Source organism: Elaeis guineensis, chromosome 3 (assembly GCF_000442705.2).
Source record: "Elaeis guineensis isolate ETL-2024a chromosome 3, EG11, whole genome shotgun sequence".
NCBI lineage: Eukaryota > Viridiplantae > Streptophyta > Magnoliopsida > Arecales > Arecaceae > Elaeis > Elaeis guineensis.
Window position 1 is genome coordinate 102,375,676 of NC_025995.2, and position 71,772 is coordinate 102,447,447.

Consider the following 71,772-nt stretch of genomic DNA (forward strand, 5'->3'; position numbering starts at 1 on the left):
TAATCATCACTTGCGTCTCTCGTATATGTTGTGCGGGAGAGAGGGAGCTACAGAGAGATTGTTACTATTATTATAAGGGAGAATTACAAAAGAGAGGGAGTAACAGGCATTAGGTTGAACAAGAAGACGGGATGCAGAGAAAGAGAGAGAGAGGAGGTGCATGCGACAAAATCTTGGTTCAAACAACATATATAGCTCTCTTCATCACCCCATCCTTCACACATCCATGTTCCACATGCACTTCCTCATCATTAACAGACATATCAGTTTATTAATTAGTCCATCTCATTTGAAGTCGATCAACATAAGAACTGGTCCTGATCTGGTTTCTCTTACCTCTTCTCGAAGCAAGGGTAGCACCCACTCGAGAAATCCGTGACGACTGGGGAGAACCCCACGGCAGTGCCAACAGGTGCAGCGTTCCGGCTGGTGGCTGCCGCCCTCTCGAGCGACTGCACCTGAGCCTTGAGGAACTTCATGTAGTGGATGGCCTCATCCAGCATGGATGCGGTGTCCATCTTGGTTCCCCCGGGCACCAGCCGCTGCAGTATTCGGATCCTCTCGCTGATCCTCTCCCTCCGGTGCCTCGCCGCCACGCTCTGCGGATCCTTCGATATCCTGACGTTCCGCCGCTTGGGCGGCTTGACGGACTCAGGGTCGATGTGGATGGGCTGCATCGCCGCGATGCGGAATATCATCTCCCTCATGGCCTCCACGGAGGCTCGCTTGTCGCTGTGGGAGGTGTCGCGGAGCGTGGGAGGGATAAGACGGTGTGGGGGGGTGGTTGGTATTGAAGGCGGCATGCCGACGACTACTGACGAGGGTGGAGCGGTGTGGGAGTTAGGTGCATTGTAGAAAGGTGGCGGGGGACCACTGCCAAACTCGGCCGACGGCTGTGGAGGTTTCGACAAATCGGTCGGCTTCCCCATCCCCATCAGCATGGCCATCAGGTCCATTTGGGCCTCTGGAGGAGAATTTGTGAAGTCCACATCCATTGGTTCCTAGCTCCTGTAACTTTTGAAAGAGAGAGCAATATAAATTGATAGAATGAGAGAGAGAGAGAGAGAGAGAGAGGAGTTAGAAATTGATGAGCTGAGGGACGGAGGGCAGAGGGATGAAAGAAGTGATGGGAAGAGGGAGGTGGGCACTTAATTGGAGTGCAGGAAGAGGATTGCAGAGGAGATAGGGGGGACCTAAAGCAACGGGAAAAGGAAAAGGAAAAGAGAGGAATAATACAAGACTGCAAAAGAGGGAGGATATCTTTCTTATCTTTCTGTCCATCTATCTATATATCTTGCCAGCCCAACGCCAGTCAAGCAGGAAGCGTTATATAACACTTCATGACGCAAAACTAATTTTAAAATAATATAGAATCATGTTCTAAAACATATAGAATGATATAGGATTTGCCCTTTCTAGTTTTAGAAAGATTTGTTTCTTTTATTTATTTATCCGTTAATGTATTTACTCCTTAGTTGGTGGGGTTTGGGTTTCATTTGACATCCTTCGTTTTCCTCCCCTGTTCTGTTCATAAAAATAACCGCTAAAAGTTTACAGCATCAGTAGAAAGCAGGGGATTGGCCACAGCCTTTAAGTTTTCAACTTTCAAACTAGTCCGGGGATGTCTGAAGCGAAGTAGAGAACTTGTTATAAGCTTTTGGGTCTCATCACCTCAGCAAACAAGCAACGAACGCTAGCATGTCATTTAGAAGACAATGATTTACATACCATATATTGAAATCACAGCATATGATGGATGGTGGGTGAGAAGTTGCAGCATAGGATCCAAGTACCTCTCACATGCTGCACTCTTCTCCCAGCATGAGTTGGATCGGATCTCCTAATGCACTGCTCAATTAACTATGGTCAGGCACTTATATGATTAATGCTCTCCTGTCCCTTTTTATTTCAGAATAAATTACTATCCTATACAAGACGGAGTAGTTTACTCCAGATTAAACGAGAGAAGTCGTTTTTACTTACATTTTGAAAGGACAGGTTCTCTACCAAAAAAAACAAAAGGACAACTTTATCTTTGGAACAAATGGAGTATTTTTTTATATATATCTGATGTGTTGAACTGAAATAATTGGAACAAGAAATGTCTTCATCCTATTTAACCCTTCTTTTAGCCTGCCAGATTGTTATTAGTGATGGGACATTTGATACCCTCTGAGCAAGTCAACTGTGAATAGCGAAATGATTTTTTTTCCTAATTTTTTAAAAATCATTAATCTGATAAAGGAAAAAAATCTAAAATAATCCATAATTTTAATAACTTTAGAGTATCGATACAGCCCCCATGTTCACATGGACACGCAGCAGAGGAGCAAAAAGGGAGTTGGGGGGGTTAAATGGCCCGACATGCATCAGAATTCCAGGAGCGAAGGGTCCCGGAGTCATTCTGCACCTCTTGCTTCCGATCTTTTTTATTTTTCAAAGTAATTCTTCGTAGTTAGTTCTTATTTAAATAAACGCTTGCTGGTGTTTAAAATTTCTGATCAAGAAGGAACCGTAGCTGAAGACGCAAGAGCTCCTCATGTGACACTTCCACCACTTTATGGGCCACCAAAATCTATCATAAAACTAAATTATGCTGTCTCCTCTCTGAAAAAAAAACAAGAGTTAGTGAATATTTTATATGTTGTGGAACAAAAGTTTAATCAGATTCTTGATTGGTGCCATGGACTAACTGCCAAAATCTCAGATGGATTGGTGGTCCAACATTGTTGAACTTTTGAATATGCATTGTATCTTGTGATTGTGAAGAATAGATTTGCTCATTCCACTTTTTATTTTTTATTTTTTAAAAAAAATCAAGAATTTGATATGTCCTAGTAGTGCTTAACTCATCCTGACAGGAGCTATACATCATGTGATCCATCTATTATTTGGATTAATTTTGATTTCGAGTTGAAGGAATGCTATAAAGAGACTAATGGTGATAGCTATTTTAACAATATTAGATGTCGTGAGCTATAATTAACTTACCCTTTTGGCTTTTACTGTCTAGGTGACTTGAGCAAGATAGGAAGTGATTTTGGGCATATAATTTGTATCTCGTGTTTGCCGTATTTTCCTTTTTGGTTAGTCTTTGTCATATTTGATTCATCATTTGTGTTTCTATCTTTTCATGCTTTATAATTCTATGAATTCACAGGTATGTTATAGAACCAAGCAATGGGAGGGGCCGGATTTAAGTAGATCATTAATAAGAATTAACTTACAATGTAATGTCTCATTCGTGCTCAATCTGTCTCTGTTACATACACCCAAACAGGCATAGAGAGTCCAAGGCATGAAACCATAGGCAAGAATTATTGGTGGGTTCTGATATCATGTTAAGGTCCTATCTAAAAACTTGAGCTTTCATATGGATAGGCTCGAGAGGAAATAAGTATGCCTCAAGAGCCCTCAATCTATCTGATATCGGACTATTATTTCTAAACAATTATATATGATTAATTCTTTACATATAAATTGTTGAAAATAGGCCATGATGCTAAGTTATGCATACACTTTAAGTGTCAGATATTTTAGAGATGTAAAGGGACAAGAATCGAAGAAAGATATCCAATTTACATTGAGATTCGTTAACCACGAAACTTGGCTCGTGAAGTTTTGTGGCTAAAGATTGTTTTCCTCTCTCTGCATGTGTCTGTCCCTTTTTTTTGTTTGTGTTGAGGGTACAGAGTCTGGATAAATAAGAAGAATTTTTTTTCTTCGAATTGGGGGGTGCCAATTCTGGATAAAGAAGAATAATCTAAGGGAAGAATGAAACTCATAAATAGAATTTTCTGTTTGTTTTATTTTAAATAACTGAAATAGCACCATCAATCGCTCACACGGAGATTAAAATAACCCATATCAAACACTTTGGGAACACCTCCTAGATTCACATGTGCATGGAACCTCCTCGGAGGCGAAGAGGGTGCCATCATGGGATCATTTAGAGAATTTCTTCTTGTAGCTTAAGCTTCACAACTTTACGGAAGCAACCTGTGTCTGGTTATTTTTGTAACTTTGCCGCTGTTATATTGGTAATACATCCTCTAACCGAATCCACAATGCAAGCATGTAAAATGAATTATCACAAATTACTAATGCATTATTCTTCCTCTAGCAAGAAAGAATCAAGGCAAAGCCAAGGAAGAATGTCATTTAACTTTTTGATGGATTAGACTCGCCACGGAAATTAAAAGAATCAGCTCAATTATTTAAACGAGAAAAAGAGATAATAATATCACATAACAAATTAAGCAAAAACAGACTTTCTGATCATAATATTTTCCATGCAAGTGGCTGTCTATTATCCGCTCATATGCTTTCATCCATCCAAGCACAGCACATTCCATGGGAGTGCATTTTAGGCCTCTGTAGAGAGAGAGAGAGAGAGAGCAATAAAATGTTTCTCACTCTCTCGAGTAATATAATAATAAAGTGATAACGTAGACCAACTTACAAAGAGCAAGGAGGGGAATGGTCAGCCTGGTGCAGCCTCTAATGCATGTGCAACAGTTGTAGGTTAGGTGGGAGGCTGGCGGTGTTGCACCAGTTGTAGGTTAGGTAGGAGGCTGGTGGTGTTGCACCCTTTTCTCACCGCTGCAGTCCTAAAGAGAATACCTTGATCCTCCTGGGCTTCAGGGAGACGTCTCTCGAACAGCCTCTTCTCCTGTCCATTAATTGATCAAATGGCAGCATGGTAACCATAAAGCGACACGTCCTCTGCTAGATTGCTACCAAGAGCCGTGCATTGGATGGATCCATGGATTCCAACATCCCCCTTACCCATTCTTTATTCATTTCCTGACCCCTCGCCTTCACTTTCCCACCTTATCCTCTCCTTCTCCTCCCCATATAATAGTAGCACCTTAGAAGGAAATAAAAGAAGATCATAAAAGAACCGTAACCCAAGGAAGCAAGTAGCAGAATAAAAATACTCCGCCCTTTTCTTTCCCTCTCCGCTTATCGGGACTTGGAGTAGCCAAAGCTCAAGTCGGTCCCCTACCACCTCCATCTCTGTCTCTTATCTCTTCCTCATAATTTACATCATCTCTTTGAATTTAATATGAGCTGTGATTTTTTTGGGTTGCAATGTATCGTTTTCATATTACCCAATGGCATATGGGGGAGTCGAATTTTACAAAAAAAAAAAAAGGGAAAAAAAAATGTGACGAAAGGCCGTGGTTTTCTGGGATGCTGGCCTTGTCCTCCAGGACATCGCCCGCCTTTTTTCTGGTTGCCTCGCTATATTTCCTCAAGCTGTTACTGCTCTGTCGGCGTCTGCTTTATAATAAAACAAGTGGATTTGGTATTGGTTTTATAATGAAATTTGCGGCGTCGTTTAATACTTTATATATGGCTGTCGTTCCTAACAATAGTAAAAAAAGTTGATTTTGATATTGACATACATGTACATACGTACGTACATTTATGTACCAACTATCTTACATCATATGAAAGCTAACATATATATTAAAAAATAAAAAATAAAAAAAAATTAATTTATAAATGAAGCTATACACTTAAGCGGTCCATATTTTTCTATACATGTCATATGAACTCTTCTATCTCAAAATATTAAATACACATATTCTATCCTTAATAAATAAAATTAAAATTTATTTATATCTATTAACCTGTGTTATTAAGATTTTTAGGTATGAACATCAAGAATATGAATGGACATATTATTCATAATTTTTTTTATAAAAATATTAAAATTTATTTATATTCATCGATAAAATCTTCATGAACATTAAGAATATAAATGGACATGCTATTTATAAAAAAATTATTTATATCTATTAATTAATATTATTAAAATCTTCATGAATATTAAAGATATGAATGGATATATTATTTATAATTTTTTTAATAAATATATAATTAATTATATGAATATGATCTATAAATTCGTATGCAACGCACGGGCTTAAAAACTAGTAGATAACGTAACAACTTCTATCATTTTGTGCTCTTATTTTCATGTTCGAGTCGCGCATATCTTGCTACCGACCACATGGCATCTACAATATTGTAAACGGTTGGGATACAAATGCCTCCTAAATTTTTTATATTTATGTTATAATGCTTACAGAAATATTTATTTTAGATTGATATAATAATTTTATTATATCAAAAAAAAATTATGCATCCAAACACTTTATGTTGGATGGATGTCTCGCAAGGACACTATATCTCAGGACCTTTTCAGTACCACACGATGTAGTAAAAAAAATAAAATAAAATAAAAAATAAACAAAATACGTGGATCAGCTACAAAAAGGTTCATCTTCACGGGGCATGCAAACTTCACTATGAAAAAAAAAATTTACAAGAGGAGATCTCTCCTTTAATCCTTGTACACCCAATTTCTCTCTCACCTGAAGTTCTTCTCACAAAAGCTCTCTCTTGGAAGACCCTCTGAACCCCTGAAGTGCCTGACGTCCGCTGTCCAGGAGCCTCGTGCTCCTTCTCTCTCAGCGACACACCCTTTTTTCTTCTCTCTGTGGGCTCTGTACGGTGCTTCCTGCGGCAAAACAGCAGACCATAGACTCCCTGTTCACGTTCACAGTCTTTTTATAAGGCTTAAACCCATTTAGATTAGGTTTAAGACTCCTTAATTAACCTAAATCAAGTTTCAAGCTGTTGGATCAAGATCGGAAGCCACCCACGTCGTTCGATCGTGCTCCGGTCTATGAAATAATATCGTGGACCGTGAGAAATACTTGGGAAACGCCCAGGCGATCCACAGACCCGTCCGTGAATAGCTTGGTCCACTGTGGACCGGGGTACAAGCCCAGGCATAGTGCCTGGGCCGGCCTGCGTATGCGGGCCTGGGCCGCACCCGCATCGGGCTCCTGGGCTCGGGCCGCGCCCCGTAGGACTGCGCATGGATTGGGCCGCACGCCTGGGTCGCGTGTCCTGCACGTTGGCCCCGCCTGGGCCGCGCTTCGCCGCCTGCGGCCCCGCCGCCGCTACTTCGCCGGCCCGCTGCCGACCACCGACGGTCCTCCATCACCTCGAGTCTTGTGCCAATTTTAAAAGCTGTATCTCCTCCATCCGAGCTCCATTTGGAGTGATCTTGGCCACATTGGACTTCGTTTTTCACCGCGGACCTCACCGTGGGCTCAATGTGGACTGAATCTCGAGGTGTCAAATCCTAACACTTTAGATGCAAGTTTGGACGTAATAGCCCACGGGATAGGATAGAGAGAGAAATTGATATTAGAGATTGAGATTTATTTATTATTAAATAAATATAATATCATATATCAAGATATTTCTAATATGTTAGTTTTTTCTATGCTATATTATATATTGTATGTAATTATAACATCGATTATCATATTACACTAACATTCTTTAAAAAAAATGAAAGAAAATATAAATTAATGCATAATATTTTAAATAGGGATGCACACAGCTTGGTCCATCTATAATTTAACTAGGTCTCATCTGGTTAGATCTAGCCGGATTCGTACTTGAGAACCTATGGATCCGGTTGAGATCAAAATTCAGACTCATTTGGAAATTGCGTCGGGTTTTGGTTTTATATTTTTCATCCAATCCCTTCCATGTAGCACCTAAGTCTAATTTGAGTTAACAAATAATACATACAACCCAGTCCAACTTACAAACTCGAACCATATAAAACCCTCTTTTCATCCTAAAATGTCCTTCCCAACAAATAGTCATTCAAACTAATCCCTCCATTCTTCCCAATAACACTCTCTCTTCTCACCAACTTTCACTTAATTATATTTAAATATCTATTGTTGCGGCCAATCACCTCGCCGTCTGATCGCCGGGGAACGTGCGCCTGCAAAAAAGGGAAGTCCACACTGACCGGAGGCGGCTCCGACGGGGACCCTCCGACGGTCAAGTCAGAGAGGTGACTGGGCAACAGTGAAATGAAGATAGAGAGCTCAATCGAGAGAGAGAGGGAGAGGAGCGAGCCTGTGGATTCGAAGTCGAGAAGTGGGGGGATCCCTTGCACTGTTGCCTTCCCCGATTTATATAGTGGAGCATGGTATGGCGCCGTCATTAATGGCGCGGACAACTGAGGAATTGTCAACTCACTGTAGACTGTCAGAGTCGCCGTGAAAGTGTCATGTCGCCGTGGGGCTGTCAAATCACTAGGGTTGACAATGCCCTCGGCAGGACAATGCCCATAGGTGGCCGTGCCGCATGTTGCTGTCAGAACTGACAAGCTTTGGCGGCTGTACGGCGATCGGAAGAGTCGACCGACCCTAGGTCGGTGGCCAGCTGAGTGGCGTCGGGCCCCTCTGTTGGTCGGCGAGTCTTGCGTGAGTCGGCCAACAGACTTCTAGGTTCAGTCGGTCGGGACAAGTATGCCCGACCGACACATCCTCAGTCGGTTGTGGGCCGTTAATTCGGTCAGCGATGGTGTTCGTCGGTCGGTCGCTCTGGCTGTCAGTCGATCGGTCGGTCCCTCCGACCGTCGGTCGGTCGGTCCCTCCGGCCGTCAGTCGGTCGGTCGGTCCCTCTGGACGTCGGTCGGTGGGTATTCCCGACCATTGTCGAATTGCGCAGAAGTCTCGAAAGTCTTGGTTGTCGAATTGCCGCCCATTGTCGGTGATGATAGTATGCGGCAACCCGAACCTGAAGATGATGGATTTTTGGATAAAGTCCTCCATCTTTCGCTCGGTGATCTGCGCCAAGGGTTCGGCCTCCACCCACTTGGTGAAGTAGTCGATGGCGACAACTATGAACTTTTTTTGACCCGATGCTGGAGGAAAAGGGCCGAGAATATCGACCCCCCACTGAGTGAAGGGTCATGGAGCAACAATAGGAGCGATTTGGCTGGCCGGTTGGTGTTGAATGTTGGCGTACTTCTGACAAGGTTCGCATCTCCGAACCAACTCGGCCGCGTCCTTCCTCATGGTGGGCCAGTAGTAACCCTGTCGCAGGACTTTGTAGGCCAGGGACTTGCCCCCCAAGTGATTCCCGCAGATCCCTTCATGCACCTCTTAGAGAGCATAGTCGGCGTCGGTCGGTCCCAAGCACCTAAGCAAGGGGAGCGAGAACGACCTCTTGTAGAGTCGGCCATCCATGATCACATATTGGGAGGCCGACCATCGGAGCCGCTTGGCCTCCGCGAGATCCTCGGGGTCGATCCCGTCGGTCAAATACCGAATGATCGGGTCCATCCAGCTTGGTTCGACCGTTAGTTGTAGCACCTCGTCGACCCGGTCGACACTCGGCCGCTCGAGGTTCTCCACGAACATCCGACCCAAAGAGTCGAAAGCCGAAGTCGCCAGTCTGGAGAGTGCGTCGGCACGGGCGTTCTCCGACCTAGGGATATGGGAAATTTCAAAATACCTGAGGCGTGCCACGAGGTCCTTCACTTTCTGAAGGTATTTGACCATGGTCGGATCTCGCGCCTCGAATTCGCCCCTGACCTGCCCCACGATCAGCTGAGAGTCGGAGAATGTCCGGAGGCTGTCGATGCCCAGTTCCCTCGTCATCCTCAAGCCAGCGAGGAGTGCTTCGTATTCGGCTTGGTTGTTGGAGGCCTTGAAGTCGACTTGGAGGGCGTACTCGGTGACCACCCCATCCGAATTTGTGAGCAGGAGCCCGGCCCCGCTCCCCTGAGCGTTTGAAGCTCCGTCGATGTGCAGTACCCAGGTGGAGACCGGATCTGGCTCGGAGACCGCGTCTCGTCCCGGGTCCGCAGCTCCCGACCCTTGGTCGGTTGTCGGGCACTCGGCGATGAAGTCGGCCAAGACCTGAGCCTTCAAGGCAGGGCGCGGTCGGTACTGAATGTCGAACTCGCTGAGCTTCATCGTCCACTTTGCCAGTCGTCCAGATGTATCCGGTCGGCGCAATATCGCCCTCAAGGGCTGGTTGGTGAGAACCACTATGGCATGAGCCTGGAAGTATGGACGGAGTCGTTGTGCGGAGACGGTCAGGGTGAAAATCATCTTTTCCGTCTCTGAATATCTAGCTTCGGCGCCGTGGAGCACCTTGCTAATGTAGTAGATAGGCTGATGGGTTCGGTTCTCGTTTTCTCGGACGAGCACCGAACTGACCGTCTCAGAAGATGTGGCCAAGTAGAGATACAAGGTCTCCCCGACCTGCGGCTTTACGAGCAGCGACGGGGAAGCCAAGTACTTCTTCAGGTCTTCGAAGGCCCGTTGGCACTCATCCGACCAAGAAAAACTATTTGCCTGACGTAAAGTTTTGAAAAACGGGAGGCACCTTTCAGCTGATCGAGAAATGAATCGGCTAAGAGCGACGATTTTTTCGTTCAGCTGTTGGACCTCCTTCTTGGTGTTCGGATGACGCATGTCGAGGATCGCCTTTATTTTCTCAGGATTGGCCTCAATCCCTCTCTGAGAAACGAGGAATCCGAGGAACTTCCCTGAGGTCACCCCAAAAGCACACTTGGTCGGATTGAGCTTCATTCGGTGTCGTCGTAGAGTGCGGAAGGTCTCCTCGAGATCCTGAACATGATCCGGGATCTGCGCACTTTTTACCAGCATGTCGTCCACGTACACTTCCATGTTGCATCCGATCTGGTCTTTAAAGACCTTATTGACAAGTCGCTGGTAGGTGGCGCCGGCGTTCTTCAGTCCGAAGGGCATCACTCGATAACAGTAGAGGCCCTTGGGAGTCACGAAGGTGGTATGCTCCTCGTCTTCAGGCGCCATCCGGATCTGGTTGTATCCGACGAAGGCGTCCATGAAGCTGAGCAGTCGAAATCCGGACGTCGCATCCACCAGCTGGTCGATCTTCGGAAGTGGAAAGCTATCCTTTGGGCAGGCTCGGTTCAAGTCGGTATAGTCGATGCAAATCCTCCACTTCCCGTTGGCTTTTTTGACCATGACAACATTGGCGAGCCAATCGGGATACGTGGATTCTCGGATGAAGCCCGCTTCGAGTAGCTTGTCTACTTCTTCGTCGATGGCCCTCTGTCTCTCTGGAGCGAAGGACCTTTTCTTCTGCCTCACCGGCCTCATCGTCGGGTCGATGTTGAGTCGGTGTGTTATTGTCTCTGGGGGGATGCCCGACATATCGGCTGCCGACCAAGCAAATATGTCGGCGTTGGCCGTCAGCAGCTCCGTCAATCGTCGTCGTTCGGGGTCGGGCAATTGAGACCCGACCCATACCTTTCGGTCAGGATTTTTCGCTATCGGGATCGCCACGAGCTGCTCGGCCGGCAATCCCCGCTCTTCCTCCTCCCGTTGGTCCAGCTTGTCGATTGTCAAGGAGCCCTTCAACTCGTCGTTTTGAGCGGAGATCTGGAAGCATCGTCGGGCGAGCTGTTGATCCCCGCGCATCTCCCCGACCCCGTTTTTGGTCGGGAACCGAACGAGGAGATGGTACGTCGAGAGATTGCCTTGAGGGCGTTTAGTCCGGATCGTCCAAGTATGGCATTGTAGGCCGAAGGCACTTGGACGACTGCAAAAGTTAAGTGGACCGTGCTTTGTCGCGGTTCGGTGCTGGCCGTCACAGGCAGGGTAATTTCTCCTTCCATCGTGACAGCGTCCCCGGCAAAGCCGATCAAGGGCATAGAGACCCTCTTAAGTCGGTCGGTTGACAGTTGCATCCGAGAGAAGGTCGAGTAAAACAAAACATTTGTCGAACTTCCATTATCAACAAAAATTCTTTTTACATCATAATTCGCTATTGTTGCCGAAACAACAACAGCATCGTCGTGGGGAGTTTGGATGCCCCGAACGTCTTCCTCCGTAAAAGTGATTACGTCGTCCGGGCGTGGCTTTTTCGTCGGCTCCCCTCCCGCAAACGTCCCCGGGCCCAGCCGCTTGGAGATCATGTTGATGACTCTGGCCGTCGGCTGATTAGTCGCCGCCTCTTCAGTCGGCCGGGGTCGTCGATCGGCAACTGGTTGGGTCGGCGGGTTCTTCCAAAATTTACCGAGATACCCCCGACGGATGAGAGCTTCGATCTCATCCTTAAGCTGGATGCACTGCTCGGTGTTGTGGCCGTGGCCTCGGTGAAATCGGCAGTACTTCCGACGATCGAGGCCTTTTGCCTTCAGAGGCGGAGGCCGTCGTAGGTATTCTTCCCCCTCGATCTCCATTAGAATCTGTGCACGAGGAGCGGAGAGAGGAGTGTAGGAATCGTACCTGGGACGTGCCGGCCTTGGAGTCTGTTGCCGGGGTGACTTTTGGATTCGTCAGGGTGGCGAGACCCGACTATCGGTCGGGGGCCTGCTGGGATCGTCGGTCATCGCGCCATGGCCGTCCCTCCTCCTCTCCGTGGGAGCGCTGTTGCAGGCGCTCGCGCGGAGGCGACGGGGATCGGCGCGGGCGTCGGCGGCTGCTCCTGGAGGGCATCGGACGGGCCGCCGGTTGTTGCTGGAGGCTCTTGACCGCGTCCGTCAGTACGGTCATCTGCCGTACGATGGCCGCGATCTGCGCCTCCGTGGTCACCGCGGGGTGTGGAGAGCTAGGCTCCGCCGCTGAGGGTGGCGGGGAGGCCTCTTCCCGACGGGAAGAGCGCCTCGCCGACCCGGTGATCCTCGATCGCTGGGCTCTTGTCTTTGTCATCGTTTCTCCCTTTCTGGCGCGCCAATCTGTTGCGGCCAATCGCCTCACCGTCTGATCGCCGGGGAACGTGCGCCTGCAAAAAAGGGAAGTCCACACTGACCGGAGGCGGCTCCGACGGGGATCCTCCGACGGTCAAGTCAGAGAGGTGACTGGGCAACAGTGAAATGAAGACAGAGAGCTCAATCGAGAGAGAGAGGGAGAGGAGCGAGCCTGTGGATTCGAAGTCGAGAAGTGGGGGGGGATCCCTTGCACTGTTGCCTTCCCCGATTTATATAGTGGAGCACGGTATGGCGCCGTCATTAATGGCGCGGACAACTGAGGAATTGTCAACTCACTGTAGACTGTCAGAGTCGCCGTGAAAGTGTCATGTCACCGTGGGGCTGTCAAATCACTAGGGTTGACAATGCCCCCGGCGGGACAATGCCCCTAGGTGGCCGTGCCGCATGTTGCTGTCAGAACTGACAAGCTTTGGCGGCTGTACGGCGATCGGAGGAGTCGACCGACCCTAGGTCGGTGGCCAGCTGAGTGGCGTCGAGCCCCTCTGTTGGTCGGCGAGTCTTGCGTGAGTCGGCCAACAGACTTCTAGGTTCAGTCGGTCGGGACAAGTATGCCCGACCGACACATCCTCAGTCGGTTGTGGGCCGTTAATTCGGCCGGCGATGGCATTCGTTGGTCGGTCGCTCCAGCTGTCAGTCGGTCGGTCGGTCCCTCCGGCCGTCGGTCGGTCGGTCGGTCGGTCCCTTCGGCCATCGGTCGGTCCCTCCGGACGTCGATCGGTCGGTCGGTGGGTATTCCCCAACATCTATTATTTATCTTGCATGATTTTTAAATATTGTTTGTCAAATTCTAGACATTATTTACTCGTTCACCTTGCGACCAAGCAAACTAGTGTCGGCACTCAGATATGCCCATTTGTTTTTCCATCTTTACTGCATATCAACATCACCATCCAAAAGCTACACAAATTCAAATGCACGACCTCCTCTTTTTCAGAAGGCTGGTGTTAAATATGGAAGAATTAGCAGCAAATCATGCCAAAACATATCATGTTGGACCTGAATGTCTAGCTCAACCACATAAACTATGCACCCCAAAAAAAAAAAAAAAAAATTGATGAACAAAAAGTGGGAAGGCACACGCGCATAAAAGAGTGCCAAAAGTTAGGGAAAAATTCTTTTGGACCAAACTCCAAAAATTTTGCACGAGAAAAACATGAAAAATTAAGGGCATACAGGTAATGCTGGAGGGCTTCTCGCCTTCTCTCGTGTACTCCAGAATTGCGGAGAAGCATAGAGTACGAAGTAGAGGAGGGGAAAAAAACATGAAGAAAAAGCTTGACGGATTTTGGACTGCTAGAGAGAATACTTTCAACTGAGAAGATTGGATCTTTGTTGCTAAGTGATATTTCAAGGTACATGAACCTACCAAAACAATTCAAAAAGACATGTAATCTTTAAGTTTTATTCTTATATTTGATTAAACTTGCTTGTTGATAGAGACAGCTAAAAATAGACTATCAAGCGAAAAATTTAGGACAGAGATTCATCTTTGAACTTGAAAAGATTCTTTGGCAGTCTATATTATGTTGCATCTTATGTATATCGGAAAAAATAGATTGCCTATATGATATATTTGAAAAAAGGAAATAATCCTAATGTATGGCCCCATGTTCGCGCAAGTTGACGGAGTGATGAACCACATGCCGGAGTGGTCATGGACATAATTTCGGATCGAACTCCCGGGAAAAAAATCTAATTGTTTGGGTGCATGTCCTCTTAATTTGTTTTGGATTAAACAAATCTTCAACTCTCACAGTCTCATATATATTAATGGTAGATCTGAATTAGTTCAGGCGATCTGCATGCTTACTTGCTGACGTGGAATCAAACAAGGAGAGGGGAATGCTTTTACCAGCCAGGGAAGATAGTGGCGCCTCAGCTGCTAGCTGTGAATTTTGGGCCGGTTCAAGCTAAATATATTGCTCTAAAGGGTGATGTGGGTTGGTGAGTGTAAGGCCATCTACATTTAGGTTGGTTCCAGCTCATTAATTAAGGGTCGAGTAAGCCCAACCAGCTCAAACTCAACCTAATTCTTACCTAATGTCTGATCAACTATTTTCTGGTTTCTATATATCCTTCTAAAGACAAGCCCATATAGCTTAACCTGATCTAATCGGGCTTGACCAGAACCGACATGATCTCCCCTAATAAAATTGATCTGAATCTTGTTTAGGTTGGGAGCTATGGACCCTGTAAAGTTTGAGATTGATTGACCAGAATACAAGTCGGATTGTATTGGATTAGAGTTTTTGTAATCGCGTTGCGTATCGGTGTGCCGGAACTTTAGCCTAAATCAGGTGATTTATGTTGCATTATTTTCCAGCTGAACCTACCAGATTTCGTCAATAGCTTTAGCCTACCGATGCGACAATAAATCATCTGCTGAATGTAGGTAAACAATGCTGCTAGGAATTGTGATCAATGTATAAGCCAGCTTATGCTGTCACTCATTTTTAAGCTGGTTGGATGCAACAAAAAAGGCTGAGAATATAGAGCACTAATCAACCCAACCAAGGGAGGGTGAGGTAGGATATCAAGTAATTTCCAACTTCCAAGCAAAGGATGTATGTGTTATTGTTTTTGGATCGATGATCAAATATGATCAAGGTGATTTCTAATGCATGTGAAACGAGATTCTTTTGGCTTTCGTTTTTTCACATGTGTAGTGCATGTCATTGGAGCATATGGCCTTGTACCATATTTGGATTCCATAAATTGTTTATTTTACATGATCTTTTTATCGAACCTTTAGGATCTGAAATGAGTGAGTTTAGGTTTTCCATGGAGCCCAAAACCAGAATAGATTATTGTTGTAAAACTTTGAACCAAGGACTACTTGTCTTGGCTGCATGCATGTCACAATGCTATAGGGCCTGAAAGCTCCCATTGTGGGTTGGGCTGGAGTAGGAATAGCCAGATCATTCCATAGTGGACCAACATTTAGAGAAGAAAATTAGCTATATTTACCCAGTCAAAAAACCCAGACTAGTTCAACTTGATCGAACAGAACATAATAAACTGACCCCATCTTGGCTTGAAGTGTTTTTGCATGATTATGCCTAACTCTACCAAGCACCGAATGTTAGAAATAATTTTGTAGACTAAATTTTGCCTGGGGACTCGATCGGCTAATGCAAAGACAACTTGGAGATGACCAAGCTGGCTAAGCTAAGATCAAATGTTCAAATCATATACATCTGAATGCAAAGATCCTTTATCAGGATCATCCAATGCTACAAATTTTCATATATGGGACAATTTCTGCATATTCTGAAATTGAAATAGCTCTATCTTTTCTATTAACAAACTTGGTTCAAAGAAAAAAAAGGCTAGCTAAATGAGTTTAGACTAGTAGAAAGTTCGGGAACCACCATACAAAGGTAATAACCAAATCTTCAATTTTCCAACACTTCTACCACAACTTCCATACAGTCTCAGAATTGAAGAATCTCAATAAGATTTATTTTTCACTGATAAAAATCTCAAGAAGAATATATTACATGAAATTTGCATGCCAAGAAATAGTAGGCAGTGTTTGCTAAGTCACCTGAAAAATTCCTCCTGCCCTGTGCATGGCATAAGAAGATTGATATGATATTATGATGCATATGATTTGTGTAATGCACTGGCTTTTGATCGACTCAGAAGTTGCTACATTAGGCATCGCATGAGCATGAGAAGATGAATGGATCACATAAAATTTACATGCCAAGCAACGTTAGGTATGGTTGCTGAGTCACATGAAAAAAGTTGCCCCATGCACGCGCATGGCTTGGGAATATTGATATCATGCATACGGTTCCGTGCGACACCCGAGCCGTTGATTCAGGAGGTGCCCCATTAGTTTATTAAAACCAACTTATGATACATTATTAATATATACTGACTCACAATCCATCATTATTTCTTTTAAAATAAATCAAATTTATTATACCAGTCTCGTGTAAACATATCTGTGGAAATTAGAAAATAAAAAATGTAAAAATTCAGAAGGAACATCATCATACGGTTTTTTCTTTTTTTTTCCGATAATTTTTGACGCAACCATCACCATTGTAGGTAGATATGCCGGCGATTTAGCTCAAGTCGTGGAACTTTTGACTTACGAGGTGGCCCCTTTTTTCGGTATAGTAGATGGAAATACAGCTCCGATACAACTTCCAGCGATGGCCTCTGACAGCAAGGATTAGGAGACCAATTAATGGGTGAAGGTCACATTGTCCAGAGGCAGAGGGGCCACAAAAGGGAATGCTTAGTCCTGGAATTCCCTTTGGTGGTGGTTAAAGTGACAGCACGGTCCAATTTTGGTCGGAGCTTTTGGTGGTAGCTTGGATCTCGACGATGAACGTTCGGGCCCACAGGGCCAATGGCATGGTGACCGATGGCTCGTGTCTGTGCTCCTCGTCTCTGGTAGAATCCAAAGTGGGTCTCCTCCTGGAGTTTAGCAACCGGATAAAGAAGCTGAGCGAGTTCTAGGACTGAATGCCTGAACAGAAGACTGAAAGATACCACCTAACATGGAGGAATTCAGAAGGGGTGATGCTACTAGAGTTGCACATAGCATTCACTGAATCCCACCATAATGTTGACACTGAAATAATATCCCAAGAATATTCATCACAGTCCTAACATCATGATAACTGCATCCGTCCTGAGCTTATCATTCCATGTCGATCGTGTCTTGACATTTTAATTGAGATTACTTAGTTCCTTCAAGCCATCGAATGCACCTCAAAATGATAATGCTTAGGTTGGCATGCTCCCCCCATCAGCCATGGCCACCAACCGTTGCTTCGTTAAGCAATCTCTTATTGAATGTGTCATGAATTTTAATTTTAGTAGGATAAGTCCACATCAAATAAAGGTCTATTTTGAATAGTAATTCAAACTTATATCAATTAAGATTTGGATATACTAAACCAGTTTATTATATGAATATCAGTTTGATTCTAAATCAATTTACTCTATTATATATACTCTTTGTAATTTTAAAATAAATAGTACTAATTGAGTATCCTAGAGATCAAATGTATTGGAATCGAAGCTTGTAAGGTAATTTTGTAATCTTCAGCTTTTATATGAAAATTTTTGTACTATTTTTATTCATGGATGTAGATCAATAGATCGAATCACAGAAATTTTATAAGCTCTTTTTTTTTTTCTTGATCTTCCTCTTTTTTTTTTTTTTTTTTTCTTTCTTATTTAATTATTCTCTCTACTTGTCGTTACAAGCAAACCCGAAACATCATCAAGCAAACATGAAACATTAGAATCACACCTCTTTGGTGGTTGCCAGCCACCAGTTTTCTCCTTGGCTTGAGAATACTGCTGCATATGGCTGGTATATGGCCTTGGTCTCCGTAGCTGAGCTGATTGCCGCACAGGGATGGATTAAAAAGTATTGCTTTTGGTGCACTACTTATTTCCTCGCCTTTTACCGCATCAATATTCCACCGTGGCAACGACGGATCGGTACGGTATAGAGGATCTGAAAGGCAAGTCTCTTGTACCAGCCCACCAACCACTAGGTATATCTAGACACTAGAGCAGGGAAATTTTGTGGTGCTGCGGAAGTTTTTTCTTGGACCAAATGGAACCTTCATTTTTCCGCTCTATGTTCATATGACTTGAGGACAGTTCTGCCAGAATTCTACGTGACGAGAATAGGAGGAAATTCTGGAGTAAAAAGTCATCAACCTCTCCTCACCGTCTGGACCTGGCACGTGTGGACTTCTCAGGTGTTCGATAAAAAAGAAATAGATAATTGAATAAAAAAAGAAAAAAGAAAACTGCTGGGTTATGGCTGGTGACCGACCCAGTCAAAAACTCAAAATTGTTCGCCTCCTCGTCTGCATCTCTGAGAGTCAAAGCATCGAGCGTCTCCTTTCGAAATTTCAATTTGTCGAATATAAAAAAAAATTCGAAAATATTGCTTCTGCCCGAAACAACACGACCTGCACGCCAAGGACGGCAGCATAGCTGGCCAGCCTGACCAGTTTTCTACCTCATCCCAAACCTTCAAAGTACCTATACGACTTTCTATGCGGGATACCAAAATCTCTGACGCGTTACGAGCGCAATGGTAATGGTAGCAGGAGAAATAATGTCCGCATAAGACAATTTCGGACGTATGGCTCCGCCTTCATGCTTCGCGCGTGCCGGCCCAGCCTGGCGATATTTGGGCCGACGACCTTTTTTTTCTTTTTTCTTTTTTTGAACAAAATAAAAACATCCCAGAAGCTAACCTCATCCTCGTTGGCACTCACGGCGACAGTTGGCGTCTCTCACGTTCCGATATATATATATATATATTTTTGACCCTTTTCCTTTTGTCCCTGGATTTTTTACCCGAGAAACAACCCACTAACGCTTTGTCACCATGGACCCCACAATCCTGTGGCTTCGAAAGCCCTTCGGGTTGGGTTCGACGTCCCTATACATACCCGCTTATAATTGCAATCACCATCATTCCAATCACATCCTCTCCTCCCAACCGTCCTTCTTTTTCCCTCTCCCCGGCTTTCCTCCTTTCTCAGGTTCTGATCTGATAGGAAAGAGGGAAAAAAAAAAATAATTAACCAACCTTTAAAGTCTGTACTGAGATAAAATAAGAGATAAATATTAAAAGAGAGAAAGAAAAAGAAAGAAGAAGGGGAGAAGATGAGGGAGGGGAGGGTGATGGTTGGCTTAATTAAGGCCGCTTCCTTTGGACGTCCTCCACTGCTTCCCATGTGAATAATAGTGAAGAGAAAAAGAAGAAGAAAAGAACGGAGAAGAGAAGCGAGCGATGGCGTCGTCGCGGGGCACGCGTGCCGAGAAGGTCCGCCGGATCTTCGAGCGGTTCGACGCGAACGGCGATGGGGGTCTGAACCGGGAGGAGATGACGGCGCTTGTGGTCGCCGTCAACCCACGCGTCAAGTTCAGCGACGAGCAGATCGGCGCCATCCTCGACGAGGTCTTCCGCACCTACGCCGAATTCATCCTCCCCGACCGCGGCCTCACCCTCGATGGCCTCCTCCGCACCTACGATGACGGCGCCGGCGACGTCGACCGCGACTTCGACGCCCTCGACCTCCAACTCCCCGGAGAGACCGAGGCCACCGCCTCCACCTCCGTTGCCGCCACCGCCGCATCCTCCTCGATCGTCGACGACCCCCTCCTCTCCGTCCCCAAAGCCGCCGTCCCCCGCACCGCCGCGCCCTCCTGGGCCACTTCCCCTAACCACGGGATCGCCTACGACTCCTCCTGGGCTCTCCTCGACGACGTCGAGATCCTCGTCAAGCGCCTCCGCTCCAAGCACCTCCAGAAGTCCGCCTCCACCGCGGGCGACAACAGCAGCGGCAACAACAACAACAACAACTTCGACTCCTTCTCGGAGGCCGGGTGGTCGCGCGAGATGGGCCCGGACTTCGACCGGCGAGTAGTCATCTGGGACGAGACCAGCCGCGACTACCTCGTCTTCGTGAAGGAGGTCGCCGCCCTCCGCGGTCGCGCCGACGGGGCCCGCTCTCGTGACGAGGCCTTCGACAACCACATGGCCCTCGGCCGCGCCCTCTACGAGCACCACCTCTTCCGCGACGCCCTACGCAGCTTTCGCCGCGCCTGCGAGCTCCTCCCCACCGACGTCCGCGCCCACTTCCGCGCCGGCAATACCCTCTACGCCCTCAGTCGCCACGCCGAAGCCAAGGAGGAGTTCCTCCTCGCCCTCGAGGCCGCCGAGGCTGGCGGCGCCCAGTCCGCCGACATCCTCCCCCAGATTCACGTCAACCTGGGCATCGCCATGGAGGGCGAGGGCATGATCCTCGGCGCCTGCGAGCACTACCGCGAGGCCGCCATCCTCTGCCCCACCCACTTCCGCGCCCTCAAGCTCCTCGGCAGCGCCCTCTTCGGCGTCGGCGAGTACCGCGCCGCCGTGAAGGCGCTGGAGGAGGCCGTCTTCCTCCGGCCGGACTACGCTGACGCCCACTGCGATCTCGGCTCGGCCCTCCACGCCATGAGTGAGGACGAGAGGGCCATCCAGGAGTTCCAGAAGGCGATCGATTTGAAGCCTGGCCACGTCGATGCTCTGTATAACCTCGGGGGCTTGTTCATGGATGCCGGCCGGTTTGCAAGGGCGTCGGAGATGTACGGCAGGGTTTTGGCCGTTCGGCCGAACAATTGGCGGGCGCAGCTGAACAAGGCGGTGGCTTTGTTGGGCGCCGGGGAGACGGAGGAGGCCAAGAAGGCCCTCAAGGAGGCCTTCAAGATGACCCAGAGGGTGGAGGTCTACGACGCCATTGCCCATCTGAAGACGCTCCAGAAGAAGAAGAAGCTGCCGAAAGGGAATGGTGCCGAGGGAGAGGTGGCTTTCCTCATCGTGGAGCCATCCAAGTTCAAGAGGGTGGGAAGGAAGACCACTTTGAGGCAGGATTTGGCCAATGCCCTGGAGATAAGAGCATTCCAGAGGATCACGAGGTTGAGCCGCTGCGATGTGGACCTCTTGGAGAAGGAAATGAACGAGACCGATGTTCCAATATCCTACTCTGGTAGTGGAGTTGCAGAGAAATCCATCCGCAAAGCTGCCCTGGAAGTAATTCTTCGAAAGTTGCTTCGGTTTCTCAGGCCCGAGACATTTCAAGGGGCTCTCAAAGCAATCAATGAGAAGGTTCTTTCTGTCTTGGATGCCCCTGGATCGGGTCGCATTGATCTGGGGATGTTCTTTGCTGTTCTTGCTCCCATTTGCGCAGGGCCACTCGAGAAGCGCAAGCGGGCTGTCTTTGATGCGCTTCTATGGCGGTCTAACAGTGATGGAGGGACACAGATTAGGAGAAGCGATGCAATCACATATATTAAGCTGCTGCGTGCCGTTTATATCCCTTCACATGGTGTCAGTGACATGTTGGAATTGCACGGAGAGTCGGATCCCTCCATGGTTTCATATGCAGAGTTTCTCGAGATGTTTAATGATCCAGATTGGGGTTTTGGAATCTTAGGCACTTTGGTGAAGCTTGAAGCAGGCGATCGAATTCGTCATGGCCAGCACACCTGCTCGATATGTAGGTACCCCATTATAGGGTCTAGGTTCAAGGAGACGAAGTATCGTTTCAGCTTGTGCAACCGTTGTTACAGTGAAGGGAAGGTACCATCGGATTGCAAGCAGGAGGAGTACAGGTTCAAAGAGTATGGAAGCGAGTCTGAAGCTATGAAAGATAAGTGCCTGTGCTTTAATTTACATTCTAAGAGCTCGCAAGGTGATCCTTGATGAGATAAAGAATCTGTATGATCTAGTTGTTATATCAGATCTTGTGCAAACATGTTTGTGCTAAGCTGTGAGTATGTCTGATTAGCAACTCCTATCCTTGTAAACTAAATGTTTGTTCGGGTAGATTAGTTTTTTTTTTTTTTTTCTTTTCCTTGTTTAGTGGGCAGTTGTAGTTATTCTTTCTTAATTAGTGCTTGACAATGATGGATATATTCAAGGTGACTGCTGTTACTCTGTAATTCTAATGATGTTTAATTATAAAATCTTTCTATAGTTCTAGCTGTATATGATATAATATTTTGGATTAGTACAGACAGATTCGTTTTTGTATGTTTAAAGCGAATATTGGTTGTTGTGGGCGACTTGATGGTAGGGTTGCATGTAGGCATTAGACTTTGGGTCTCTGTGTGTTGGACATGTTGTGCTAACAACTATTAGTGGCATACCAAGGGTTTGGGCTTCCAACACAAAGTGTCAATTTCGTACTTTTTTTATTATGGTTTTTTTAGCTATGCTAATGCAGTCAAACTTGTTGCATGATATGTACATATACACTGTTATGAAGCGTGGATAGTTTCACTTTGTTAGTTTTCTGTGTTGAGTATTATTGGAAATATTGACACTTGATATCAGTTGATGTTTTCTGGATTTGATTGCAGCAAAGAAACTTAAATGATGTTTGAATATGAGAGATCCATGGAAGGGAATACTTCATTAGATTTTGAGAATTTTGTTTTTTGTTTTTTTTTTTTTTGGGGGGGGGGGGGGGGGCGGGGTCAAATTATGGAAGGCAGCTGCTACAGCAATTAAAACAAGATTCAAAGAAAAAAGCGGTGGTGGTGAAGGAAGATGGTTAGACAAGTTTTAATTTAAATGCTTATGTATGGTATTAATGTGTGATCAAGCTTCTTATATGCCTTTTTCGGCTACCACGGGAAGATGTAGGGCTTTTATTACTAATGATGCTAAATAAGTTTGTTTGGAATTTAGTCTAATAATAAATTACTTTGGAAAGCAATTAGATTTAGTAAAACGTTAATAGCTGGCGGGTAGGATGTAAGAAGTTTACATGATTGTAAAGATTACTCAAGAGGGTGAGCAGTATGCCTGATTCCAATAGTAGCCTTTGTAAGCTTGTTTATTTTGTGGCACATACATGCATTTAAGACAGCGACATCATGTCGTTATATGATTATTGATACAAATTGGGAGCTTCATTAAATAAATCTGAATACAGTTCTTGAGAAGAAATTTTTCTGCATTGGCATGCTATGCAACCAATATGGGTATCAAGATCTGGTGTGCCAACCTCATTCCAAATAAAACTATGATCTTTTTAGCTAGGCATACGCATTATTTACTTACGAACACATGAAAAATTATGAAGTACAAATATCCCACCATGTCTGGTTTATTGGGGGTTGCCATGTCATATTCGTTCTAAATTTGACGTGCATCATGGTTGCTAACAATGCTAATCTTTTTCATTGCACGAGAGACCTGCACCTGGTGCATATGATACTGGCATCATAAGAAGCAGTAGTATTGGTACCTCACTGGTACATTCTTGTACCATCACTCGATAAGCCTATTGGTGACAGCACAATAAAAGCAAGGTGCATAGCATGTCAATACTGTTACTTTAACGCTATTGTACAGTACGGTCAGTGTGCACTAGTATTCACCATCCTTTTTCGACCTTTATTATAACTAGTTCATGGCATGGACTTTCTTTTGGATGGATATATGCGATATTAGGTGTTTGACATGAAACTCTATTTACATATATGGTAATATACTGGAGAAAATTTATGCAGTGGTCATATATTTTGTTATATGAAAATGTATATATGTAAAATGCTTTGTCTTATTACTTTTTCTTTATTTATTTTTTAATACCCATCATTTGGGCTTACTGATGTGTTGATAATCCTATGATTAAAGTTAATAACAGTTATTGGCATAACAATGTAATGATCAAATCAATATACAATAGAGCTCTGTCTGAAAGTTCCTTATACAACTACATGTCTACATTATTATTTAGCATCATAGCTAAATTTCTTGCAAGGTCAGACAGATACTGAATACCTTATGATTATTAAATTAGTACAAAAGTTTATACAAGCCCTTATCTCTCTTGTTTTTGCTACCATTTGGTGCTTATCACCATCATATTAATCAGCATGGTAAACCAATGACGGTATATAGGGTAGATTTGGCCACTTACTAATATATGGGCATCGTCACATGAAGTTGTTCTTGCATTATCGTTTAGTTAGATATAGGCCATAAGAGTAATGACAGTAGCTCCACAAACATGATGGTATATAGAATATTCATTTCATGATGCAAAACTCCTAAATCTTAATGCAAGTAACTTTGTCAATAAGGCAGATACAAGGTGTAGGACTCCATGCTTCATATACTTGATCATCTGTAGAATATTCATTTCATGATGTTGAAGGCTTAAATCGTAAAGCAAGTAGCTGTATTGACATATTATTGTGCATCATACACTAAAAATCTTGAGATTTTTTACCAAAATTATTCACATAATCAGGAAAATGTGAATCTGTTTAATGTGTTTATATTGTAGCAACAATAGCAACACAAGATTTTTCATGATCAAGCATATGCAGGAATATAGTCAGCATGTATCTATCATGTCAGATAAACTGACAATCTTGGACAGAGATAGGGATATAAATTGCTTGTTTGGAAACTGATGTTGCTAATAAAAGTTAAATCTTAAACTGCAGTTGTGTTCTCTTCATATTTTTTCCAAACAGTTAAAGATATATACCTCTATTGTGTATTACATATGTATGAAGCTATTTGTATGTTTTGATTAGCATGTATATGTAGGTCTGTGTTCTGTCATGAAACATCTCAATATCTTAGTAAATTTATTTTGCTGCACTGAAGTTGTGAATCTGTTTGATGTGTGGTAGACTCATTATCTTGGTGTCTGTGTGCCCTATAGCGAAGGTAAAAGAGATAAACCAACATATCCATGCAAGTTTTTGTCTCATCTCTCTAGGACTGTTCCTGGTGGTTGCTCATCAAGTTTCTCATGCTTGATTGCAATTTTACATAAGATTTTAGGTCGTTATATATTCTGTGATGGAAATTGTGATTAAAACATTGCACAATGTTTTTTTGAAAGTGGATGTGAATCTTTGTTGGACCAAATGACAGAATTCATGGATAGGACTTTGGAAAAATGGGACAATACTTTTTGTTATTGTGGTTTGTTTCGTATGTATGTGTTTTTGTTGATTAAAGATCCAGTGGCTGGAGTTCGTTGTTCGGTATTAGCAAGCAAACAATAGCATGGTGATTTTGGTGGTTAGGAAGTGGTATAAATTTCAGTATCCCACTCTCTCTTGTTAGTGAAAAGCTGCAATAACTGCCTGAACATTTCAGAGGTTCTGTTATGATAACAGTATAGGAAGTGCAATGGTACTTCTCAATTATATTCAAGCCTTAAGAAACATACAATTCTTATTAGGTTGTCGAGCATTTGTTTGTTGTACATGAAGCCTGTTTACTACCAGTTTCCAATCTCCCTTTATTTTTGGGATGATAATTTTGTTTACTTCAGACCTCCCTCTTACATCAAAGGCAGCAGAAGCGTATTGGTTCTGATGACTTTGGGAATATTCATCATTATCTAGATGGATTTAAGATTGAGGCAGATGTAGTGGTGTTTTATATTAACTTAATGTTAGTGACTTGGTACTAACTTTACTGATCTTCTGTGCCTGAAATATTGTTTCATATTACATACGTTGTAGCCATGTCATTGTGACAAGAAGGTAATATATTTGAAATACAAAAATAGCTTCTCTGAGTTTAGGTTGCATACATTTGAACCCCTTTCCTTCCAATACTTGGCAATGGTAGGAATATTATGCACCAGACCGCCCTAACATTATGCCGTTGCAGTTATCTGCAAAAAGTAGTAGTTTAGGTTAGAGCATGGGAATTTCGAAGTAGAGTGGAATTATGTTAGGGCTTATTTGACATCATTATTGTTCTTGTAATTTTCTTGTTTGTTTACAAACTATTAAAATAATGTGTCAATAATTATTTTTATAATTAGTAGGGTCAATGGATATTTTTATAACAGCTGGTTGTTAATTCTTATATTATAATAATTATACTTGAAAATTATTATTTATAATAATATTTATGATAAAATATTTTGATAAATTTTCCTGTGAACCAGAATTACTGAGCATCAAGATAAATTCGCATTATCTGATTACCAGGGTATCTCCATTGCTCTGATATATAACTCCAGCATATCCAGACAAACCGACAGTTGTACGGATTTTTTTCATCTTAATTTTTTTATTAAATATCAATTAAAATATTTATTTTAATAAATTAAACTTTTTTTTCTCTTCTTACTTAAGTGATCTGGTAGATCTGGTGACGCTTCAACCCAAACGGAGGGAAAAATTGTGATACAAAGTGGAATTTTGTATGCACCGTGGGTGGTGTAGAAAATCTGGCGTAAAGCGCATCATTTTATTCGATTGATCTATATAATCATCATTTTTTAATATATATTTAATATTTATAAATTATTTTTTCGTTTAAAAATTTTGTATGATAAAAATATTTTTATCTTTTGGATATAATATTTTTTTCATAAAAATTATGATATTTTTTTAAAAAAATTAGGACATTATGTTAAAAATTATGATGTTTTTTTTAAAAATTATAATATTTTTTTTAAAAATTATGATATTTTTTATAAAAATTATGATATTTTTTTATAAAAATTATGATATTTTTTTTAAAAAAAATTTCATAATTTTTATGAAGAGATGTCATAATTATCATAATTTTATAAAGAGGTGTCATAATTTTTTTCAAAGAAAAAAAATATTATAATTTTTGTAAATAGATATTATAATTTTTAAAAAATAAAATTATAATTTTTTAAAAAAATATTTTTATTAAATAAAAAAATATAAATATAAATATTAAATATGTATTGAAAAATATTAACTATGTAATTCAACGGGACAAAAGGATGCGTTCCATGCCAAATTTTTTTTGCACCGCAGGCGGTGCATAAGGAATTTCTCGTGATGCAAAAGGGGAAAGCACGAATAAAGGAAGCAAAAGGTAGAAGCTAACGGAAAAGTCATCCGCCCACTGGAGGAGGCGGTAAATGTTACTGAGTAAAGGACACCACTCAAAGACCATCATCACCAAGCTCGATCCCGGTCGTCAATCAATCGAATCGAGCTTGGTGTAGAGAGGCTCTAAGTCTGTGCAAAGCTAGATGCTGGCTGAAAGAACAGGAACCGTGAACCGGAATATCCATAAGAGAACTCTGAGCATCCTAAGAACCCACGTCTATCTTGAACACCTGCTGGAACTTGACTCTTCAAATATTGGGCCAGCAGTATACCGATTGGACACAGCCTACTTCTAATGCTCAGCAAAACAGTGTCATTCCACCATCGGAACTCCACTGCAGCAGGGTGGCGATGCTACGTAAACCAGTCCTCTCTGTTGCCCCAAACACGTAGTTGAGGTCCTCAATTTTGATGACATCGAGGCTGTCATCGTTTAGACATTGCGGTCAATTTTCGTGTTAATATGGCACTAACATGAATGAAAATCATGATTCGAGTAATATACATGGTTCAAGCAATACAATATTGTTGGCATCGGAAGGTAATCAAGGTGGAAATCGTAACTTTTTTCCTATAAAAAAATATAAATACCTTTACTTCCTTTCTAATCTACGCATTCCATGGGCAATTAAATAACATATAAAAATGCATCAGCGCCCATAAACAAACGTCCTACCAGCCGGCGGAGAACTCGAACCTGGAACACACCCCGCATACAAGACAAGAAGCCCTTCTGCCGAGGTACGCTGAGGACATACACCAAAGCAATTAACAAGTAAAGCATCAGGCTCACCAATCAAATCATCCTCTCGTCTTTTTCCTTTTTTTTTTTCTTTCTTTCTTTCTTAGATACAAGCAATCCGTACCATCTCATTAGATGGATCCAGCTTTTCGCCAAAACCATGTTCACCTTTTTACCAGCTAGCGTTCAGACTCATGCTGAGCGATGAGTTGAGATTTAGATCAAGCCCGTGTCCATAATGGCTATGGAGTTGGATGTCCTTGACTGACAGACTGCTGCAGCCTCACCACAGATGGCAAGGCGGAATCACCCGTGACCTCAGAGCAACCTACTTCCACCCTGTTGGAGTTTTGAGTGAGCACGTGACAACCAATAATTGCACGTAGAAAAAATGGTGGCCGATGATTCACCATCTCTGAGCAAAAACATCTCCTAGTATGGTGACGAATAACCCAAAAAAACTCAATCAAGTAACCATCCACTGAACTCGAGTGTAATCATTGGCCACTAGAAGAGCATTTCGAATGACTTCATGGTCGGTCGCTTCACAAGTTGAAAACAGAATGTTAAGCAACCTAGATACCGGTGAAATCGATATCACATCCCCATGTCAGATGAACATATCATGCCATCTACTTTAGCTTCAGCACTTGCAATATGGCTGAGAAAAGAAGAACACAAGCTATAATTTTTACCATCACCAATAATTTGGTTAAAATCGATGGATGGACGCTAAAGTGATAAAGAATATTTGTTAACCCCACAGACAATCAAGTTAACATGGTGAAGAAGCAAACGCCGAGCACCAGTGAATCGACTATTCATAACATACGAATTGTCTGCGGAAATCAAAATGAAACAGCAAATTTTAGGAGAGAGTTCAATTTCAAGGGCACACATGAAGCACATTACGGTATGATATAGAGAGTCCAAGAAATGGCAAATGTATGACATATTCACTAGAAGCCCTATGATTAAAGTCTCTCTGTCAATGATTAAGTATAAACCTGATGGAGGAACTGGATTTTCATCACAACAATATTCCATTACATATAGATCTCCATGCCGATAAACTTTGAGGACTGACACAGCGGACAGAAACTCAGCTTGCTCTCACACTCTTTGCAGAGGCAAAGATGCCGGCAGGGCAGCAAAAGCATACATGCCTCGTTGAGTTTGCATATCTTACAAACCATTGAATCCTTCATTTCCTTGTTCTCCTTGCACATAAGCTGTAAATTGATGACTCCACCATTGCAGTAAGAGGCTGTGTCATCTACCTCACTATCACCACACCCTTCTTTGTTATCCCTGCTCTGGGCATACACCTGATCGAGACTATACTTGAGGTGAGCGATCATATTTTCATTGTACTTGGCACGATGCTGCCACGTACCAACTTCCATGGCTAACTGTTTCATCTGATCCTCAAGCTCCATGTTCCTCTTATTGATCTCCTCAACCTCTGATTCTTTTTCTCGTATTTTTCTCAGGATGTTGTCCTCGACAGTAGCCAATGTCTGAAATTGCTTCGCCTGCATCTTCTCCAGTATTGATTGCCTCAGACGCTCAACCTATGCTCCATATAAGAAAATAAGTACCGCTTTCTTCTGTTCAAGAATTATCTCAGCAGAAAAACTTCCAAAAACAAGAAAAGTGACTGCTGTGGTGACTACTTTACACCGCAGCAAAAAAATGGTTTTGAAATTATAGAAAATTTTATCTCCAACATACGCAGGAATAAGAAAAATAAAGAAAAAAGGCATTTTCACTAAATCCTGGTCAAACAAGACTACAAATCAGTTTAGCATGAGAAGCTGAACGTGAATGATGTCGGTATACAAGAAAAGGCAAATACTTAACTAAATACCCTTTCAAAGAAGGGTTAAATTATAGAAATTCTTGTTTCCATTTTACAGCAGAAACAAGAAAAACAAAAACAAGGAGCTCTTTTCATTTACATCCTAGTCACACAGAATTAACAAATGAATTTAGCATATCAAAATGGATGCGAATAATGTCAGCGTACAAGAAGAGACCCATAGTTTAGTAATGCAGAAAGCAGATTTTACTCAATGCAGATAATTGCTCCTCTCAACTGATTTTTTCTCTAGGTAGTTACTTTATGTAAGCAAACAACATGTATGCATGGCAATAAGGCCATCCCTTAGATATAGAAGATGAATTGAAGAGTTTCTAATTTCTTGCTTCTCCATCCCTTCCTTCCATGCTGGTGGTCACACAATGGCTGAGGGTTGATGGTTGTGGATTTGGTCACCCTACAGGGTGCGGTCCTGTTCCCCTCTTCGTTTTTCAGTAAAAATCTGAATTTTGCAGATTTTCAGCTATTATCGCTATTATAAAATCGAGGGTAAGCATTGGCATGATGGTAAGGTTGCTTCATTGTAACCTGAGGGTTCGAGACATGGGTATAGCCCCTTTGCATATGAGAGATAAGGCTATGTACATCTAACCCTCCTTACCCCTATAATGATGGGAGCATCCTGCACTATGCCTCCCTTTTATATAGCTATTCTGAAATTGCAGTTTTATAGATTCAATCAGTTCCAATCTTCACATCATCAATGCTCTTACCCTACTAGTCAGTGGGTTAGTTTTCAAATGAAATTAATATCCTGGGCATTTTTTCTGATTACACCCCACCAGTAAACACCTACCCCCTCCCCCCTAAAACACACACACACACCCCCATGAACCCCCCTGCACCCGCCCTACCCCACACCTGCTAGCCTGCCTGCAGATAAAAAAGTTAATGGAAGGAACGCAATATATATAATGTGACACTCAAATGGAAGCCTATATGCAAAATTAGAAGGTGATTTCAACAATACTCAACTTTCCTCAAAGGGGAGCGAAAATCAGGGAACATAATGGAGCTCCAAATGCTAATAAATACATACCATAAGATCTTTTGAATTGGAGAATCGCATGCCGAATTACATTTGGGACCTATTTGGATAGATCTAGCGGGATAGGCTTGGACAAGAGTGCACGAGAAGGGTGGGATGAAGCAGGAGAAAGAAGGGAGAGCATCTCTCAAGGTCTTTTCTTTACCCATGGGGGATTGGAGCCCATGACCCCTGCACTCTACCTCTCGTGCTTTCGCACTCCCTCCCTTTGTGCCTTCCATGATGCAATCCCAAACTATCCCGACGTGTATTTCCAAACAGGCCCTTAAATGGCATGGTTCTCCCTCCCTCCAAGTGCCTGAAGATGTCATAGGTGTTTGGCAAAAAAGAAATTGAGGGTGTGGTTCTTGAATGGTGCAAGAGAGTAGAGAAACATTGAGCTTAGCAGGTAAGGTGGAATGTCAGCCATGGAACACGTATGACAAAGTAAAAAAATCATTCATCCAGTGGATTATGCAATGACAAATTTCATAGATTATAACCATGTGGCGAAGATATGTAGGATTACATATGCAGGTGATCAAGAAGAACAGTGAGCAGTTAATTTGTTCGCCAATTAACTTATTCATACGTCCAATTATGGATGATAATTATTAAGATTTGACACTTCAAATGCATATATATATATATATATATATATATATATATATATATATATATATATATATATATATATATATATATATATATATATATATATAACTTAAGTGCTAGTGAAAAATGAAGAACAAGTGCCATCCCAAACAAACCCATTCTAAATTGTTGATTCAGTCAATTTAACTGCTCAAACTAGTCAAACGGTATCAATTCAACTTCTAGAATCGGTTAAGGAAAAAAACTAAAAAATAAAATGAACTCTGGGGAAAATACAATTTGCACTAAGCCCACATATTTTTGCCCACGCTCCATCTCATTGATTTGTTCCTCATTTGTTGTGGAGCCATCTCCTGCTTTTATGATACTCTGCTAGCACTGCCTGCCATTTAATCTAAAAATGCAGCCAGCAACCATGGCAATGATGCTGTCATGACTATAACCCTTCTGTTTCACATGAATATGTCCACTGGATGCTGATGAGTGCCAGCTACCAGATATCATGGATTAAGGGAGGAGGGAAGCAGATCTAAGGTCACCTGACGTTCGCAAATTGAAGGAGAATGGGAATAGAACCATGCCTTCTTTTTCTCCTCCTCTCCCTTTTCTTCTTCTCTTTCTTCCCTTATTCTCTTCTCCTTCAATTTGAAAGCAAGTGTGGCAGGAAATCAGACATAGCAAATTAGGAAAAACAAATCCTAGTTTCCTTAGAAACAAAGAAAGGACTTGTTCAAGTCCAAGCTAGGCCACAGTCCAAGTGGTAGCGTACGACCCAGCTACCACTGCAGGTTGGATGGACATTATTATGTTAAGATTAACATAAATTAATAACAATCTATCTTCTATGCTACTAGGTTTGCTTTATTTTCTAAGCATTATTCATATGAATTAGATTAGTCATTCCCAATAGTTCCTAGAGAGAGATTTCTCAAGAATAGGAAAATGATTCTTGATTCCCATTCCTAACAACCAAACATGGCCTACAGAATAAGAAAGATATGATACTAAGACAAAAGCGACACCCTTACCAAATTACAAGTAACATAGTGGTGGAGGAACCATGGACCAAACTACTTGCAAACTCGCCTATAAAACTTGACCCTAAATAACTGTGAACCATGATATGCCCTTTTCACGATTCCATGCACAGGAAGTTGATATCTCATGCATGAGATCACATTTTGTATCTTGTTGTTAACTAAGAATCAATCTTATGAATAGTCTAAACTCATGGAATTATTTCATGTAATCATCCATCTATACATTCCCTTGACTGGGGAGGATAGAAATCTTGTGAAAGTTTTCCTCATAATAGACCAAGAAAACTACATTTTTTCTAAATCATCATGTACTCCGATGCACCAATTGGTGCTTGTCCCATTTCATGCTATTATTTCTTCAAACTATACCCCTTGGTCCATTGATTCCTTCAACCTGGACTTAACAATCTAATCATTTTTTAAATTTAGCCATGTATTATACATGAAAATAACCCATCACCGCCATTATCTAATCAAAGATTATTGTTGCACACAACCTCATATTGAACTTCACAACTTCCTGTTACACCATTTTAGATAATATTATTTATCACCCGATATATGTATGTACTTGTCCTCAATGCACTGATCAAATGACCAAACATTGTACATTGATCATACAATGTTTCTCATCATATCATTGAAGATTTTTATTTGAAGAGCAAGATTGCAAAGAATTTAAAAGATCTGCTAGAAAGCCATGATCTAATTTAGCCATCAACATAAATAGCAGGTTCTGCATAACTTCCACCATTTTATTAAGGTTTGAGTGTTTATGATTTCATTAATCGTATCAACAATTTTTGGAACCTTTATAATCTATATTGATCAAGCTCATGTCCTCACTTAAGATAATTAACCATCTTGTATAAATAAACTTGAATCACTTTCTCAACAAGATCTCAAATCACAAAGGACTTGCTACGGCAATCTGAAATATGACCAATGATGATAGGATTTTCAACTAAAGGCATTTGTCCCTTTTTTTCATCCCGCCTCTCCGTTGCATCAGCATTCTTGGATTTCCATCAGCAATAACATTTATGTTTAAAGTGGCATAAAGAATAGTAGAAGGAGAAGAGACAAGACCACAATTTGGAAGCAGTCCTCAGAAAATATTTATCTATCCTTATATCGAAGCGTAAATGTAACAAAGCCTCGCAAAGAGGAATACCATCTCGCATAGTGCCATATGAAAGAACATAATGATGGTTAGAAGGAGATTGACATGATGCTCATTCATAGATAAAGCATGGTAGTGCATTTTACGTTAGCCTCTTAAAAGTCAAACAACAGGGCACGAAGAGCACAGTAATTCCTTAATTTAACCACCTTCAACACTGGCTTGGGAAAAGAAAGTTCACTTTTGTGTTCTTAGTACTCCCTTCTTAGATGAAGAGCATGATAGCAATTCAGGTTAAAACAATTTAGAGGATACGGATTTATTTTCTTAGTTTTCCTTATTCTCTTGTGGATTTTATTGCTTGAGATATCACTCTTGTTTCTGAGTCACCACTCCTACGAGACCATCTGTATTGTTTTGTATTTATTCAGCGTAAGCATAGAAACAACAACACAAAGTGGAAAGCACATACAATAAACAAGAAAGATTATATGTTTTCTAAAATATTAACTGGATACAGGCGATCCGATCAAGTTTCTTCCGATTCTCTCTAAATGAAGCAAACTTTCTTGTCCTAGTTCTTAGAAAGAAGGAAAAAAAAGGCAAACTTTGTGTCAAACCAGCACAAGCAGAATATAAGTTTTTAACTTAGGATAGGAAACCATCATAACACAGCTCAATATCCCTTCGGTTTGAGTTTGTCTTCATAAATGAATGGAAAAATAGCCAAGTGAACCGGAAATATCCATATTAAGGAAACCTAGAAGCACACTAACCTCAATCTTGATGAAGCGGTCCATCTCGGCATCCATCCTCTGAACCTCTCGATCAATGTCCTCATCAATCATAGGAAGAAGGGGCAGCGGCGAATCCCCAGAAGATGCCGCCACCCTCCGATCATCCAACGACAACCCCAAGCCGGTCGAGACCGACCCCGTCTGCAGGAAATCGATGGACGAGATCTGCGAGTTCTCCAGAAAGTCCTGCTCCTTGAGCTTCTTACTCCTCGGCTCCCACCCATTCGATCCCCCGTCAGCCGCTGGAACGGAACCCGGGGCGAGCCCCATGACATGAACGACTACCAACACAAGATTTTCAAGAAAGAATTAGGTCAGCACCAAGGCAGGGACGAACACAAACCTAGAAATCGGGGGAAAATGGTGGGATTAGGGGAGAGAGAGAGATTACAAGAAGGGTGGGATTGGTCGGGGAAACTCGTGGTGCTGAAGAAGGCGATCGGAGCGGTCGTCTGGCCATCGGCGGGTACAAAACTCCTGCTTGTTTTACACGGATGGGTTAGATTTCTTGAGAAAGAGAGGGAATGAAAGAAGAGAGAAAGATGGAAGAGGGGAAAACGAGAGATGAGAGAGGAGCTGGGGTTTTGGAATTGGGGGAATTGGATTACCTGTAGGTATTGGGCGGTGGCGGCTGCTGGAGGTGGTGCTGGGGAAAGAAAGCCATGGCAAGAGAACACGGAAAGAGGCGGAGAAAGTGGGAAGTTGGGAATATTAATAGGATGGGGTAGGAGATGTGTGATCCGGGATAGCAAATATTTATGCACTTATTTTTGTCGTGTTCGGTGAGAAAAGGCTAACGTTAGGTGGGGCGATGATGGATGTATAAACTGCATCTTCTCTCCCCAAAAAAAACCTTCCATATATTTCCATCTCATAACACCCATGACGCGGTAGAACAATCATATCATCGCGCTAAACTTTCCACGTATCCAACTGGAATTATTATTGTAGAAGGACGACATCTTTGATCTTATGTCGATTGTGACACAATCGAAAGAGACTAAAATTTACATTGAAATTATTTTTTTTTTTTTCCAACAAAACATATTTTATATAGAATAAAACTATCCAATCCAAAATGTTATCTTGACATATTGGAATATTGGAGTCTAGAGCGGACAATACCCACCGCCATCCGAATTTTTGGCCTTAACGAATATAAGAATACATTGATTTATAATTTTTTATTTTTTGATGGATCTATTTTTTTAACCTTCTCGTCACTGTTTTTCCAAAAAAACATTTGACCTACTTTAATAGCAGCAATCACATTCTTTGCATTACTCAAAAATAATTAGATTATTGTCACATTTTCCTAGGCAAAAAAATTCTTAAAGATTTTTTCCTAAACAAATTAATTAAGAATAGTTCAATTATTAAGAAAATGATACTAATACATTACGACCTTTTGTCAGCAAAAAAAATGTATTACAACTTTCCTTCCAAAATATTTACAACTAATTGAAGAAAATTTTATGAATCAGAAGCTAATGTCGCTTTGTGCTGTTCAAGGGTGTTCTTTTATTTTTTTTACTTATTTTTATTGTTCCTGTTTGTTCTATACGTATGTTCACATGAATGAATATATAAATAATTTAACAATCTCATGTTTTCTAAAGAAATTAGTCCTGAGTACTTTTTGGGCTAAGGATGAACTGCTTTCTTCCATGAATCTTAAATCTTTACTCGTATCTAAATCACTTATGGTGCCAATTTATTAGCACTGCTTTTTTTTTTTTGCTTGCTCCAATCATCTCTCTCAGTTATTAAACCAATTTTGTAAATATGTTGGTAGAAGTGAAAAATCTAAAAATCGTACGAGTATACATTAGGTAGCGCCACGCAAGATGTGGAGCAGACATCAGTACTGTTCGAGTCAAAAGACAACTTTCAGTTTGCAAAGAGAAGTCAAGCCTGGGTGTCATATAACAACCACCAATGCAACGGGAAATAATGCGGATCCATGAAGCTTTTTCCACGGGACGAGCAATATCCACTATGCCGATTCCATCGGACTAGGTACAATAGCCAGCAGACATTGCAAACGCTCAGATTTTGACCAGAAGATGGATACAAAAACATTCATGAACACCTGCCGATTCCATCGGACTAGGTACAATAGCCAGCAGACATTGCAAACGCTCAGATTTTGACCAGAAGATGGATACAAAAACATTCATGAACACCTGGGGCAGTCAATGATCCAGGAAAGAATACTGCCATTCGTACTCTAAAAATGATTCCGCTGAACAAGTCTACGTTTCGAAAGGAGTGATGAAGTTGTTGAATAATTGATGTAAAATCATTTATTTGGTAAGAATAACAATAACGGAAACAGCAAATACCTCTCATCCACATTCCATCCATTAATAAGTACAAAAAGCTTATACTTCTAATAAGCGATGGATGGTTTCGAGCGACTCAAACCATCAAGGAGTATCAAACACTGTTCCAGGAAGTAGCTTGATATTTTGCTCACCCCCGTTACCGCCAACCACCCAAAATACTGTGCTTGGTCCGAGCACAGCATTCATTCTGAAGAACCCGGACAGCCACACATGAAATGTAAATGTTTTTACCAATGCCTAATTGTCGATTCAACGATGAAGCCTCATCCACTGTACCATCAAACGTCATCTTGGTATTTGGCCTCTGTGTTGAATTTGAATCAGTAGCGGTTATTGGTTACATTAAGTAAAAATTTAAATTTTTTACATCAAAAAAACTAAAATTTACGGCTGACATGGCAGACGCATGCCTGATATGTTGGACCTCTAAAATGCTACCATATTTCAATAAGAAAATGGACCAGCCGGTTGCTCACAACACCATCGCTAAGGGATGCAAAAAAAAAAAAAAAAAAAAAATTGGGCAGTTCCCGATGGAAAAGTAGCTTTCATTCCACCATCACCATTGCTGTTCAGAATCTTAACTTGCATGTAGAATTGCATTACTAGAAATACTCCACATTACACCAAATTTTCAACAAATCAAGCTTGCTGTGCAGGATCCAAGTTGTAGTAGAATTTTATACTAGAAATACTCCATATAAGATCAAAAACCATAACATGTATGCATCCATTGCCTAAATTACATGTTGCTGTAACAGGCAGAGCCATTTCAAACACACTGAGTCTTGATACAGAAAAGCAGGAAGTCTGTTCCAACAAGTGAAAAATGAACCACAAAAATGTACTCGTGTTTAGCCTCCACAGCAGGATCCACATGCAGGAAGAGAACCTGAAATTTCAAATTGATAATAACATAATTTGAACTAAAAACTCAAAAAATTACTAGATAATCAAAAAAAAAAACAAATGGCTTACTATGGTCATTCGCCCTGAGATCAGCCAATGCACGTGGTCCACGGGGGCCACCACCACCATATGGACCCCTTCCAGGACCACCTCCCGGGCCTCCACCAGGACCACCATCCCATTTCTTACTAGAGCCTGACTCTTTCTTGTATTCATTTGATTTTTCCATCTGCCAGACATGTAAATCTCATTAGAGGCAATACCAATTAATGGATGATCAGACAGGATGGTCCATCTAATGACTGCCAAACTAGAGGAACCATAAACCACGGATCATCAAGCACATACTGAGAACATTGTTACAAAGAACACCACAATGAAGTTCACAATGGCCCAGAAGAAATCTGATATTATGCTCAACCTCCAAACAGTCCGCTTTTGTTTCACAACACCTGTAGTGCATGTGCCAAAAAAAAAAAAAAAAGAGGTACATCATATTTTTTTTTGAGCTATATAACAATGACTGGAAATGAATGTCCAAATACCTTTTATATCAACATCAGCGTTTCAAGGGAAAAAAAAAAAAGCCTATACACTCCACAAGGCCAAAATCTTCCTACTTTTTGATCCAATATTTATACATACTGTCTCAATATCATTCAGAAAGGTAGTTCACAACTTGCCATAGTGGTTACAGAAAAAGTGTCGTCATATGACAATACAAAGTCAACAATTAACACGTATTTAATGCCAAAAGTGTCCAATTCACATGCAATTGTTATGAAAATAACAAAATGAAAAAAAAAAAAAAAGTCTCGACCATGCTTATATGTTAACAAGCTCAACAATAAGAATTGGATCAACTAAATGCAAGTCTTGGGTAGAAGAAAACTGAAATCAAGAGGTAATCCACCATATGAAAACCTTGTTTTTCTATTGATAAAGATACACATACTCCATTCTTAGGGATAAATCTAATTCATGAGTGTACAATTTGAACCAACACAATGTGCTTTGATCTCATAAACTCATCTTTTTGGGTAGAATATCGTGCATCTACTCAACAGACATTTCCTGAAAATTGAACCATCTTTAATTTATAAAGAATACACCTATATAACTAAGCAAACATCATCTTTACCAAAATCGAATAAAAAAGAGCTCCCATGATATAGTCATGCTCTCAGTGGGCCAGACTAAAATATTTTAGGTCTAACTACATTGGCAGGAGGGTGCCAACTATGTGATGTTGGTAAAGCATTGGGGGTTGATGCCAAGGATCTGGTTTCAAGTGCTGTCCTCCCCTTGATTCCAGCTGAGATTTCTCCTGCCCTGGTTCATAATCATAATCATAATTATCTAGCATTTTCCCAAATCCCAACTATTTAGAATTGGCTTTACAGATCCTTGTCTGCCAACTATTCCTATTTAGGGCCACATCTGATGTTTTTCCAAGTTTCTCCCATCCTAGTTCAAAAGATTAAAAAGAAAAGAAGAATTACTCCTTAATTGTGAGCCTTCTTAGATGCCTCATCTTTGCATGACCAGCCAAGCCAAGAGGTTGTGTGTGGTTTATTTTACTTTCTCCATCATCAGTTCTCTACAGATTGGTCACCCAGTGCTTGCATTACATTAAACTAATAACAATTTACCTTATTCAAAAGAATAATAAACAACACTAACTAATTTCATCCTTTAAATAAACCTAGAGGAAAATTAGATTCACATATGAACCTAGATGAAAAACAGACCCACATGTGAAGATGAGACAAGGACTGGGTTAGGCTACAGATTCGTTGTATTTTGAATTGGAAGGGCCAGTGACTACAATAAAATCAAACATGGGGCATTACCATTGTTGTCTCCGTGATATGCACCGTGTACTAACTTTCACCTTTTGAAGGTGGATAGCTTGCCTTGGGAATAACACTTCTCCCAACCAACATAACTACTAAAAGATATCATACTGACCAAAATTAGAGCCACTGCCATGGGGCCCAACATGCACAGTAGATTATCTTTCAGCAAATTTGAGTTCCAGAGAAATTTATAGAAGTAAGCTTTTTGTCATTGGCTTGGCTATCATAAAGCTTGACTATATAAAATATTCAGCACTTTGCTTGCTAAATTAGCATTGAATGTAATATGAAATAGGATCATCCATTCTTTTATGTTAGAAAATAAAAATTTCTATAGATAGATGCATGCTTCCATCCTCTCTCTCTCTCTCTCTCTCTCTCTCTCTCTCTCTATATATATATATATATATATATATATATATATATATGAGGCAGACTTGGATAAGATTGATCGGATTTGAACTCAGATCCGATCAGATCAAAACTGGACAATGGGGATCCTACACTGATGATCCAAATTGTTGGATGTGATCTAGTACTTCAAAATTACTTGTATATAAAAATTTATATGATTTGAAGACTCCTAGCCTATGCATCAAGTAATCCAAAAATACATCTAATTTAATTTTATTCAGGCTATCTAATTTTTGACTACTTAATGCATAGGTTAGTGGTCTCCAAATCATATGATTTTTTGTGTGCAAGCAGTTTTGAGATAGTAGATCATATTCAATGGCTTAAACCATTGATATAAGACTCCTATTATAGAGTTTTGATCTAACCAGATCTCAGTCCAAATTCGATCGATCTGATTCTAGCCTGACTCTCTCTCTCTCATATATATATATACATATACATATACATATACATACATGCATGCATGTATGTATATGTATGTATGCATATATTGATTCAACATGAAACCACCACAAACAACATGCCAACAAGATCCCGACGATTCAATATTTGAAATGGCATTTCATTTAATTTGTTTACTTGACTGTTTTCACTATCTGTTTTTCCTTATCTTTAGATTTTTGGATTTTTTTTAATGAAATTATTGAACTAGAGCTGAAATTACCAAGAATGCTAAAATTGCTAAAATTGAAACCCATTTGACCCTTTGAAACTGAAATGAAAACTGAATCTTCAAACTTTGATACAATCATTTTCATAAAAACATTTTTAGGCACAAAATGAAATTGAATTATATAATATACGAATGAGAAAACAGATAACTTGAAGAATCTAAGCAGCTGATATAGCTGATGAAAAAACAACAAAGAGGTGGTTCCATGTTACATCATTCTGGAAAGAAATTGCTAGTAGCATGTCCTTTTCTTGCCACCTGTTTTACTAAGACTATTCGCATAATCTGAATCCCCCATAAACATACTTGATGAATAATAAAGTTCATAATATTTGCAAGATTAATATAAAGATTATGTTTTAATATAGCCTGTTGGGATACCTTAATTATCTCCAAAATAGATGAAATTCCCTATATCATGCCATACATTCTTCCTTGTACATAGATTCTTCACAAGTCTAAGGGAATACTGAATGGCTTCTCCCTATTATTTGTGCTTACATTACACAACTAATAAAAATAGCCCTCTAAGTTTCAGGGAAGGCTCTAAATGGCCCACAGTTGCCTTTCAAGGAATTTAGCCCCACCTTAAAATGCTGATGCCAGAATGAACCTAGGTTGTAAAATGTCCCAAACGCTGATAGAAACTGCTATATTCTAAGCTGACCTCTTGTAGATGAAGCAACTCTTTTTGCTTGTTAGATTTGATAACATTTAAAAGAAAAAATAATTTGGCGATATCCACAGCCCATATAAATGACAATTAATCATCATTTCACCACTTAACTTATCCCATATAAATCACTGAACTAAGAAACTAAAAACAAAGAACAAACGTCACAATTTCACACTCTTAACCCTCGCCCATACAGGAAACCCCTTCCTTACATCTAATGATGACTTCTAAAATCTGACAAATGCCAAAAGCGCCTAAGTTGCCAAAGGAGCTACTTTGGCCAAAGATTGAGAGATCAACAATCACATGACCTGAATTATTCATATTACATTTATGCAATGAAATTATAATCCCTAAACAAAATATAAATATATATTAGTTCCTGAAATCTGCATCTTTATGCATATACATGTCAGAAAAATATCAATAAATCTTTTGTCTGGCTTGAGCATGTCTTTATGACAATTGTGAGGGAGGCTAACAATACAACAACAATATACCAAAAAATTCACCATAAAATCTCATTGATTGTTGATGTGTAGTAATCATTTTTACTATGATTTCATGTTTCATTGAAAAGTGCAATTCGAATCAATGAAAAATTAAACTAGCATATCTTCAAGATGGAGTCTTTTGCATACTTATGGCCATAAAATTTTGCATCATTTTCTCGAGGGAACGAATTTTCACAAATATTACGACACGAGCAAAATCAACAACACCAACACCAACGACGGCAATAACTCCTCCCGTATTTACCACCAAAATGATGAAGGCACCAGAGTTTGACATATAAAAGCAAAAAAATTAGAAAGGGAAAGATATATAAACCCACAAAACAAAGCCATCGAATCGAAAACATCAATCTCAGAACTAACAAACATGTTGATCAACAAAATGAACAAAAAAAACGAATCTCGCCATCTTAAATTAAACAATTTCAAAGAAATTACCCCAATCAAAAAGAAAGAAACCTAAAATTACATCAGAAACAAGATTTCTTAATGGAAATCAATGACTCGAATAGCAATCCATAAGAAATCACAGGTCCGATTCGATTTTCGTAGCCAGAATGGAGATTTTCTTGAGAAAGAAACCGTACCGTTCTCTACGTAAGCCATGGTTGGCTTTCCCCACGCTCTCCGGATAGGTCTTCTCCCCGCGGAAGAAAGGAGAGTTTAGTGGAAAAAAAGACCGCCAAGGCCCTTTCATCTAGGAACAACTTCGCTAAACCTCGAGAAAATTTTAGAAAAGCCTAGCATGGTCCGGCTAAACGACTAACGTGATCTGGACTCTCTCAAACATTCTCCGGTATGATATATATACGTATATATATATAGTAGATTTAGTTTTATACTCCATATGATACGAGTAAATGACATAATGATTATCATATATATTTCACAGAAATATTTTAGATAAAATTTATTTATATAAAATATAATAAAATTATAAATTCTCACCGTTACTAAATAATCAAATCCATAAATATATTTATTTTGTACAAAATTACAAGCAATCCATCTAATCTCAAATTTAGACATTTATCTCAAAAATATATTATATTTTAACTTGATGCTATGCATTAGAGAAAATATAGACGGATAGGATCTATCTATTTTCTAAATAAAATAATTTTTATCTATTATTTTATAAATAATTTTTTTTTGTTTATTTAAGTCAACAAATTAAATTTATTCATTATTTTAGTTGTGCATATTAGTTTTTTTATTAGAATAAAAAAAGAATTAACAAATTAAGATAAATGTATTTATGTTTATTAAAGACTTGAGATCCTAGTGATCAAACAAAAATGGAATTATAGACTCATGTAATTTGGGTTTGGATGATCTCTTTGCACAAAAATATTTTTGCTACTCCTAAATCTTTTTTTTTGCTCCAAACTAGTCTTACACTTAAAACTTTTCCATTGTCCATGCACATCTTAATTACGCCTGGTTTTTTTTTTGTTGAGACAAACATTGCTTCGAGCCTCACAAATCTCTATGATCAAATTTCTTTGATTGTTTGTCACGCTAACTTCAATTTTACCTTCCAATATACTGGACTTTGCAGTCATATTTGAGTTATTTGAAAAAATACTTTGATCTTTTACCATACCTATCTTCAGAGCAATATGTAATAATGCGATGGGCAAACACATGGAGAATTTTTGTGGGAGCAATTCTAGAAAGTTAGTCATTAAAATGGTATAATTAATTTAGATGACCAATAAGAACAAAACACATCATTTCTTGAATAATGTAGCCATGTGCTTTTAACGAATATCCGCAGCACTCATCAACATTTAAATATCTCGTATTTTCCCCAAAGTGTTTCCAGTGCAAAATAACCATATCAATCCTTGGAACAACTGTGTGATGCTTTGCTGAATCAACTGAACACAATGATATACTTAATCTGCTGAACTCTGTTGCAAAGATATCATGATGATAAATTAAGTCACCCACCAATTAACAATGGAATGTCAATGGAAATACCATCACTTTATCGATAGTATAACACGTTCTAGTGTCTGCTGCCAACCATCTTGAACTTCCCTTGCATATGTTAAATTTCAAGTCCTTTTCAAGAGATAATGACATTACAATTGGCAAAATCATAAGAAGACTTTCAATTTAAGCACAGTTTATTCTTACTAACAACAATTCAAGACAAATATTTTTTGATACACAAAGCAATTATAGCCAGTTTACAGCCACTGTCACACACTGAACATCACTTGGATTGGTTGATAGTGTGTTTGGGAAAACCAGTAGCATCCAAGCAGTGTCCTCCAAAATCTGGCTGCCAGTAGCCGCTGCACTGCCTTGGTTAGCCACTGACAAAGTTCACAAGCCTAGCTGAAGTAGCAAGGGTTCTGAATTTCCTGGAGTGCCTGAACATATCATACGTACGAACAGCAACAACAATCCTAGAAGTGATTGAAGGGGAAATATAGATTCTTCTGCTTGAAATGAACATAATTTTTCAGTAAAGAATAATGCTTGATACTGATACCATGCTTCTTAATGAAGAAATGAGCTTCAACGCATCAGTAACTGTTCCTTTAGTCTCAGGCTTGCATTTAATGAACGTAATATGCAGTCAGTTTTTCTGGAACATCTGGAACTACCCACCACCAGTGTTATTATTCGTCACAAATTCAAGCTTCTACTGGTAAAAGAGCTCTGGAAAGCAGTCAGTTCCTCTGAATGTCTAAGAATAACAACTTCAAATGTTGATTATGAATTACTACAGATATTGGAGAGTCATGAATATATAGGTAAACAGTGGTACCCGGAACAACGACAAAAATGAGGAACTCAGTCAACAAACTGATGAAGCAAGCAAATTAACAGAATATTTCACGATCAATACCATCAAATACAAAATTAATATATACACACTTATGCATATATACATATATATTCACTGTTACCATCCTTGTACTGCTACTTCAGCATTTTTTTCCTTTTTCTCTAACCAACTGTTATGTATGCCAGATCCATGAAATTGTATAGTGAGCATCTTGTTTGTTTTTTCTTGAGAACTATTTGTTTTCTAGGCATTATAAAGATGCATGAAAATGAATGTTTCAGAAACTGTCATTCCAGATTTGCAAATTTTTCAAGTATGCACAGAAAGTTGCATTAGGCCCATATTATCAATATTACTGATCCGTGCAAACAAAATGGCATATAGTAATTCTTAAACTATTTTGTAATTTGAGGAAATTAAAAAATTAAAACTGTTGGAAGGTTTTCTTCTAAGAATATAAAAAGAGAAGCATCATTTCAATATCCACGAAGACTTGCATTACCCTGCCATTAAGTAGGCAAAAGCATTAAACCCTATGCAAAGATAACATGAGGAAATGCAATTACTGATCTAATAAATTGCACACATTGTTTGGATGGGAAAAGAGTGGTTTACCATGCAAGCCAATAGAAATAGGAGCAAACAAAAGTTAGTAGAGAGCTCTTGCCTTCACTCACCAAGTTTCTTCTTCCATCATCCATGTTCAGTAACCACACTCCACCCAGTAAGAGAATAAACAGCTTGATAGAGTGATAACAACTCCAACAACCATGGCTGTTAAATGAATTTGCAAGCAGCTCATGTTTGGTGCAAAATTGAGTCGTACCAGCTTGCATGTATAACAAACAGCTAAATATGACCTGAAAATTTGAGCTTGAAAAAATAAATAAGCTGAACACAAGCTAACCTTAGCTCACTCATGTCCAGCTCGAAACAAGTTAAAGTATAAATATGTAATATTTTTATTATTTATATAAATAAATTATGTTATTATCTAATATTTACAAATAAATACAAAGAACATTTATTTGGAATAAGGATTCTCAATTCTTAGATCTTATATCTAGTGGCTGTAGTTTTTATATAATGATGAAAATAGTAGCCATTAGATCAAAGATTTAGTAGCTTAGAATCCATTGGATCAATAGGGTTAAGGGGAAGGCAAAAGGGAGCCCTAGCCCACTCAAGTCCCCCATCTCTGTGATGGTACCAGTCCTCTCTCTCTCTCTCTCTCTCTCTCTCTCTCTCTCTCTCTGTTTCCTGTGCCTAAGCCTCATCAATGTTAACCTTCCACCTCTTACAGTGCCGGACAACTATGGCACTGGAGCAACATGGCGATGATTTCCTCTTCTCTCTCTCCAACTTTCATCATTTGTTCCCTTTATTGTATTCTGCTGAACATAAGCCGGTGGCTAATCAAACTAAATCAAACCAAGCTCGAGTTGGCACACTATGAAATCAAAATAGGACATGAGCTGGACCTTCCCAACCAGACTCAAATTCAAGCTGAGCTCAAGCTAACCATTTACGATATCTAGTGGAGCTCAAGCTTGGGTCAGCTCACTCATGTTTGGCTTGTTTACGTCCTTACCAACGACAGCCCTGGCCCCAAAGAAAGAGAGCTCTTGCATCACATTAGTTCTCCCATGCAGCATTGCTTTTTAAGGGTGAAATAGGTCTGAGTTCTCCACTGATTGACTTGACCATCTACTAAGTACCATGGGAGCATTATGTGACAATCTCGATGAGATAGACAATGGATGATAAATAAGACTAGTGCTGCAGGGTTCAAGACTTGTACCGATAGGGAATGAATGAGTTATAGGAATAAGCATGTGCAAAGGACCAAAAAAGGATAGGCTTTTCAAAAACACTTATTATCCCCACTATCTTTATTCGATTGATACAAGATTAACAATGCTATGACTTTGGGCTTCTGTTGCTGACATAAATACATCCCTTTCCATGTATCCACAACTAATCTGGAGTGGACTAAGGCATGAAAGAGCACTTCCTTATCAGTTTGTTCCATTTTTTGAGGACAAGGAGACATGAATATTTCCTTCAAAGCCTTATTTATAAGCCAAACACAGATTTCTTTCTCATACTTTTGTTTCTGTTAACAACATCGATTTTTCAAATAAGTTTGTTCTAGCGTCAACTGAATCAGCAGCAACTGACAGATTGTGTCAAAGTTTATTAGTAGCATTACCAAATCAAGGGCAAAGAACTGTTCCATGTACAGTTGAAGCCTTCCGACATCTGGATGCATAATAGAATTTTTGGACTCTGGACAGGGGCAGTGGATCCCAAAGCCTGATTAAGGTTGAGGATGAGAAAGTGCCTGTGGAGGAAGAAGGTTGAGAGAAAAATGAAGATGCTTTCTTGCAACAAAGAGTCACCTCTCGAGGGGAGGCATATGGATGAATATCCACAAAATACATCTTGTTATGAAGCCAACTTAATTTTCCATACTGACCAGCAATCTTTAGATTGGACCATTTGAAAATTCTGCGCAGATGTCAGATGCAACTGAATAATGCCCTAACAATGCATAACATCTCAAACTATGTAAGCCAAGTCTAAATCATAGCAAGTTATTCGCACCAAAGATCATAGCATACTAAGTCTACTCATGTTTATCAGAAATGAAAATGCATTTTTGAGAGGATTTACAAGGTATGATGTGATTTTAGAATCAAATATCATTTTAAAAGCACAAGATATGGCTGGTAAATCACCAGAAAAGTGTAAAACACTGTAGATTTAGGCAAAACAAGGTCCTCCTAGTGTTATCTGTTGTTTGTCCGTTAAAATGGTTGAACATCACTTAATTTCAACAGGAAATGTATACCATGCTAGATAATGACTGAAACTTCCTATATTTACTTCTTAGGTACCAAAAAGCTTTCTAGTTAGTGAACCTAAAATGACCATATGATCACAATAGCCCTCTGAGTAGAAGGATTCTCTTGCATCAAACTTATTTCTAACTCCTTGCTAAGGTCAAATGTAGGACAATCTCATCGCACCTTTCCATAACAAGAGAGTGTTACTCCAAGCTCTGCCCTCAACCCCTAAATACCCACATAATTAAAAGGAAAATAGAAAATCTGTCTACCACAAAACAGTTCTTCGTTTACAATATAGTAGAAGCAAGGGCAAAAAAGTCTGTCAGTAGTAGTTCTTATAGGTATCCAACACATTGTTCATGTGGCAGGGCAGGCAGGCACCTAATCTCATTTCTTTTAATTCTTTGCCTCCGCATCAGGTCATATGCTGCATTAAATTTAAACCATGATCTTCACTGCCTAATGACTTGTAGAGACATTTGGTAGGACATGAAACCATTCCATGAGCTTTAATTCCATGACAGTTTTTCATATTTCCCAATGCTGTGCATTATTTACACCCCAGTTTTTCCTACATGTTCACCTCACTTTAGATGGCAAAGGACCATGTACCATGCTTGCCAATACACACAAGGTTTTATTATGAAGAATCTTGAAAGCAACAAGTGAAGATACACAGCCTTTTCTTTCTTTGCCAAATTTTGCTGCATGTACCAGGAAGGATGAAAAACCCAAAGGATGAAATTATAGAAAAGATTATGTGCTAGTTTTAGCGGTCATGTACCTACATGCGTCTGGTGAAATTTATCTACTGAACCATGGGGCAAGATATCATATACGACTTACTTTTTCCAATAAGAAGTTCATGTTGCTTTTCCTGTAGGCAGTACTATCATCTACTTTTGTGGATCTTCATGGCCCACTTTTCCATGTTTTCCCTCGCTTCCCATTCTATGCTTGCCATTTCCCAGTTCCATATGTCTTTGATAGCTGAGCTTGGTCTCATCTGTTTTCTTAAATCTTCATATTCCTACAAGAAAGAAACTAGAAGTCAAATTACAAAATCCTTGAGATCATCAAATTATCTGATGTTACTGAACAGAATCCTGCTACTGTGGTCACATAATGTCATTTAGTTAAAAGACTAGTTTCAACACAGACCACATGTATTGAACTAAACATGGACACTTGCTAGTGAGATCTTGACGTTCAATTGTGTGTTTTCTTTAATTTTTTCCATGTCTGGCCACTGCAATAGGCCAGTTAACTCATTGGTTCATGGCAGAGCGACGAAACAAGGATCAAGTAATAGCATCACCAATATCCAGAAATCAATATGACTTCATGAAAAAAAAAAAAAAACTTTAATGTCAATTTGTTATTTAGGCAATTGATGAAAAGATCTAAAGAGTAAAGACAGAGTCACCCCTCTCATTAGCATGCCTTTGGGTAAACCATTTGATAGGGTACCACAGAAATTTAATGGGCTTTAAAGAAAAATTTTGTGAAAAAGATTTATTTTGAAAATCAATAAGGAAACTTGTGGGGATCAGTGAGAGTGCAGATGATAACCGACGGTGAGACTAGTTGGTTTTCCAGTTACAAATTATGAACCAAGAAAGCTTTGGAGAAAGATTGTAGAGATAATTGGATCTAAATGAAGGAGGCCCGATGAATGCAACTCTAATTTCTCATACAACTAGAGGCGAACCCTTTCAGCAGTTTGAGTCATTATCTATATCATTATTCATTTGTTTTGGTAAGGTTACATTATTAGGATCGACCAACATGGAATAGTATCAAACAATTCAAGCCACTAACTTTATTGACCACCTCAACTAGGTTTCAGTGACCAAGATATTTTTGAATTAGTCCATTTTTAACATTTGTCTGAACAAAGGTTTGCATTAGATACATTCACATAAGGAAGGTATGCGCTGGTGGTCAAGGTATCTATAGATCCCACATCAGATGAACAACAATGGAGGTGGAGTTCAAAACTGATGAAGCTTCGCTATGGCAAGCTTTGCAAAGGTCAGCCATAAGGTTTCCATGAGTTCAATCAATCCAAGAGCACCCCAAAGCAGCTACGGAACACAACTAACATGAAGAACAATTGATTAAGCTTTGCACAAAAACTACAAGCTTACTAAAAATAGGACTAAATGAAGCCAAATGACAAAACTTGGTGACTAAGCTAGTGAAGAATAGAGCTCAAATGTTGATATTTATTGTTGTGTGTAGATACCTAGGCATGTGATTGAGGCAAAGCCAGCTCATTTAGACTGATGCAGGTACCATAGCACCTGCTAAGACCGAGTAGCTCAAGAACGAGTTGGGTACACCAGCGAGGATTGAAGCAGATTGGATTGGGCAGGACATGAACTCCTATTGTTGCCCAACCCAGAGAAGGGAAGAGAGGGTAAGACAAACAAGCATGCATCCAATTGCGCAAATGTGAAATGGAGGCACACTGCAGCCGGTAAGCTCTCTCTCTCTCTCTCTCTCACACACACACACAATAAAATTAAAACGAACTTTGAACTAACAGTGGGAAGAGATGTAGTAACCTCTTCAAGTTGAAATTATTGATAGGTTGCTCTTCTGCAATGAAGATCCTATTTATTCAAAGCAGAAAAGTGCAAATGCTAACATGCTGTGACATTATGTGCACCCTATATGTCACTTCAGGGAGGGATAATCTAGGATGTTACCATGCTTAACGTCGTAAGGGAAATAAATAGAGTCCAAATAAGCATCAAAGAATCTCTGAGATTTTTAGGTGTCAATGCAGTCCATTGAGGGGAACAACATCAATGTCTCTGCATCTTCTTTTTGCTTTACGTCAAACCAGACAAGGTTTAGACATTGTCAAAGATAAATATTTCATAATGATATATCTATATATCAAATAGTGGCAGCAAGGTGTAACATCAAAAAGTTTGACTCAACCCCATTGCCCCATGAAAAAAAAAATCCTAAGATAATCTGAAAGCCCACACTTCAGTTCTAGTCCCTCTTAATAATGTCTCAACATGAATGCTTCAGATGATGTACAGCATTGTTTTGTTTCTACTGCTAGGTTTTACAGAGATTGGATTCTTCTTAGAAATTTAGCCACCTCATCAGTTGAGAGATATGATAATACTTTTTTATAGGGTTTATTCTAGGGCTGATCTTTTTTCGCTAATCAGAGCAAAAGGCAGAAAAACAAGAACAAAACTGTTGTTAGTTAATGAGTGAAAAAATGGAACAAAGAGAAAAAAACATTGTAGCTGGGACCATGTTCATCAGATCATTAATACACAATGCCTCCAACCAGTAGTTGAAGTATGTTCTGATTTCTCAAATTATTAGAAAGATGTAAATAAAAAGATACACCCACTTGGCTTTCTTATACTCTGGAAGTTCTAAAGGAAAGAAGATACATTTTACAATTAGATTTGATACATGCCGTACATGATATTCCCAGTGCTCTGCATATAATATAACACTGTAAGAATGTGAATCTTGACCTTGGAGTCTCCACAGTTTTCATCAAATAAGTATGATGGCAGCTGTTTGTTGCAGCAGATAGATCACCAACTTCTTTTATCGACTACATATGAGTCTTTTATACTACATCATTACCAACATATTGCACAACCCTATTCTCAAGGTTTCTGCAGCCATCTTATTACAAGAATTCTGAATTTTATGATGAATCAACCAGACAGGGTAATTGCTGGACTTCTTGATAACGCAGACTCCTATGATATATGGACTTAAAAATATTTTCCACCCCTGCTTCAGTTCACAACTACTCACATCTGCAAAAGAAGAATATGCCTCAGCAGTCTACTTTCCCTAATTAGAATATCTAGTTGTGTAAGATTGCTTTTATGCTTATTCTAACTATCAATAAATAATTTAAAAATTCTTAAGTGCATCATGTGCTAGCCTAAATAGATAAATTGAAACATAATGAATAGGACATGCGATAATTATTGCCATCATTTAGGATGTGATTGTATTTATGATTGCACAAATTTTGTGATTGAAGAAAAAATTACTAGATAAATAAATAGTTTCGACTATAAACTATTCATGCTACTTTTAAGTTTTTAGTTGGATATATAAGGAAGCTTCAAGTCAATGTTCCTTCATCTACATTAAATTCTCCATGATAGATCATCATCCTTCAACTCTGATTCCTCATCTACATTTAATCATCATACCTCACCTGTTTGAAGAATTAGTCACAATTTATTCTGGACTGCATTAATCTGTGGCATGTCTGAACTTTTAATTTTACCTTAATGTATGTTTAGTATTGATAAAACTATCTATTTTTTCCAAAAACAAAAATGGAGTATGAACCACTAAGCAAATTACTTAAAAACATCCATGCTAAAAGTGTAATACATCACCTCTCCAGTTCCATCAGTATTGAAGCGAAGAGGTTGGCTCACAATTTGAAGTGCTGTCTCCAAATCAAGAAACCCAGCCGCTACCATCCTTCTTAGTGCTCTAGCTTGAGAAGACTTCCCCCTATAAGAAAGTGACAATTTAGGCTTTCTGAGCTGAACCAGAACTCAGCGTGACGGTTGGAAGTTTGAACTACTGTGGAAACAAAATATAGCCAGCTGCATACATGTACTATACAAACATTGTAAAAGAAAATATAATTTGTTGATTGTTAAAAGTTAGATGCAGCAACCTTGTGGGGTTTGTAAATGGGTTAAGAGTCTCAGGGGAAGGCAAAATCCCAGCTAGCAATGCTGACTCCCCCACATTAAGAAGGGAAGGGTACTTTCCAAAGTAAAAAAGAGATGCTGATTCAATACCAAACATTCCATGTCCCCAGTACATCTGCAGAATCAATATTCCAACAAACAGTAAACCTCATATCAAAAGAAACATGTAAAAGGGGACTCCTAAGAAAAAATAATTGAAAATGGTTGGCAATCTCTGATTTAAAATCAAATATGTCCAGATACTGATATACATGAGAGCAATATCAGCTTATCAAGCTATGCAGATTATGATAATATGGAGAATGAATGGAGTGAAAATGCGACACCTATGACTGAGATGGACAGAACAAAGGTATTATCTGGATTTGTTTCTGAAGAAAGGTAAGTCTTCAAGAGATATACTTGAACAGTGCAAAACACTGATTAATAGGTTCATGAGATAGACTGATATTCAATCGGCAGGAAGTTCCTATCTAAATTCCAACAAAATTCTCTCGAGTCTTAGAGGCATGCATGGGTCACATAAAACCCAAAGCAAACACTGGGCAATTTCCTCATCATCCAACCAACCCGGTTTCTACTAAAAATGTCTCAATGATTCTCTTCATTTTTCTATACCATAGATTCAAAATAACAAGAATGGTCAGATGATGTTACATCTTGGCCATTTATTTTGATTAAGGTCCATTTTTAAAGTTGTGATAACTAGCAAACTGGAAGAGTCCAACACAACCCTGAGAATATAATTTTCAATTCATTTGATAAGTATTTGATGCCAATGACTTGTCATAAATTCATTATTCAGTAAACATAAGCCATGTTACTCAGAAAGCAATTTCACTAAAAGAATCCAACAATAAGAGAACTTTTTCAAAATTATAACAAAGAAAAAAATTGGATAACGACATGAATCAGTTGGTAATATGAAATTTATAGACCTTATTCAAATAGGAATACAGTATTTCCCATTTTGACAATCTTCTCTCCAATATCAATGACAATATTCCCTCAACAAATTTTCTCGAAATTTTGCGTTCGTTTGTCAAAAAGACATTCTTCACAAGCTGCAACAGGAAACAATTGAATAAGCTTTTATCGTCAAGAAAATGTACAAAATGCCTATTTTATCTAGCACATATTGATTAGTCACAAAAATGATGATAAACACGATATATCATTATATAGTAAGAGTCGAACAAACGTTATTGTAGCTCAACATAACAAGTACATGCAACAGATACAGGTAAGTGAGGTAGAGAAGATTTTTCATATTGTTTGGTTGTGGGTGCGTCTCGATGCTACATCGAAATATTTCTCACAAAAAAATCTAAATTGGCACAAAAATTTAGCAAGTTAATCAATTTCAACTCGATAAAAGCCAATCAAATGGTGATCAAGAAGAAGTGGTCCAACGATCGTTTCACCTGCTGGGTTATGGTGCTCCCACCTCCGCCATTGGGGTAATAGACCACGGCGCGTCCGATCCCGTAAGGATCGAACCCAAAGTGGTAGAAGAAGCGGCGGTCCTCTGAAGCCATGATGGCTTGGATCAGGTGGTAGGGGAGTTGGGTTACCTTCGTCTCCGCTCCCTTCGATAACTCCAGGAGGTGGCGCCACCTGTCGGGGAAGTCGGCGGGGAGGACTCGGAGGAACGCGTGGGCGCAGAGGAAGCTGGCGGAGAGGAGGACGGGGAAGGGGTTCAGAAAGAGAAACAGGCTTAAGGGCCACGGCTTCTGGGAGTCCACAAGAGGCGGCGGAGCACCGCATCTCACCGGGAAACGAAGAGGCTTCGGTTTCGGGGTCGGAGAGAGAAAGGAGAAGGGGATGGGGGAGTTGCGTAAAGTAACGATGCGATGACGTGAATCGCGGGGGGTGGTAGCCGTGACGAGAAGCGGGTGGGTGGCGGCGAGCAGCGACATGGTGGCGGTGACCGGATCCCGCCCGCCCTTTCTTCGGAGTTCGAACGCTCGCCGAGATGCGGTCCGATCTGTTACGCTATAACTGAACCGTTTTAAGCTATTAGCCTGCCCGAGAAGAGCACAGCGTTTTCCGCATGGAAAAGGATCAGCTATTGGGTTTGCCACAGCAAAATGAAGTGCGGAGCCACGCCACTCTGACGCGTGGTGTATTCCGGTTGAAAGATGGATTAGCCGTAGCGTGTTTCCACTGTGGACGTAGAAGTTGGATTATCTCCGGGAATTACCTAGCCAGGCCGAAGAAAAAAAAAAAAAAAGGATAAGTTAACAAAACCTCATATCATATATGTCCAAGACTAATATTACATGATCCGAGGAGATGTGGGATCCACATGGAATGTACGTACGTTTGTTTGTCACAGCCCACCATATTCTGCTGTTTAACACAGAATAGTTGATTTCAGGGTGTTGGATTATGGGAGCATCCGATGGGTTGATAGGCATAAGGGCAATGATAATTGATGACGGTTGCCATTATAAAATAATCTATTATTTGAATTGTAAGAAGAGTATTTGAGCACCTTGTGTACTATAGGATTAGCTTCCAAATGCTTTGTCTATAGTTTTTCATACTCTGAAATCCAGATCCATGAAGGAAATGGTCATGCCATGAATGATATATCCAATCATCTCTCAGTTCATATTATTTTTCAATGATGTGGTTAGAGAATTATTGGATATTATTCTGAATAATGAGGGCTATCTCCAAGGTAAAAGTTAGAGCTTCGCTATGTCATCGTAGTTTGACTTACAGTTGAGGAAATGGTTTGCACAGGTTGGGGACTTGAAAAGGTATACGTTTGGTCCAAGAAAGGTGAAAGCTTCTCAAAAAGATGAAATAAGATTTCAAAAGAAAGTACATATCATCCTATAATTATATATTTAATCTATTTATTAAGTTTTAAGCTTCAAGTTACTGGTTTATGCAAAAATTTTAGGATCAAAGATTTAAATCCCAGCAAGATGTCTAGGATAGAATACAAACTCATGTATCGAGAGAGGACCATCTCTCCATCATCCTAATAATCTGATCAATATGTCTGGGGATATTCTCTATTTCAAGTATTTGGATGGGAAGAGATAATGGTGCATCTCATTCTATAGCCAACTTGCAGTAGCTCTATTTTATAGGATTTAAAATCTTATCTAGGATGACAAAGCTTATGCTTTTATCCTGGTGGAGCCAAATTAGTTTATGGCTCCGGCTGTCAACATGGGCTATTATTTTTTATCTCTAAGGCTTTGTCATGAACTGTTTGAAAGAAGAAGAAGAAGAAGAAGAAGAAGAAGAAGAAGAAGAAGAAGAAGAAGAAGAAGAGAGAGAGAGAGGGTTTCTCAGATTGGGATCTGTTTTGACCTGCTTATAATGATTTTTAGGGCTCATACCATCCTCCTCACAAAGTGTGAAATTGGAGTAATATACAAAGAGCATGGCATCACATACCTGTCCCTAATCGATCATTCACTGGAATATGCTGGTTATACAAATGGAGAAGTACAAATTTCTAAAATTAAAATACATTATAGCATTTATACTAGGAGATTTTTTCAAAGTAGCATTAAAAAAAAAGTTCTTATTAGTGATCAAAAACATTTAATGTAATAGATACAGGACAGTAGCATAGTCTGAAGCCAACCTGAATCCAAGCTGTGCTGGGCTAAGGCTGAGATGCCCTAAAAGATTTAATAGGCCCAGCCCAATTAGGAGTTGACTCCAGTTGAACTCTCACCTGCGGGCCAGCCCATTTACATCTTTTGACCATCTTTTATGTCTGCAAGGACAATGTCGATAATCATTTCATACAACAGGTGAACTACAGAGTACTCATAAAAAGGGCCATAGTGCCTGCCTGGTTCGGTATTTCTTTTCTTCTCCTTCTTCTTTTTTTCCTTCTTTGCAGGTGGGGTGGTGAGGGGGATCCCACATGATATATTCTCAGTCTGTGACATTGGTGAAGATGGGAATGAGATTGGTGCAAAACATGGAATGAACCAAGTTATAAAGTTAGAACGGATGATTAAGGTGATGATCCATAGGGCTAGCACAATGTGATGGTGTGCATGGTGCTGTAAGTGCTAATGACACAGGTTCAGTGCAAGCAACAGATCACCTGTTGAGATTTCGTTTTACGATCTGGCTTATTATAGTTTTGTTGGGATCAAAACTAAGTTACTGTTTTGAAAATCACTGAAAAGCAAATATTCTAACATTTTTGTATCAAAATCATTATTTTCAGCCTAAACCAAAACATTAGAAGGCACTAAGTATACCTCAAAAAGATTAAAAGCAATATAAGAAGATAAATATGCTGTGTCTTCGTGAGCAGAATTCATTGTGTGTGAACGATTTATGTGCGTGAAAGGTTAAACTTTCCACCAACAGAAAATGCATGCATCATAATTAGCTCATGAATAAAAACTGCTATGAATTTTGTCGTTCTTGTCTTCCTAACAAAACAGAAGTTTGTGAAAATTAGCAGAGGATGATAGCTCTGTCGTCCCGTAGAAACTAGGAGAAGATTGACAAAGCATCACTTGGGAATAACCATAAGCACTTCCCATTATTGCTAGGGTACCATAACTTCTCGCAATGCTAATAAGAGCACAAAGAGTTTTAGTTTACTATCCCAACCTACATTTTCTCGTGGAGAAGTAGAAGTTGTTCGTGATGCTTTCGGGGCATATTTAGTTCGCGATCAAAATTGAAATCGGAATAGCTATATCCCTCAATACATTTGATTCATAACTGAAATCAAAATCACAATGAGAATTACATAGCTATATCCCCCAACATATTTGATTCATGATCGGAATTGAAATAAGCTAGGAGTTAGACTTTAAGAGATTGGAGCATTTCTACTCTCCGTTGGAATTAGAATAGAAATATGACTTCCTCCAACCAAATAGCTAGAATGAGAGTTATGTTAGAGTTTTAGTTCGAAGAATTTATTTTTAAAAAAATAAAAATCTTATCCTCTAAATTTTAGTTGGTTTAAATGCTTTAAAATATCTTTTTTTCGGATGCCTCTTTTCAAAGAATTATGATTCTTCGAAAGAGAATGTTGGTTTCTAAAGAAATATGATATATCCACAACATCATATCTCTTCAAAACCATGGCACTTCATCAGTCATCTAGACAGAATCTATAAATAGGTTCTTGATTCGATTATTCTAGAATCATTCGAAATACTATTCGATCTTTTTTTATCTCTACTCATTATTATTCTATCTTGTCTTGTGAGACTCTTTTTCTTTCTGAGATAAAAGACTCTGTCTTTTCTCTTTCTTCTTTTTTCATTGTCTATTTTTTCTTGTTTCTACATTTGAAGAAAGTCATTTGAGTTTAGACTTTCTTAACGATAATGATCATTAGAAAAAGATCATGGATTTGGGGATGAGATCATTGCAGTTCTATATGTGAGGAACAAATCACGTTCTTAGAATAATATTTTTACATATCTGGATCCAAACAAGCTCTTTTCAATTCTTTATATTATTTTAAATAATTTATTTTTTATAATATTATTAAAATCAATTAAACAACATAACAATTATCTAAATAAGTTGATTATTCATTTTTATTTTCATTCCATAATCCAGCTCCTCCATACCAAACATGCCTTCATAGTAAATCAAGTATCAGTGAGACTACTAATCTAATTAAGCCCATATTTATGAAAACAAAAATGAAAGGTACAAAGAATGAAAAATCAGTTCCAATCTCCAAAAGAAAAAGAAAAAAAAAAAAGTCAGTTCCAACGTGAGCTGGATAGCCAAGCAAAAGCATATTTCTGATAGAAATAAATATCAAAAAAAAAAAAAGGTTGTTTTTGATAAGGATGTACTTAATAGAAAAGTTTTGCCAGTGTGCAGTTTTTTTATTTTTAGAAACTTTGTATATGTTTGATCTCACCCCTCGAATCTGACGAGGCATAACTGAGAGAGAAGAGGGAGAGAGGAGAGAGAGAGAGAGGACAGGTAGATTTTAAGGAAAGCGACAAAAGAAAAAAAGAAAAAAAATGGAATCATCAAACTAGAGAGAGGGAGGTAGAAACATAGATCAGCCTGACGTGGAGCGGTTGAAAAGGAAGCGAAAGGACGAGAAGGGAGAATGGCCTCCCTAGGAGGCGAAGGTAGAAGCCAACGGCAGGATATGGGAAGAGAGAGAGAGAGAGAGGTGCGATGCAATCCCTTCCCATTATCCTACGTAGCATATTATCCCGTTTTACTTGCAGCTAATCACATTATTACTCGCAGCTAATAAGTATGTCTGGCTAGAGCCAATCCATGTATAAACGGCCCGTTGGATTGGCTTAAATCAAAAATATGCCGAATCAAATCTGAAACAATTCTTTTAATTAGAAAACTATAAAAAATTCGATTTCTTTTTTTTTTTTTTGCTTTTAGTTTTATCTGTTTTAGTTTAGAAGTCCGTATTCGTAAGAGTAGCGCCCTTAATGACTTTAAAAAAAAAAAAAAAAAAAAAACTATCAAAAATCACTTTGATACAACATAATTATTGACTTTCCATCCCAAAAAATACCGTAGCAAGCTAGTTAAAGTCTTTATGGCATATTTGGCTATGATACTTGGATTTTCGGAACTCATAACAAATAGTTTAACACGTTAAAACCCCTGCCGTATGATAAATTTAGATTTCATTATCAAAAGATGGCTGATAAAGGATCGGAAACATATTTTTGATCCAAACTTCTTAACCCAAAAATGATCCAATCCAATGTGAAACGGATCAGTTTGCTTGGGCTTAAATCCAAAAGCTGACCTTTTAGAATCTAGATCGTATCACGCCAATTTGATGCACAAGTACACCTTTGTCCTTATCCACCAACCTCAAAGTTCTGGAACACAAGAAAATAACTTTGTATGCAGTTACCTTTATATAACTAAGCATCTAACCTGCCTTCTTAATGATAACTTATATGTGACAATTAGTTAATCTTATATGAAAACGTTGATCACTCCTATAAATTGCTTTCTTTGTTGTTTTCTTGCATCATGAGATGTGTCCACGACGCAACCGACAGATTCAATATTTTATGGTCTGTGATTTAGATATTATTAATCCGATCCCATTGACCCAAATTAATGAGAGTGGGGCCAGACAAGGCATCAATTTTCCACCGTAATACAAGCATGGATCAGGCTTCAAAAACAAACGTCTGCTAGCCCACCAATTCACCAAAGGAGACGGAAGGAAGAAGCCTTAACGGCAAAAATGGCTTTTAATACTCCATTTCCTTGCTCCATCTCATGGAAACACCTAGGCCGTTGACTGTTAAAGCCCAGCGTGCCCCACAACTTTGTGGGCCCCTTTATGTCAATCGATCGTTCCAACCTCAATGGCAGACGCCCTCCCACCCTTCCCCACTTCAATCAATTCTTCCCCGTTTCGGTCAACACGCTCCCCAGCCTCTAATTCTCTCCAACTCATGGATCCATCCCCACCCACCCCCTATGGCTCCCTTCTCGTCTCTCCTCCTCCTCCTCCTCCTCCGACATTTGGTCTGCTCCGCCGCTGCAACCGTCTCCACCGAATTCGTCTACCCCAACTTCACCGCCTCCACGCTCCAACTCATCAACACCGCCGGCGCCTTCCTCGCCTCCCCCGGCGCCACCTTCTCCGCCGCCTTTCTCAACCCCGGCGGCCAGCAGCAGTCCCGCTACTACCTCGCCGTCCTCCACTCTCCCTCCGCCACCATCGTCTGGTCCGCCAACCCCACCGCACCCGTCGCCTCCTCCTCCGTCTTCTCCCTCTCCCCCCTCGGCCTCTCCCTCTCCTTTCCCAACTCCTCCCTCGCCTGGTCCACCCCGCGCCTCCCCCGCCCCGCCGCAGCCCTTCGCCTTCTCGATTCTGGAGAGCTCCTCCTCGTCGACGCCTCCAACGCCTCCCTCTGGTCCTCCTTTGACCATCCCACCGACTCCCTCCTCCCCGGCCAGCCCCTCCCCGCCGGCGCCGCCCTCTCTGCCTCCACCTCCGACTCCGACCTCTCCCCAGGCGACTATCGCCTCCTCGTCACCCCCTCCGACGCCTTTCTCCAGTGGACCAAAAGCTCCCAGCTTTACTGGAGCCTTTCGACCGACAGCCGCTCCGTCAAGGAGTCCAACGCCGAGGTCGCCTACCTTGCCATCAACGCCACCGGGCTTTTCCTCTTCGCCAACGGCAGCGGCGGCCCAACGGCCGTCTTCGAGGTGACCTTCGCCCCACCGTCCGCCGACGAGCTGCGCTTCGCCAAATTGGACTCCTCCGGGCGGCTTCAGGTGCTCAGATCTTCGTTGAACTCGGTGACCGATTTCGTGGCTCCAGTAAGCGACTGCGAGCTCCCCTTCACCTGCAAGGCCCTGGGCCTTTGCAACACCAACTCCAACTACTCCACCTGCTCCTGCCCGCCCTCCTTCGTCTCTTCCCCGGGCGGCGGGTGCTCGCCGGACGACGGCTCCATTCTATCCTCCTGCAGCAGCAGTGGCAGCGGCTCGCCACCTGCCTCCTACTCGAGCCTTGGAGCTAAAGTCGGCTACTTTGCTACCAAATTCGCTACACCGGTATCCTCCGGCGATGGCATCTCAGCGTGTGAAGGCCTCTGCTCGGGAAACTGCTCCTGTCTCGGCTTCTTCTATTGGAATTCGTCCAAATCCTGTTACCTCCTGGAGGATCAGTTGGGCTCCTTCGTCAGCACCTCAGGGGATTCCACCGCCATAGGCTACATCAAAACACTCAACTCCTCTCCCTCATCCCCAACAGATCCCACCGATTCCTCATCATCTCCCCACTTCCTTCCCATCTTGCTCCCCTCCTTAGCCATCGCTCTGCTCCTAGTCCTGCTCTTCTTCATTGGCTTCCGACGGTGGAAGAAGAGAAGAAACAGAGCTCTGAAAGGAACCAGACGAAATACACCGAGAGGGATGAAGCTCAACTCAGGGGCGGCAGCGACACCCTCCGACGAAGAGGAACGACCGGACAAAGACTACGATGACGACATCTGGATCCCCGGTCTGCCGACGAGATTCACGTACGCCGAACTCGTTGAGGCCACCGACGGCTTCCGCACCAAGATCGGCTCCGGCGGCTTCGGCGCCGTCTACAAAGGCGAGCTCCCCGACAAGACCCTCGTCGCCGTCAAGAAAATCAACAACATCGGCGTCCAGGGCAAGCGCGAGTTCTGCACGGAGATCGCCGTCATCGGCAACATCCACCACGTCAATCTCGTCAAGCTCCGGGGCTTCTGCGCCCAGGGAACGAGAAGGCTCCTCGTCTACGAGTACATGAACCGGGGCTCGCTGGACCGGCCTCTGTTCGGGCCCGGTCCGGTTCTGGAGTGGCAGGAACGGCTCGACATCGCCATCGGCGCGGCGAGGGGCCTCGCCTACCTCCATTCCGGATGCGATCACAGGATAATACACTGCGACGTGAAGCCGGAGAACATCCTGCTCCACGACCACAACCAGGTCAAGATATCGGACTTCGGCCTCGCCAAGTTGATGACTCCGGAGCAATCCGGGCTCTTCACGACGATGAGGGGGACGAGAGGGTACTTGGCTCCCGAGTGGCTGACCAACTCGGCGATCTCGGACAAGACGGACGTGTACAGCTACGGGATGGTGTTGCTGGAGATAATAAGGGGGAGGAAGAACCGGTCGGAGGAGAGCTGGCCGGGGTCGAGCGTGTCGAGCGGGTCGAGCGGTGGCGTGGCCGGGACGTGCGATTATTTTCCGATGGTGGCGGTTGAGGGGCACGAGAGGGGGAGGTACGAGGAGCTGGCGGACCCGAGGCTGGAGGGGAGGGTGAGGGGACCGGAGATTGCGAGGATGGTTAAGGTGGCGCTGTGCTGCCTCCACGAGGAGCCCGGGCTGAGGCCGAGCATGGCGGCGGTGGTGGGGATGCTGGAGGGAGTCGTGCCGGTGTGGGAGCCGCGGATGGAATCTCTGAGGTTTCTGAGGGTGTACGGCCGGGGGTTCTTGGGGGAGGGGAGCATGTGGAGTGGGGGTAACGGTGCCGGTAGGGTGACCAGTGGCGCCACCAGTACCAGTGGGTCGTCGTTGCCGCCGGCGTCGTACACCATGTCGGCGCAGCAGCTGTCAGGTCCCAGATAGCGGCGGGGTGATTCGGGGGTACAACGGTCCCATGAAATTTCCGAGCGGGAGTTCGTGTAGAAATGAATAATTAGTCTTGTTAATTAGCATATGAGTGTTTTTGTCCTTTTTTTTTTTTTTTGGTTGGAGATGAGCATGTAATTTGTGAGAGAATATATTTCTGTTATTTTGCATTCTAGATTTTTCTTTTTTTTTAGTGGAGGTGGAGTTTGAAGATGAACATGTAATTTGTGAGAGAATATATTTATGTAATTTTGCATTGTGGGGTTATACACACTTTTTTTTTTTTTACCGTAATTGAGATATCTTAGTGAGTAATAATTTATCGAGGAAAGAAAAGGAAGAATCAGCATTTCTATGGAAGATGCACCAAAAGTATTACAATATTGTAGATTGCCCCTTGAGAGGAGAAGATTTTGTGTCTTGTTGTATTCTATATTTCACTATATATGCAGTGTAAAAATATTTATTGAGATTAACAATGGAGTTGGGCACGGTTTGTATTTTATGTTTTTTCGTAAAAATAATAGTTAGAATTGCTGGATGGATTCAGATTTTGAGTGGTGTTTGGAAATAAATTTGGTTGCACCTTAAGCTAATAATATGGGCCCCGTATGTGGCTAGGACTGATCGCTTGTCGTGACATGTGCCAGACAAGATTGTTTGACTATAATATTTTTTTTAAATAAATGGATGATCGTGAGTCCTGCAGCAGTGATGTTTTGATTTAGATGAGACAATACTGTTAGGTTACTTTTGAAAAGGAGAATATCATGTGGATGTAATGTGCAACATGTAACATATGTTTATATGTCCGGTTCTTGTTTAGTATCAAATACAAATTCACTTGGCATTTTTGCTTCGGAAGAGACATTTAGAATGTGTTTATTTAGTTGAAATGCTAGATGTTCACCTTGCTCAACAATGGATATCCATTCCTTGATTTTATTTGGTGAAAGTCAGGTACAAATATACGAAGAGTTGGTCAATTATTTGGGGAGAAATGTTCTCACCTTTCATATTTTACATCAAACATAAAATTATAAATATTAAAATGATGTATTAAAATATTTTTTATGAGAAAATAATGTCCAATATATAAATAATAAATTTGAAATTTTGTAAATTCAAAGAATATTATAATTTGGTAATGCTGGTTGGCTTGAGCATCGTGATAAAGTAAGTTACGTCCAACTTTTTCATTGAAAATATAGAATCTAATGGATTACTAAAAAAAAATTATTATCAATTTATCATTGAGGATTGGTCTAACTTAGACTATCGGGCTAGTTGGTATGCTGGGAGCTCAATGAGGCAATGCCAGAACCCAAAAAATGGGTTGAAAATTTTGATGTACCTTGGAAGATGGATGTTGGTGGCTGGGTCTTTACCTTAATACCAGGATTAATTCTGAAACATTATAGATAAAGAAAGCTTGCTTGTCGGAGAGTATCCGATGGAGGATCTTTCAATATTTAAGTCAAGATCTCGAAAAAATAGGAGAGATTCTCAATGAGAGGTAGAGAGCATAGAGAGTACAGTCAATTTAGTCATCGATAGATTTCACTTAACTTCTATTAACTTAAAGTAGCTTAACTTATTTGGAAGATCCCTCTGGAGTGGTATACATAGGCGAGAATCCTACAATAGAACTTAAAATGTATAAGATGATAATTATAAATAATTATTCATATATCCAAAAAATATTATGCATATGATTCTTCCACATATCTCATAGTTATGGAGATCGTTATGGATCAACTATAACTAAGTTAGGAGAGATCCGGAGATCTTTGTGTGTCTTTGAACTGGTCATATGAGGAAAATTGGCTAGGCAAAATGAAAGCTACATGATAGATTGTGGTGAGTTTTGTTTGATAGATTTTGCTATTTTATACTGTTGCCATAAGGCTCCGAGGGACACTTCCAAAACCCAAGGACGGGCTTGGTGGCTGTGCTAAAAAGGCACTACCTGAAGAGTAGGTTGTTAGGGTTGTCGTTGTTCCATAATTGTTGAAGCTACCACATAGCATTGGTTAATATCTGAACTTGTCGAATCAGGGCATCAAATTGTTGTAGGTCCATCATCATGGGTGGTTGCTGTGGACCTTGAGAAGTGGATGCCTGCACAACACCATCCAAGCTTCATTGAGATGATTGTCGGTGAAAAATGGATTGCTGTGCACTCTGGTTCTCACTATGATTCTCTCTCTCTGTTGTTGGGTTGGAGACTCTTTCTCTAGCATCAAATTATTACCACAAGATTCTGATCTGAGGAGGAGTAGCTGTGATTGATGTCGTCTGAGGTAGAGCTCGGAGGACGGTGGAAGTCCGAGGATGGTTGATCACTCTCAGGTCCTGAAACAAAAGTTCGATCATTGAAAATTTTTCGATGGAGAATTCTTTGATACTTAAGTTAGTCGGAGCTTTGGGAACAGAGAGAGAGAATTGACGAGAGAGTATTTCTGGCTATTAGAGTCTCATCCAAAAAAAACTTGAGGATCCTTTATATTTATTTTTTATGGAAAGAAAAAATACATTATCTTGTTAATCCATAACTGCTACAGAAAATTATGGTCCATGCATGATGTTATCATGGATAGTGAATAATAAATGGTATTAATTTATGTACTATATTTTATTGTAATGGTTTGAAATTCGAAAAAAGTGATGCCAGTCTATTTTTTTTTTTGTAACGGTCCAACCTCTTTGAGTTTTGGGAGCCGTCAGTTTGGATCCGATTATGAAATCAATATGCATCCAACCAACTCGTCAAACAGAGATCGAAAATAATATCGGAAGATGAAGATCGAGGATAATGAACAAGATGAAATAATCCCATAACAGCTACGCTTGATTTCAAGATAAATCGAAGTATAAATTATTTTTGTCACATCATCAAAGCCCTGGATAAAATAATCATTTACTGCTGACGCTACTAAAACTCCAACCCTACGTCACTGTTATCACATGTGGTCGCGTCCCACCACATCTCACCTCTTTTGCTGGGGCACGACAACCGATGAGCCAGCCACTTTCTACTCCTTGGACACTTCGCCTGCCGTTAAAATTCAGTACCCGGAAGGGTAAACACCGCCCGGGCACCACGGTGGGTGTTTATTTATTTTTTAGTACAAAACGGACAACCGCATCAATTCGATGTGACAGCAGTTCAAAAAAAAATTAAAATATAAAAAATTATATAAAATTTAATAATTATTATTAAATTTTTATAACTAATAATTAAAATGAACAATAACAAAAATCATCGTCTAACCTGCTATAGTATTCGTTTCTCGAAAGATATGCCGGACTCGCATCGCAACAGCTTGATGGAGAATGGTCCAAACATTCCGGATGAACAGATGAATCTCGAATTGCATAACGTCTCTTTGAATTCGAGAGATAACAGTAGCAGAATCATCCTCTAGAAAAATTCTCTTCGCATGAAGCTGCTGTTTGGCAAAGATGATACTCGCTCAAGCTGCACAAAGTTGCACCACCAGAACTGAAGGCTACAAAAGATGAGATTCACCAGCCATCAAAAGTCAGCCGTCTGGGCCGCAGATGACAAGCCCGCACAGCCCCTCCCAGCTCGGACACTACCATCAAAGTTCACCTTAATAAACTTCGAAGATGGGGGCTCCCAAGAAATGGATGGAACCCTACGGATCGCTGTCGGGACAGCCAGGGACCTCCAGAGTCCAGATGTGTCTAGGTATGGAGTGGCAGCATCAAAGTGGCAGTGCTCTTGAGTTAAACAGACTGCTCTCTCAAGAACCCGACGAGCAGGAATCACTTCACCATCAAACATAAGGTTGTTTCGAGACAGCCAAATCTAGTAAGCAATATAAATCATTCGTCCACCATCCATAGCAATCCGGTCAACCACACTGATGGATCAAGCCAAGGAAAGAAATCAACTAAGGGTCAATACTCGCCTTCCACAGGGAACTGCCCACCTGTCTCTAAATGATCCTTGTCCTAGGGCATTGTAGGACAGCGTGCTCTACAGACTCATCCTCCATGCCACAGATCGGACACACTGTCTGAACCTCCATGCTCCTCCTCCCTGAGAAGCGTTCGAGTACGGAGGCGGTGCCAAGCAAGTTTTCAAAGAAAAATTCAAACCCTCGGATAAGCGGCAACTCTCCAAATCCAGGCAGCCTTAATCCGTCTAGAGGGCATCGGGCTGTACAATCGAAAAAAGCCGCTCAATGGAACCCTCAAGTAGTGGGAATATCTCCAGACCCTCACATCCTGTGTGGAGTGTACAGAAATCGGGATGGCAAGGATCCTCTCCGCCAATGGCTGCCTAAAGAGTCGGATGATCTCCTATGCTCTCCAGTTGGAAGTATCAATAGTGATGAGGTTAGATACCCTCATGTGATCCTCCATCTCGATGCTGATAAGAGTCGACCAACGAGATAAAGGAATACTTGAAAACTAGGCATCTTGGATCACCCCCACCGAACGACCATCACCCATCAAGCACCAGATCTGATCCATGACATCAGGCCCTCGAAAACAAATCTCATGCCAGATGAAAGTGCAGCCCTGTGCAGGTTGAATGGTAGTCCCGTGGCTCCACCCACCATAGCTGGCTCTCGTCACCGTGCTCTACAAGCAAGTTGGCTGGATCAGAAATCTAGCCACATATCTGACAAGCAGAGCCTCCCTCCTCGTTAATAAGGAATGGATCCTCAGGCCATCATCTCGCATGAGCTGACATACCACCTCCTAGGATAGCAGATGGACCCGACGACGATCACAACCAAATCTCTACAAGAAATTACGAAACTACTGCTCCAGCCCCCTGACACAAGCAATAAGGACAATCGTGTGGGTCAATAAATAAATCAAAATAGAGCTCAGCACTGATCTCACCAAGATGGTCCTGCCCATAAAGGAAAGGGCGGTAGCCTGCCATCCCTAAAGATGCTCTTGAATCCGCTACTCCAGGGGTCTACACTCAGCCCGTCGTAAACGATGCCCTGTGATTGGAACCCCGAGATAGATCAGCGACCCCGGCTACTCTAGAATCTCTAGGATCTGCCTGATCATCAATCTGTCGTGGGCCTTCATCCTCGGACTAAAGATGACAGCAGACTTTTGAATGTTGATCAACTGCCCTGATGTCTGACAATATGGCTTTAGGGCCTGACTTTGAACCGCAGCTTGCAACACCCTGGATAAGGCATCAGCACACAAAATGAATAGGTAGGGAGAGATAGAGAGGATAATTTTGGTGGAGGTCCACAGAAGAGATAAAAAACTCCATCAGGGTGCTATTGATGAGGATAGCGAAATTCAGGCACTCGATGCAATCTAGGACCCAATGAATCCACCCTTTGTCGAAGCTGACCTCCTGAAGTGTCCGTTGGAGAAAAGCCCAACTCATCCGGTCTACATTCGCTCTATATCTAGCTTGATGGCCATAAGACTACGACAATATGAAACTCGCTGGAGGTCGTGCATGAACTCCGGGGTCAGGAAAACATTGTCGGTGATGGACCACCCTGCAACAAAAGTGCCTTACTTCGGGCTGATCAAGCGAGGCATCAGCGACTTTAGCTGCCCAACCAAAATCTTTGCACAGACCTTGTAGAGGATCATCTAGAGGCTAATGGGTCTGAAATGCTCAAAAAGCATAGTGTTCAGCCACTTCGGAATAAGAGTGATAAGGGTCCGCTTCCAGGCCTCCGAAACACCTTTAGAGTAAAGGCCACCTGCACCGCTGCCACTACCTCCTTCCAAATGATCGACCAGTATTGGAGAAAGATGAGAGGAGAAAAACCATCAGACCCTAGGGCCTTATCCTTTCTAAGAGGTCAGAGGGTTTCACGCACCTCGTCAGAAGACACGGGTCTAGTCAAAATCTCGTTCTCCTGCACTGTAAGATAGACCACCGACTCAGCACTCTGAATGGGACATTCCTCACCCAACGACCTCATCCATCGATCCCTGAAGAAATAAAAGATTTCCTCTCAGATCCCTCTACTATCAGCCACGACACCACCATCACTCCTCTATAGCTGCCTGATGTGGTTAGTGGACCTTTGAATTATAGTGGACTAATGAAAGAATCTGGTGTTCCGATCCTCTCCCGAATCCACTGAATCCTGGATCTCTACCCCCAATAGATCTCTTGTTGCCTCAGGAGAGAGTGATGCTCAGAGAGTTTACCTCATAGCTCTCCCAACTCATGCTCAGGTAAGCCACCTCTCCGGTCCTCCTTCAGTTGTAGCTTCTCAATATCAGCCTCAACCCGCTCAATCCGTCGGAAGATGTCACCCACCTCCAAATGGTTCCACTTGAGGAGTCTACATTTGGCCAGCTCAAGCCTGTGAGTCATCTTGTACCTTGCATCCCCACAGATCGGCATCCTCCAGGCCATCCATCAAAATAAGAAGGGGGTAGTGATCCAAAGCAATCCTAGGCAGGTGCTAGAAAGAATGTTCAAGATAACGCTGGATCCAATCAGCCAAAGTTAGTGCTCGATCAATCCTCTTTCAAATCCTAGCAGATTCATGCCGATTGTTACACTAAATGAACCTCGGACCTGTAAAATCAAGGTCGATCAGCCCAATACTACTAATGAACTCTCTAAACTCTCTGGACTACAGTGTCCCTCTTCTATCTGCCACCGCACTTCTCATGGGGCCCAACAATGCAATTGAAGTTGCCAGCCATCAGAGAAGGCACTCCTTGCAGCAGGAGTCTAAAGATCTTCGTACAAAGCACCCTTCGATCTCTGTACTCGGTGCTCGCATAGATACCTGAGAAGAATCAGAGTTGTCTAGAGTGGTCCGTGATGACGAGGACCATCTGTTGCCTACATCTGTGAAAAGCATCAACTTGAATCAAGCCTCGACGCCACATCACCAAGATGCCGCTTGACAAACCTCGAGACTCCACGGCATAAGAACTCCAGGCCATATTCTAGAGAGGCGGGTCTCGCTCAGCACACAAACATCAGGAACATATTGTTAGATCAACGGATCGAAGGTCGACTAGAAGGAGGGCTTCTTCGTCCCCCGATAATTTTAGAGCAATATCCTTTTGGAGAAGACCCATCAGGAAGGGGGTCTGCCCTCATACCCCCCTCCTCAAGAGAGTCTACCACATCCACTGCATCTGAAGACTCCTCTGTCTTAATGGCTGTCCCCTCAATAGTGATAGTGTGCCAGAGCCTAGCCATGATAGTCTCATAAGTGAGACTCTCAATCGCCATCCCTCCAAGTGGGACGCTCTCTATCATGGACTCAACGCCCTGCTCCAACACCCCCACCTCCTTTGGGCCACCAGGCTCCCCATCCTGTCCCCCACACTTTAATGGGCCCACCTCCACCTCCATCGGGGCCTTGGCACGGAAGATGAAGAGTCCAGGGCCTTGGGGACCCACCAACTCCTCCAAGTCCATGGGTGACTGGGCTACAATCTTTTCCTTCCTCTTATTTTTCTTTGCTTCCCTTTTTCTGGGTCCCTCCAGACCCAATTCAAAGTTATTGGGCTTCACAAGAGCCCGACCTGAGTTAGGTTCAGTTTGAGCAGTCCAACCGCCCGTGCCCACGTCTTATCTCTCGCCTGGCCCATTTGTGGCTAGGTTGAGCCGTTCCCCGCAATTGATGTTGCAGGTGCATGCCCCTTCCTACTCTTCGTTCCCTGGCTGGCCATCAGTGGGGCGAATGGATTCAACCCCGAGGTCCTCCCTTGGTCACCCACCGAGGACGTTGCACCCCCTGCCAACCACCTGGCCGACGGCTCCGGATGAGACCGGCCTGGTGATCTCTATCGTGCGACCTTCGTCGGCTGACTCCAACCGTCATCGCCGATCGTTGCTTTCGCCTGATCCGAGTAAGCCTCATGTCTCGACTCGTGTTGACTCGCCCGCGACTCGGGCCTAGTTGATCCGATCATCATCCTCCATGCGTCGTTTTCCTCCTCTAGTCCCGGCTCCCACCGGCAGATGGCAAGCAGCCAAGGCCCAAGAGGAGGACTCACCACCCTCCGATCACCCTCCGCCTCCTCCGACCGGATCAGGTTGTCTGGAACAAGTCTTGCTTCCTGTATATCATATCCCAGTCGACAGCCACCCTTCAGCACATGAAAGTGGCCACAATGGAGACAAACTCCATCAAAGCTCTCAAAGACAAAAGATTGCCATAAAGGACCGGTCGGATCCGTCACCAGAACCCCCGATCGTAGTGGATGGCCAAGGTCAAGTTGGATGCATGCACAGGTGAACCCCAGCTGCCGGATGTCCGCCGTGCAATTATCGAGAAACATCAAGTCGCCAGCGAGCCTCAACACCTCCCAGATGGCCTCCTCATCCCAGTATTCCACCGGAAGCTGGGAAGGTGCACCCACACTAGGGCCATGAAAATTACACCTTCCATCGAAAAGAAACCAGGTCTCCACGGCTTGAGGGCAAGGGCTTGCCCTGCCACTGTCCATGGCCGCCGAAGCACCTAGTTTCGCTCTGCTTCCTTCCTAAACCGAGCAAGGAACAACCCTTTCTCTAAGCCGTACATCGTGATTTCACCCTTGAGAACTCTCCGGAGTTGGAACTCCCTAGCTACCAACTTCAGTGACACCCCCCATCCAAGACTCTTACCAACCAACGTAGTCGCCTCCCAACACACCAACCTCTCCCGAAAAGCACCTCCAGGATTTGCACAATCTCCGAGAACCACCTGGTAAGCTCCATCACTTCCTCCGATGATGGCTTCGGTGAAACCCACACATTCCGCCCCTATACAACCAGCTCCTCTCCGGTCGGTCTCCACCCTTCAAACGATCACGCATCTCCCTCCCCATGAACCCCCAGCTTGACGGCTCCGATAGCAATCCGAATCGTCGGCAATCACGATAAAAAAGAAAACAGTATGAATCTTAAAGCACTTCCGAGAGCAAACCACCTTCTCTCTTCTTCAAGGCGAGGCATTGGTTCAATGTATCTGTGCGCTTGCCTCTCCCCCCGCCCCCCCCCCTCTCTCTCTCTCTCTCTCTCTCTCTATATATATATATATATATATATCAGGGAATGCACGTTCATATGTACACGTGCATGCACGTGCCTAGCAAGTTAGCATTATATTATTATTCTCTACCTAATTTAGATGCTACATTGACTACTTTAAAAATAGAGAAAAACAAATTGCGGTCCTCAAACCAAACAGCGGACCTCAAACCATACAGGTCCCGAAATAATTAGAATGGCTCTTCAACCTCACAATCACAATAACAATAGAACACCGTTCCAGTCCATTGAGAAATTCTGCATGACTGTATCCAGGATAGCGTTTGCCCCTGCTGGCGGGCGTTATTTCACTTCTTCATCAAGAAATTCCGTTAACTGTTTGTTTTTTGGTCGTCTTCCAGATGGATCACGAAAAAAAAGGAGGAAAAATTAGAAAAAAGAGAAAGAACCACTTCTTTTGCCTTCGTTCGTAAAGGTTTGGCTGATTCTGGTTGCCTTCTGGCCGTGAAGAACTGGTGAAAGGTGGAATGCCAAAATCCGGTCATCCGGCTGTCTTATTTTAGCACTAGGTTTTGTTGGCATCTTTTTTTCACTTAACCAGAGATTAGACTGAAAAAAAAAAATAAAATATGTATCTATATATATATATAAAGGACGCCAGCTTGAAAGTACGTGTGACCTT

General features: G+C 41.5%; 6 protein-coding genes across 15 annotated transcripts in view; 2 read left to right on the forward strand and 4 right to left on the reverse strand.

Moving 5' to 3' along the window:
* LOC105041357 (transcription factor IND) overlaps nucleotides 1-1,286 on the reverse strand; it is a 2,781-nt gene extending 1,495 nt beyond the window's left edge. The window contains exon 1 of one of the 2 annotated variants that reach the window (XM_073254175.1): nucleotides 337-1,286. In XM_073254175.1, coding sequence (XP_073110276.1) covers nucleotides 337-995 — 659 coding nt within the window. In that variant the 5' untranslated portion in view covers nucleotides 996-1,286. Of the gene's footprint in view, nucleotides 1-173 lie in introns of those variants that run through there. The other variant, XM_010918299.4, reaches the window with a different exon arrangement.
* Nucleotides 1,287-19,191: 17,905 nt separating this feature from the next.
* LOC105041356 (uncharacterized TPR repeat-containing protein At1g05150) lies at nucleotides 19,192-22,127 on the forward strand. Its single transcript, XM_010918298.4, has one exon. The coding sequence runs from the start codon at nucleotides 19,389-19,391 to the stop codon at nucleotides 21,840-21,842; it is 2,454 nt and encodes an 817-aa protein (XP_010916600.1). The 5' UTR covers nucleotides 19,192-19,388; the 3' UTR covers nucleotides 21,843-22,127.
* A 6,427-nt stretch (nucleotides 22,128-28,554) lies between these two features.
* On the reverse strand, nucleotides 28,555-34,900 carry LOC105041355 (probable BOI-related E3 ubiquitin-protein ligase 2). The gene is given in 4 exon segments (NM_001303597.1): nucleotides 28,555-29,320; nucleotides 34,210-34,511; nucleotides 34,622-34,707; nucleotides 34,839-34,900. Coding segments are annotated over 4 exon segments (972 nt in total). The 5' UTR covers nucleotides 34,895-34,900; the 3' UTR covers nucleotides 28,555-28,792.
* A 2,258-nt stretch (nucleotides 34,901-37,158) lies between these two features.
* Nucleotides 37,159-42,404, reverse strand: LOC105041354 (uncharacterized). Of its 2 annotated transcripts, XM_010918295.4 has the most exons (4): nucleotides 42,215-42,370; nucleotides 37,836-37,939; nucleotides 37,557-37,716; nucleotides 37,246-37,470 (listed from the first exon to the last, which is right to left on the reverse strand). In XM_010918295.4, exons 1-4 carry the CDS (start codon nucleotides 42,231-42,233, stop codon nucleotides 37,433-37,435), a joined length of 321 nt encoding a protein of 106 aa, XP_010916597.1. In that variant the 5' UTR covers nucleotides 42,234-42,370; the 3' UTR covers nucleotides 37,246-37,432. The 2 variants fall into 2 exon arrangements, with proteins under 2 accessions (XP_010916596.1, XP_010916597.1); XM_010918294.4 differs by lacking the exon at nucleotides 37,836-37,939 and having other exon boundaries at nucleotides 37,159-37,470; nucleotides 42,215-42,404.
* Nucleotides 42,405-43,744: 1,340 nt separating this feature from the next.
* LOC105041577 (uncharacterized) lies at nucleotides 43,745-54,002 on the reverse strand. 8 transcript variants are annotated; one of them, XR_012139855.1, is made up of 8 exons: nucleotides 53,446-54,002; nucleotides 52,960-53,085; nucleotides 51,985-52,136; nucleotides 51,695-51,815; nucleotides 48,132-48,315; nucleotides 46,913-46,977; nucleotides 46,646-46,777; nucleotides 43,745-45,293 (listed from the first exon to the last, which is right to left on the reverse strand). XR_012139855.1 is itself a non-coding variant. In XM_073254177.1 (6 exons), the coding sequence occupies exons 1-5, from the start codon at nucleotides 53,938-53,940 to the stop codon at nucleotides 48,178-48,180; spliced, it is 1,032 nt and encodes a 343-aa protein (XP_073110278.1). In that variant the 5' UTR covers nucleotides 53,941-54,002; the 3' UTR covers nucleotides 43,745-45,207; nucleotides 48,132-48,177. The 8 variants fall into 8 exon arrangements, 4 of the variants coding, with proteins under 4 accessions (XP_073110278.1, XP_010916823.1, XP_073110277.1 ...); XR_012139856.1 differs by lacking the exon at nucleotides 46,913-46,977; XR_012139854.1 differs by having other exon boundaries at nucleotides 46,646-46,977.
* Nucleotides 54,003-59,426: 5,424 nt separating this feature from the next.
* LOC105041576 (G-type lectin S-receptor-like serine/threonine-protein kinase At5g35370) lies at nucleotides 59,427-62,428 on the forward strand. Its single transcript, XM_010918520.4, has one exon. The coding sequence runs from the start codon at nucleotides 59,474-59,476 to the stop codon at nucleotides 62,105-62,107; it is 2,634 nt and encodes an 877-aa protein (XP_010916822.1). The 5' UTR covers nucleotides 59,427-59,473; the 3' UTR covers nucleotides 62,108-62,428.
* The last annotated feature ends 9,344 nt before the right edge of the window (nucleotides 62,429-71,772 follow it).

Coding starts and splice junctions, on each gene's coding strand:
- LOC105041354 (XM_010918294.4), bottom strand. CDS start 42,324: ATGAAAGGGCCTTGGCGGTCTTTTTTTCCACTAAACTCTCCTTTCTTC. Junction 37,717..42,214: donor CATGGCTTACGTAGAGAACG/GTACGGTTTCTT, acceptor CATGTCTGGCAG/ATGGAAAAATCAAATGAATA. Junction 37,471..37,556: donor TCTCAGGGCGAATGACCATA/GTAAGCCATTTG, acceptor TTGAAATTTCAG/GTTCTCTTCCTGCATGTGGA.
- LOC105041577 (XM_073254177.1), bottom strand. CDS start 53,940: ATGTCGCTGCTCGCCGCCACCCACCCGCTTCTCGTCACGGCTACCACC. Junction 51,816..51,984: donor CCATTTACAAACCCCACAAG/GTTGCTGCATCT, acceptor ACTTTCTTATAG/GGGGAAGTCTTCTCAAGCTA. Junction 48,316..51,694: donor ATACTGATGGAACTGGAGAG/GTGATGTATTAC, acceptor TCTTTCTTGTAG/GAATATGAAGATTTAAGAAA.
- LOC105041356 (XM_010918298.4), top strand. CDS start 19,389: ATGGCGTCGTCGCGGGGCACGCGTGCCGAGAAGGTCCGCCGGATCTTC.
- LOC105041576 (XM_010918520.4), top strand. CDS start 59,474: ATGGCTCCCTTCTCGTCTCTCCTCCTCCTCCTCCTCCTCCGACATTTG.